A 72089-nucleotide genomic window follows, 5' to 3' on the forward strand; every position below is an offset into this window, starting at 1 on the left:
CTCATAGGGTAAGTTTCTGTTCACAAATGTGAACTTGTCATGTGCCTTCATTACCTGAAATTTTTCTAGGTCACCTTGAGGTTCGGGCCTCGGGTGCTCGTCAATCGTTGTGTCCAGGTCCGCCAAGAACATGCCGGCTGCCTCCTTGGATCCCTTTTAGAGGGACAAGGTAGCGTTATCACAAGCGACAGCCATTTCCAAACCACCCTAGATCGTCCCACCAACCCATCGTCCGCCATGAACTTCATTATTAGGAACTTCGTACAAATGACCGCCAACAGGTCGTTGATGGTTCTCCTCCCAAGGATGACATTGTATGCCGTGGAGTCTCTCAAGACAACTAATTCAGCCATTGCTGATTTTCTGCTTGTTTCAGAACCCACACAGATTGGTAGAATGACGGAGTCATTAGGCTTGATGTAGTTGTCACCCAATCCTACAACTTCGTGACGGTCGTTCTTGAGATCATTTTCCTTCGATCCTAGGGGTTAAACACATTTCGAAACATGATGTTCGAGTCTGCCCCATGTCAACTAAAATCTTCTTGACCAAGCCTGTCTCGATTCTTGCCATGATCACCATCGGGTCATCGGAAAGGTCGTCGCACCACCGATCTCTCAAGCCAAATGATATTTTGGGGAGCTCTTTGGGGGAAGCTTCTCCCCTACTGCCACGGTGAGTATCTTGATATCTTTCTTTGTTGTAGACTTTGACTTTGGTGAGGCGTCCCTGCCAACTACTACATTCACTATCATTGTAGGGGTTAGGTCTGGGTTCTCTTGGAGGTCTTGCTTCGGCTTGACCACCCATGCATGATCTTCTTCGAAATGCTCTCTTTCCTTCCTACTTAGTTCCCGGATGAACTGCGAAAACTCACTCAGTTTCCCTTCCCAGATAGCTTGTTCTAGTTTACCCTTCAGGTCGAAGCAATCCTGCGTCTTATGCCCAAATCCCTTGTGGGAGTCACAATAGAGGTTCTTGTTTCCTCCCGTGCAGTCCTTTAATTACCTTGGTTTATGCGAAATTCCCTATTTGCGATTTGCTGGAATACCTTTACTATCAGTGCAATAATGAGGGAGTAATTCGTGAACTTCCCTATCTTGGGAAACGACTTGAATAATCTCCCGGACGTTATTTCTCTTGGGGCGTCCTTCGGCTTCTCCGACTTGACAGCATGACGAATGGGTTGGGTGGCTAGCTGCCATTTGTTGGCGGCTATCACCTGACTGACCTCCTCATCGTTTATATACTCTCTTGCCGTGCCCTGTATCTCCTACATTGTCCAAACAAGCTTGGTGGTCATGTATTTTCAGAAGTCCTCATTCACTAGGCCGTTAGTGAGGCACAAGCTGGCCACAGAGTCTGTGAGACCGTCAATCTCTAAGCACTCATCATTGAAATGGTCCAGGTACTTTTTTGTGGACTTGCCAAACCATTGTGTTATCCCGAAGAGGTTGATCGGGTGCTTTGCCTTGAAAATACGAGTAGTGAACTGTGCTAGAAACTTTAGAGAAATGTTTGAGAAGGTAGTTATGGAACCTTATGGAAGGAAATTGAACCAACGGATCGCCAGCCCAGTCAGGGTCACGAGGAACGCCCGGCATCTGACTGTGTCTCCCACACCTTCCAGGTTCATTCTGGCCTCGAAAGTTGTGATATTCCCTTGTGGGTCTTTGCTACCATTGTACCTCATGTTTGAGGATGGAAGAGTTGAAGGGAGTGGCACCGATCACCACGGGATCCCGGCGTTTTCTTTTCCGCTCCTTCTTACATTCCGTGCTTCTCGACTTGTCTCGGGAGTCGAATGGTTGGGTACGACCGTCGGTTTGGTCGCGTCCATCGTCCTCCTCCCCTTGATGTTGTCTTTCTCCCGATCTCCTCAACGGGGATCAGGTGTGCGAATGGCTAGGCCAAGCCAACGTGCATGGGCCAGTGTTTCGGCAAACCTTAGAGTTGTAGTAATCTCTCGCTACCAACTCACTCTCTCTCTCTCTCTCTCTCTCTCTCTCTCATGGTTTTGAACCCTGTGCCTGAGTTCTTGCATGATCCGGGAGTTATCGTTGCTTGTATCCCCAAATAGACACCTTTTGGGGGATTGCTTGTGGGAGTGGCCAATGTCAGAAGGGGTTGGTCGGCGCCTCTGAGAGGTTCCCATGCTCACCCTACTCATGATGCGACCCCTTGGCGGTTGTCCCCACCTTCTCTTGGCTCGTCCTCTAGGTGGAGGAAAGCTTCTATCGTCAACTCACGTCAGGTTCCCACAGACGGTGTCATTGTTCGGTTACTCGTTAAGACCGAATGAGGGAGGATCATTGGAAAGGAGGATTAGGACCTGAATGAGAATGCAGAGGGATGGATTGAGCCTGCGAATCGTCAGTTGGTCGACAGATGACGCCACCTGCAAGGACACGCTGATGCGAAGGTAAGGGTCCATATGATGAGACGGCTAATTAGGGTCGTAGTGACGTACCTAGGGAGACGGGTAGGTCCCTCCTGTTTATTCCTTCTCATCGGGTGGACCCTTCCAGTTGGGTCTAGTTGTCTGGAAGCTTTTGCCAGCTGTCCAGACCTCTGTTGAGGGGGTCGTGTGATGCGAGGGACGCTTGCCGTTCGAGTGGGTCAGGGACCCGACCCGTTGCGGGTCCGTCGGGTAGACCCCCGGTTCTTGATGGATTTGGCCAGAATATTATCATCCCCACCACCATCATCGTCATCGTCATCATCATAATCTTCTTTTTCTTAGTTCAATATCACACAATTAGTTTAACGATAACAAAAGTGATACATGAATTTTGGATTAATGACACAAAAAATATGTTGAAAATGACATCGAAATTTTTTATAAATGACACAAGAAATCTTTAAAGAACTACAAATCCAAAATCTTAACTCACTCAACCAACAAAATATATTTAAATTTATTTTAAAATAAAAAATACAATAATTTGTTACAAATGCCACAAGAATAACTAGACCTCTTATATATGAGTTCAATGCTACTCAATTAGTTTAATGATTAGAAAAGTTAGTTACAAAATTTTCTATATCACAATTAAAAAATTTCAGTGTCAAAATTAAGAAACTTACTGTGTCAAAATTCTTCTTCCTCTTCCTCTTTTTCACCGTCGTTTTTTTCTTCTTATTTCACATTTTCATAATTCTTTTTGTTTTATCCTCATAACAAGAACCTGTGTCGCAGTTAAAAAATATCGGTGTCAAAATTAAGAAATTCCATGTATCACGATTAAAAATTTCAGTGCTATTTTTTATTTCTGCAAATTTAAAACTCTATTCTTCTTCGTCGTCATCATCATCATTATCATCTTGTTTCACATTCTCATAATTTTGCTTATTTCACCCTCTTAACAAGAATCTATATTATAGTTAAAAATTTTCAGTATAAAAATTAAGAAACTTCCTGTGTCACGGTTAAAAAAGTTCGAAGCTACTTTTCTGAATAAATTATGCATAATTCAAATTGCTCCATCCTCCTCCTCTTCTTTTTCTTCATCATCATCATCTTCTTCTTCTTCTTTTTCTTATTCATCTTCTCTTTGTTTCAACTACTCATAATTCATCTTATTTTGGTCTCTTAACAAGAACAAAAATAAAAAATATCAAACAAAAAAAAAAAGAAAAAGAGGTTAAAAAATTTCGAAGCTACTTTTCTAAATAAATTATGCGTAATTCAAATCGTCTCATCTTCTCTTCTTTTTCTTCTTCTTTTTCTTCTTTTTTTCTTCGTTTCAACGGTTCATAATTCATCTTATTTTAGTCTATTAACAAAAATAAAAAAAATCAAACAAAAACGAAAAAAAAAAAAAAGAAAAAAAATAAAATGTGCTACAATAACCAAGAAGAAGAAAAAAAAATACACATCAACAACAACAAAAAGAACAGATGATGAAAAAAAATATGTGAAAAACAAAGAACACAAAAAAAGAAAAAAAATGTATGATTTATACGCACATTATATACTTGCGTGAGTGCTTTTTGTTAGATTTAGAATAAGTTGGTTAAAATTAATTGATAAAATGCTTGTAATGTAGAGCAAGACCATAATATTAGACGGGTAATAATTTAAAATTATTTTATTTAACTAAATGTCTATAATTTTATATATTTAGCATTTAAAATTATATACTTATTATATTAAATATTATATATTTATTTTAAAAATAATTAACAAATATAAAATAAAATAATTTAGGATTAAAATTATATTACCAATAATATTTAACAATAATATTTTGTCAAGAAACAACCGTCCATTATCTAAATTATATTACCAACTGATTTTGCTAGGTAAACAATAAAAAATTTAAACAATGTGAATAATAGACCAATTTTTTAGTCTACTAAAAATAAAAAATAAAACAATCCAACTCAAGTTAAAAAAAAAAATTTTAACCCTAGCATTAGAAATTTTAACTATTTTTTTTAATTCTAATTACACTTCCTTTTAATCTAAATCCCTTTCCAGTGCCGTCATTTTCCACCGTCATTAATCTCGAATGATGTATTAAAAATAAATATCTCATTTATATAAAGAATAAACATCCCATTTACATTAAGAACAAACATCTCATTTATATAAACAACAAATATCTCATTTACATAAAAAATAAATATTTACATATATGTATATAAAATTTCTACTGCACATCCAAAATGACAAATAAAAAAAAAGGTTAGCGTGATAATTAAATGTAACTGCTAATAATTTTTTAAAATTTAAAATTAAAAATAATTAATTAATAATCTAATTTATAATTTTAATTTTATTTTTTTTATTCTATTATTCATATTATTTACTATTTGCATGGTCTGATCTACTTTTCCATTACCAAAATGTTTACGTTATGTATCTCTACACCGCTGTCTTTCTTTCTTTCTTTCTTTTTGGTATGCACCGCTTTCTTTCTTTGTTTTCTATTATTTTTTAAACGCCAATTTAAACAAAGTTCTTATTTATTATCAGAATAAAAGTATCTACCATTTCTACCGAACCATGTTCTCTATTTGAAGATAGAATAGTATTTATAGTAATCTCAATAAACACTTAATAATAGTAATCTCTATTTGTTGCATGCGAGCCACGTTACACTTATTTGTCATTACTCGATTATTTTCTCTGGTGCGCGTGCACCACTGTTACATCACAACACTTTGGATTTTGAACTTAGAACATGCAAATTAAGGGTTTTTCTTTCATTTTTTTTCACTTTATTGAATAATAACAAATAGACAGATGGTTCTTCCTTGATGCTTGCAAAGTGGCAGTATCCTTTGCTTTATGACACGACCAGAGTCAAACCTTTCTCTCTTTTTTTTTTTAAACTTTTCTTTTTTAATTAATATTGGAATATGGATTAGATAGTGATAGCCTCCTTGTCCACTTATAAACTGTTATTTTTGGATTTTAATTTTATTTCCACAATAATTAAGAAATACTATTGATTAGCAGAGGAATTTTAATAGTAATTTTTAAAATGCTCAATTATATATAAATGTACAAAGCAAGTAAAATTTATATTTGTATTATTTTGAGTTGTATTTTTGGTGGAACATACAATGGCATCGGAAATGTGATGTAAATAGTCTTTATGTATATATATTCCTGAATACCATTTATTATTTATATTTTTACTCTTCGTTACTTTTAAATTAAATCATAAAGGTAAATAAAAAACTATACTGTTAGAATGATATTTATAGAGACTAAGAGACTAAATTAAAAAAAAAAAATTGTATATTATTGAGTGTAATTAAGTTATCAATTCAAATTGTATATAATGATATAACATAGAAAGATATTTATAGGAACTAAGAGAATCATAATAATAAAGACGTAATATTCTATAATAAATATTCAGATATACTAAATATTTCTAATTTTTTTGGTGACTACTAAATATTTCTAATTGATCCTAATGTGTGTAACTATATATATTATCTATTGAAGACCAAAATTTAAATTCAAATTTAAAATATTTTTAATGAAATTGTGGGTTTAAAACAAAGTAATATTTTTTAAAAATTATCACTACAACATTTTTCGATTCATTCTTACTTAGGGCAATTCTTGAAATGGATTGCCTTAAATTGTTGATAGAGGCAACACTTTTAAGGAGTTACATTTGAAAAATAATTAGGCGTCATCGTAAGTTATTAGGTTCATATTTTGTAGAAACACAAACTATTTCTTTTTAAAAAGTGTTCTGATTTCATTCATAAGTCATAACATTTAATTTGGTGGATTTTAATTTGCTAGGAAATTAATAACTCAAATGTCGTAGTTTATTACTTAAATATAAGACAAAGTATTTTTCTCGAAAACTATGTTCCTAATAATTTATTAGTTATTATTGCTATTGTATTCTATCTTTAAATAAGATAAACCTTGATGATTTTAAAAAGAATAGAGAAACCTTACTATAAATTCCAAAAAGTGTTTGGTAAAGAGAATTTAAAAAGATTTTAGTATGTTAGAAAAAATAATAATACAAAAACTTCTCTTAAAAAAAATTAAAAAATAAAATCAAACAACAAAACAAAAAAAGATAAACCGCCTTAAAAATTGAATTGAATAATACAAAAGAAATGTAAAAAATAGATAGAAAATTCTTGTGAAATTTGTGTCTAAATAAAATTTTTTTAGTATGAATATTTATGAATATTTTTTTTTTCAATCTTAACAACTATTTACAAATAATGTAAAAGATCCAAAATTAAATTGTTGATATTTTTTACTCATCTTCCAAATAATATTTAGGTATATATGTGTATTGGATTGAAAGCTTTGTATTGAACTTTGGTATGAATAAAAAAAGATCATGGATTAAACTATGTAGAGCCAAAACAGAAAGAGACGAAACTCTAATCTTGTAGAAAAAATTGGATTAATAATGTATCATACGTTTATCATGAGTAATTCTCAAATATATAGCATACGAAAAAGAGTACTAAAAGAGTACCAAATTAACTACTTAACACTCTCCTTAAACTTAGGTAGAATTTAGAAATCATTCTAAGTTTGTTTTTGAACTTACTGATTAAGTGTAAAGACAGAGATTTAATAAAAATATCAGCTATTTAACTTGTTTTTCTAGCTTCTTTCTCTTGTTAGCCACGTAACCTAGCCGATTCTCCTGGCTTCTTTCTCTTCTTAGAGAATGGAAAAATGTCCCCATTGCACCATGAATGGCAGAAAATGCACAGAAGCAGTTTGTCCTTATAAGAAGTATTTTTGTCTGGAATCTCCTAACGCTAAAGAAAGATATGACTTATTCACTGGAATATTGTATATACTCCTACTTGCATTCTAAAATTTGTTTAGAGAGACCTGAACTCTGAATACTATTCGAAGCATGTCGAAGTTTTCGTCTAAGATGCCAAAAAGTGGAACAAATTTACCATCACAGGTCCTCTTTATTCGTACAATAACATTCGAAATAAAAGGCGAGCTGTCAAACAAAAACTAACTACTCTTAACATGGATTATTAACATATGTGAGTTTGTTGTTCGTGTTGTTTATTTATGCAATTTTTCTATTGAATAGAATATTCTACTATTACATTTCTTATTAAACAATAAAAAGATTGGCACAAATACAATGAAAGACTCTCAACACATAAGAGTTAATAGTTAAAATCGTCCTTTAAAGATTACCCGATCTCCATTTTAGTTCCTAAAAGATAAAATTAATCAAATTAGTCCCTAAATGATAATTGTGTTGATGGAATTCGTCCTTCCGTCGACTGTGACTGCTGACGTTGAACGTTAATTGACAGCGTAAAGCACTCTAAAATGACGTAGTTTTGTTCTTTTTCCCTCCAAGGATTGAAACGACGCCGTTTATATCCAGGATGGGATATTTAACCGCGTTTCTTCCCATCACCACCTCCCATAACAGCTATTCTTCTGTTTCGCTCCAAAAATCTCTTTTTTTTTTTTTTTCCTTTCTTTTTCGGCGTGAAATGCTTGTGTCTGATGCAGTGTATTGTGGTGGTGCTGCGAGATCTTGTGGTGTTCAAAATCCTTAATTTGGAGGACTTCCGGCGACCCCTTTGTGATATGGGTACGAGTTAGGTAAACAGAGATGGTGGCGGTGGCATAAGTTCTAATAATGGTGGCAATGGCGGTTACTGTGACATGAGCTACTATAGCCGTATTTTCTCTTCGGATTTCATTTTCTTCATGCTTTGTTTTCTTCGGGTCGATTGCGACTCTTTATGGGTGACTCTCTTTCTCACCAGCTGTTCATGCGGGTCTTTCTACCGTAGGTTGTCAAAAGGACAATGAGGGTTCTTGATCAATTGAGTTTTTTTATGGTGAATCACCCTTTCCTTTTAATCTTTCTGTTTTTATTTGTGGAATTTATTGTGATTTTTTTCAAATATAAACCTATGTTAGTTTCTAATTTGAAGTTGGTAGTTTTGATTTTATTCTGTTGTAATTTTTAGTTTCATTATTTTCATGAGAGAAATTCATTTGAATTTTGAATGGAGAAATTTGTTTTAGTGTGGATTATTTTTTTTGTCTCATGGAAGTAGATGAATGATGGTGTTTGAGCACAGCAAAAACAGGGAAAGAAGAAGGCGACTGGGTCACGAAACCCAGCTCCTGGCTTAGCCTTCCTCACCGATGCGTAAGTGAAAAAAAGGAGAAAGTGACGGAGAGGGATGGAGTAATGAGAATCATGTGCAGGGATGGCTTCGGAGAAGAATGCAAAACGACATTGTTTATTATACTGTGCTGTCACTTCACATTCTATATTAACTGCAGTGTTAAGAAATTAACGGAGGGACAAACGTGATTAAAAAATAATCATTTGGAGATGAATTTGATTAATTTTATTTTTTTGGGGACTAAAATAAATATCGAGGTATCTTTCCACGACGATTTTAACTATTAATTCCAACACATAAAGTACTCAGACAAACAAAATTCAAAATAAAACAAGTTAAACAAACACTATCTCAAGCCAACTTAGACATCATGTATTTTGAAAAATAATTATCAAGATATAAAACTATTTAGCCATTAACCTAGAATAAACAATTACAATACATATTCCTAGTATTGAGAGGGAACTATTCTTTAGTCTTTAACTATTTTGATCTTTCATTTTGAACAATGTTAAATAGGAGTACCTTTCTTTTCTTGACGGCGGCCTGTAATTTTCTTCTCCTTTCTTCCTATACAATTTATTAGCGGTTATTTTTTTATTAATAATTATCTAAATAAGTTCTTTAAAATTTTAAAATAAAAAATTTTAATTCTTCAAATTTTAAAATATAAAAAATAATTTTTGACATTTATTTTTATTAGACGATACAGTATTTTTTTTATTAGTCACTAATAATGACTGCTTGTATAGAATATTAATTTGTGCACGTAATTATTAAGTTCTATATGTGTAATTTAGACAAATAAATTTTTATGATAAAGTACAAAATAGTTCCTAAAAATTAAAAAATCTCAAAATAGTTTTTAAAAAATTTTAAAAATTATAAAGTAGTCTATTTGAATTTTTTATATATAGTTATTTTTAAATTAATAAATTTAATTTCTAACGTGTTCCGTCTATCTCAAGTTTGATTATTTATATATACAAAAAAAATTTATGTATTTTTGAAATAAATTATAAATAATTTTAAAAAGATATTATTTTTTAAAAAAATAATTTAAAATAAATAAATTTATATTTATTTTTGACCATATAAGATATTGATTTAATTTAATTTAATTTAATGTGTAAGTTATATTCTATAATTATTTTTTAATAATAAAAAAGAAAAGGAGGCAGTATTGTTTCAAAAGATAAGAAAATTCTCATTTAACATAAGATTTTTTACATAAATAATTAAGAATATTCGTGCAAATGTTTACAAAGACAACACTTTAGAATTTGCATATAATGTGAACCTAGTCAATAGTCATTTATGAAGATAAATTTGTAAGTTTTGGTCAACCACAAGATCAATGTGGATGATTTATAAAATCTCAATGTGAAATTCCTAATACTTTACAATACTTTAAGAAGAAAGTCTTGGCAAATTCAAGTATTATGTTCATATTTCTTAAAAAGTTTTAGGATTCACTGATTTGTAATATTGTACAAAATAGGAATGCAATTAAAGTTATTTTTGCTACCACAGTTAGCAATTATGTAAAAAAAGACTTTTTTCACATAGAAATATTTTTTTTAAGTTTATTTAGTGTCAATATCTTATGAATTTAGATATATAAATGATGGACTTCATAATGCAATGACCTCTTAGATTTACTTGCTATCATTATGATTTCTACATCACCTCGACATAGGTATTATATATTAAAGATGAAATAATGTTAATTTTTTTTTTACCTTTTACTACAAGAAAAATGCTGAGTACTGTCAGATTTTTTTTGCCGTACCATGTTTACCAGTGGATTTTTCGTCTGATTAAATCCGACAGTATAAACCTCGCCGGTAAATATTTACTGGCGAATTTTGATATCCGCTGGTAACTTGCGGCGAATTTATCGTCAGAATATAATGGTTTATAGGAAAAAAATCTTATGAACGTTACTGGCGAAAAACATTGGCGTCATAAGTTGAGCCCTTGCGCCACTTTACCGTCGACAAAATCCGACGATAAATCCAATGAAAAATATGTTTTATTTTTTTAAAAAATTGAATGGTCGCTACTGTTGGTAAATCCGCTGGTAGCATGAATTTTTTTTTTTTTTTACTTTTTTTCCAATCTATGATGGACCCTCATAGTTAACAGTTGACCGTTAACTCTCAATTAACATCGGATAAATTAGTATTTTATCTGAAAATAATAATTTATGTATGATGTAAAATATCAAATACATATACATAACGTAAACATGAAATGAAAGTTTGATAACGAAATACATAAAATAGAACTATATTGACATTAATCTTATTCAGATTCATCATCTTCTTTCTCTCTTACGAGGTAATTTTCTGATCATCAGATTCGTCTTCTTCTTGAAGATCGTCGTCGTCCAGTATTGGTAATGTGTCATCATCTACCCTAAGGTCAATAATGTCATCATCCATAATAGTCGACCTAAGGGTGATCGGATTACCAGTATCAACCACCATTTTTGAAGGAGTTGGGTCATGAATTTGGAAAGGTTTCTAACCCTCTATTCTATCAAACTCAATGCGACCTCTTGATTTAGTCTTAACCACAACTACCCAACTAGACTTGCATGACTCCAGATAAGGCAAATAGTATACATGTTGTGCATTTTGAGGTAGAATAAAAGGATCGTGGTGCCTATATTTTCTGGTCACATTTCCTTCTGTGATATTGTAGTCTTTGTACTTTTGTGTTCCTTGTCACGAACTTGAATCATACCATTGACATTTAAAAACAAACACCTTGTACGTAGTGCGACCAAAATACTCTAATTGAATTATACTGTGCAACGAACCATACCAATCAGAATGACCACCGCCTGAATTCCCACGAACCCAGACCTTAGTGTTATCTATTTTCTTTTCAACTGATCATTGTAAAGAATGGAACCGATATCCGTTAACATTGTATATCAGGTAGCATATGCCCTAATTTATTGAACCTCAACTAAATGCAACTAGTTCTGAATCTGTTATGTCAGCTAGATGCACTCTGATGTATTCCCTAAACTAATTGAAAAAATTGTTCAGTGATATATCAGAATTTGTTTCTTGAAATAACCTATGATACAATAGGATAAATAAGAAAATTTTAGTGTATTGAAGCTTTGATTAGATGACGAAGATAGTATCTTACTAAATGCAATTGTTACGAAGGCTTAAAAACTCACATTAGGTAGGATGAAACCTAATCACAATTAAGCAATACATGCAGATGTGCGACACCCAATTTCCTTTTTCTCTAACCAATTTTCACTACCCGCGCCCATTGTAACTTCTTCCAGAATAAATATTGGATACGTTGGTCCTCCTAACGAGGATTCTCCCCTCTAATCATTCCTTCCAACTCTTGTTCTACGTGACTCAATATGAGGCTTAAAATAAAAGAAGCAAAATACAGATGTTTCTTTAGCAAGGAATGCTTCGCAGATACTACTAGGGGTGTACATGGTCCGACCTAACCCAAAGACCTAGGTCAGACCCGAATATCTTAGGGGCTAATTTGGTGTGATTTCACCGGGTCTAGAGCTAGATAAGGGTCTCAAAAATAGACTCGGTCATTATTTAGAATCGGGTCCAGATTAAGGAGAATCCGGCTTCACCCAGCCCATGTGCCCTAAGGAAACTAAAAAAGGTATATATGTTTTAAATTAATTTTAATATTATGTTATATTAATTATAAGCTTATTATTTTATTTTTAATCACATTTGTTGAATTATAAAATAGATCAAAGAAGCATCAAATTAGAATTTATGGACAAATTCAAGTTCAAATATGGATATCAACTTTTTGGTAACAAGTTTCTTCTTTATAAATAAGTATATCATAATAAGTTTCTTTATAAATAAGTTTCTTTATAAATTATTGTTAAAGCTTTAAAGGTCCAGTTTTCACTCAATTTGGACTCAATATAATTGTGGCCCGAAAATGTTTAGAATTCATCAGGTGTAGGATCGGGTTAGAGTCTAAAAAATAGACTCGATGTATATTTAAGGCCGAATCTAAATTAGGACAAACCCGGTTTCACTCGGCCTATGTACCCCCTAGATAATACCCTCGATTCAAACTCTATTCTTGACTGTATGCTTGAATGATCCAATCATCATCTCAAATGGGCACATCCACCTAAATTGGACTGGCCCACATACTCTTACTTCGTACAACATGTGGATTGCTAAGTATTCCATGACGTCAAAATATCTAGGAGGGAATATCTTTTCTAACTTACAAAGTATGATCGAAATGTTCTTCTCCATGACAGTGAGATCATTTACGTTAAGTTTCGTAGCACATAAATCCTTAAAAAACTCACTTATTTCTGTAAGAAATTTCCAGATATTGGTAGAAAGTTCTCAGAATGCAACAGAAAGCAATGACTCCATAAAGACATGACAATCATGACTCTTCAACCCAGCAAGCTTACCTTGTGAGACGTTTGCATACCTACCCAAGTTAGAGGCGTAACATCGGAAAATCTCAGTCCTCTAATCCACCTAAAATGTTTTGCTTCTGATCCTTCGTTAGAGCGAACACCACTTTTAGTTTAGTCCACCGGCCGTTATCAAGTTTTGTTAAGTTTAGATCTGGCTATTTGCAAATGTCTATCAAGTCTAACATTGCCTTATCATTATCCTTTGTCCTCTTATCGTCTATTACCGTGTGCATGATATTATCAAACACGTTCTTTTCAATGTGCATCACATTAAGACAATGTCGAGCCAAATTATCTTTCCAATAAGGCAAGTCCTAAAATATACTCTACTTGCAAACTTGCAAACCACTCAAATATCACTAGTGCCTCTTCTTGTTCAATTCTATTCTTCCTAAACGAGCCTTAGTTGTGCCAAAAAGGATTATCAATATTGAGAAACCTTAGATGATAATCGAACCACGAATTCTTACCCCTTCATCAGCCAAAATGCCTTTGTATCTTCCATACAAACAGGATACGACATTTTGCTCTGAGTGGACCAAACTAATAACATCATGTACCCAGAAAAATTATTAATGGTCCACATCAACATAGCATGCAGTTGAAAGTTTTTCTTGGTTAAAATATCATACGTTTTTATACCATTAACCTACAACTTCATCAACTCATCCACCAAGGATTGCAAAAAGGCATCTATTTTTATTTTTGAATTGCTTGAACCAAATATGATACAAGTTAAGGACATGTATGGGTCCTTCATGCACATTTCGAAAGGTAGATTATAAGGTGTCACCACTATATGCCAACAAGAGTATGCATTACCAAAATTAGAATTTGGTGCAAACCTGTCAGAGTACAAAGCTAATATAACATTTCTGGACTCGCTCACAAATGTAGGATGAACCTCCATCAAAGTGCTTCCGGGCATCTCCATGTGACGGGTGCGTCATAAAACCATCATCTCTCTTGTCGTTACCATGCCAGATCATGTGGAGCCAAACTCATTGATGCATACAACTATTTTAGCATAGGGATTAAGGGCAAGTAGTACATCCATTTGTTTGGAATTCTCTTTAACTGCCATTTACCAATCCATTCTTTCTCGATTTAAAATCTTCGTGCATCACAAAATTTATGAGCAGTTAAATATACGTCCTCCTTGTAATATAACATACAACTATTCAAACAAAAATCAATGTTTACCAAATTTAGATCCAATTTCAAAACTAACTTCTTTGCTTTGTAGTGGCTTCGAACGATGCCGCTAGTCCTGACAGGTACTAAGTCGTTGCAAAGGGTGACCCCAATTATCAAAAGACTCTTGGGTGTGATTTGGCTCAGACTTAATACTCATCATTCTAACACATGCAGACAATTTCGAATAAACAGATCCCTCGTACATGAATTTTGTAGCAGATTCTAACAGATGATAAAAGCTCTTTGTCTCTGGGTTAGGTTCTTGTTCAGCATCTTCCGTATCAGTAACACCTATTGCATCAAACACTATCTCGTTGTAACTCTCTTGGTTATCTACCCAATTCATTTCTTCCATGCTTGGTTCTCTAGCCACCCGAACTCTCGTCAATTAAACCCCAACCATATTGAAATTTGAGGCACACTGGTTAATTTCCTGCTCATTTATTTCTCCATATTCCGTCTACATCCACTACTCATCCTTGAACCCATTACGGTAGGGGTGAAGTATTATATCCGAAGGTCCTAACCATTTAGTCTGCCGACACTTATAGCACAGACACCTAGATACCCCTTGAGACCTAAACAATTCTATGTTGAAGACATACGCAACAAATGCGTCAAACCCCTCAAAAAATTCAGGTCTTAAAATCTCCCATCCACTATTGTCCCTATCATACATCCACAGACGATGATTTGCAATTATCTTGCAACAAACACCCTAGAATTTATCCAACAACACAACTTATTAAAATTTTTAGAAAATTTGGTAGGTGTCTCCTATAATTAAAATTTTCAACCAAATCCAATTATTGTTTTCTCACAAACCAAATATGTTTTAAACAATTTAAACAAAATTTTGGCAGAATTTTCTCTTAATTCAGAGACATTCACCAAATAAATTTAATCATTTTCACAAAGAAAATAGGTACAGGCATAAATTAAAACAAACACAAATTCAATAATATATCAAATCCTAACCATTTTAGTGTGCAACCCCTTATAACTCTATAATTTTCCAGCAAACAAGGATTTCGAGGGGTAAAATATGTTTTTTGTCCCTAATGTTTGAAATTTTCTTTAAAAATACCCTTAACATTTAATTATATTCAATTTCGTCCCTAACGTTTTCGATTTGTATTAAAATTACCCCCTGAATGTTAACTGCATCTAAAATGTTGGGGAAAATTGAAAATATTTAGGGATATTTTTGGAACAAATTGAAAATGTTAAGGACAAAATTGAATGAATCCAAAATGTTAAGGATAAAATTGAATAAGATTAAATATTAGGAGTATTTTTTAAAAAGTACAAACCTTAAGGACAAAAAGTATACTTTAGCCGGTTTCAAGAAAGGCGCTTCTACATGACCTCTCACTTCCGTCCTAAAACGCTATCCTAAAAAAAGTAAGTCTGGTATAAAACCTAAACAATTGATTATATTTAGAGATAGAAAATCTACTTGAAATACGGATGCACAGAATACGGAAGAAGCGAACTCCAATTAATCTCAGAGAAACAGCACCACCTTAATAAAAAAAACTTATTAAATTCACAAGGTGAAACTAATTCAACAAACTAAACAAAGTCTTCCAACAGTTCGAGCAGTCTTAATATCACCCTACTTAACCTACCTTAATTTAATTTCTATTTACATTAAATTAACATAAGAAATCCTAATCACAAACTTTATTACACTAGTTTAATCAAGAATTTGATAATAAAATACCTAAAAAAAATCCTAAACTCACAAAAAAATTTGAAAAAATAAAAAAACTAAACCAAACCCTTATCACAAACTTTATTACACTAATTTAATCAATAATTTGATAAAATACCTAACAAAATTCGAAACTCACAAAAAAATCTGAAAATAATAAAAAAAATTAAACCAAACCCTAATCACAAATTTTATTACACTAATTTTACTTCGAATGGTGGCTGCAAGATGGTGTAGACGTGATGGTGAGAGGAGGCGATAATGATGGCGACAACGGCATCATCACCGACGGCAGTTACCACGAACGCGAATAGCGATGGCGTTTTCGACGGCTCCAGCAGTGACCGCCAACTCCAGTGGAGAGAGAGAGAGAGAGAGAGAGAGAGAGAGAGAGAGAGAGAGAGAGAGAGAGAGATCCCAGAAGTGAGGGGAAGGGGTTGGAGTTTGAATTTTACCCCAATTTCACCATCAGATTTACCTGTGAAAATTTTCGATGGTAAATTGCCTAAAATCAGCATTTCACTAAATTAATATACTAGCGGCCGAATCCAACGGAAGATACGCGGGTAAAACTGGCACTTTTGAAATAAAATTTTGCACCAACGATTATTGTCGGATTTAGTGTCGGAACATAAAATCTGACAGTAATTAATTTGGAGAACTAAATCTTGCTTGTATCCAACGCAAAAAATGCTACTAAATTCGACAGTAATAGTTGCCACTAAATCCGATGGTATTCTAAGTTTTTTCTGTAGTGTTTTAGTGTTAATAAATAAAATTATTTTTCACTATATATTTTGTTATTTTTTGTATTTTTTATTTATTAGTTTTTTTAAAAATAATATCTTATTATTCAGATTAATAAAAATATTATAAGATGTTAATTTCTAAAAAAGATTAAAAACATTAAAAGAGACTATTTTTGAATTTTAAAATTCTTTAAGGATTATTTTAAATTTTTTATTTTTTAAAAACTATTTTATAATTCACCCTAAAAATTGGTTTGTTTAACTTGCATCCACTAGATACTTAATAACTACGTGTGCGAATCATCGTTTCACTTTAATACGGTGACTAAAAAAAAAAGATTATATTGTCTAATAAAAATAAATATTATAAATTATTTTATATTTTAAAATTTTAAAAATTAAAATATCCAATTTACCAACCTCAGGTATTGATTTTGATAATTATTCTTCTTTTAGTTTTCCTTCTTTTCGGGTAGTTTGTTATCTTTTTTGGTTGGTTAATTCTCTTCTAAGATTTCTATCCGTCTGACTAAGATCTGCAAGATAGCCATTGCTTGCTCAAACCAACAATTTTCATGGGATCGACACTCACTCACCTGAGGTATTACTTAGACGACCCGGTGTACTTGCTGTTCTATCTGTGCAAAATATTGCGGAGTCAATTCATGCACCAACTTTTTTGCGCCGTTGCCGAGGATTGTTCGAGTTTGACAAACTACCGGAATATCTTGTTACTTAAATTAGGTACTTTTTACTATTTTGTTTGTGTCTTTTATTTTCTTTTCAAAAACTTTTTAAAAAATCCATCTTTTCTTTGTCTTTTGTTTGAGTCTACTGTGAGTACTTAAGTTTAATTTGGTGTTCTTTGTGTGTTCTTTATTTTCTTTAAATTTTCGAATCTGTTCTTGAGTGTTCTTCCTGGTATTCAAGTTGTTGTTCTTGTTTCTTTTCTTGTTTTGATCTTAAAAGTTTTATGTTTGGTGCCTTTTGGTGTTTTTCTTTTTAATTTTCGAAAAAGCTAGTATCTTTGATCTAAAAATTTTAAGTTTGGTGTCTTTTAGTTGTTTTTCTCTTTCCTCATTAATTTGAAAAATAAAAAAATCTTTTTTATCTTTATTAAAAAATTTCAAAAATCTTGCTTTCTTTTTTTTATCTTGATTTAAAAAATTTTTAAGTTTAGTATTTTCTTGTTAGTAAAGTTTAAATTTTGATTTCAAATCTTATCTTTTCAAATATTTTTCAAATCTTTATCTTATCTTTGGTTTATCTTTTCTTTTAAAATTTCAAATCATTATCTTATCTTATCTTAATTTCAAATTTCAAAATCAAATCTTTTCAAAAATTCAAAAACTTTTCAAATCTTCACCGTATCTTATCTTTTCAAACTTATTTTCAAATCTTTATCTTATCTTGTTTCAATTTTAAAATTCAAAATAAAATCTTTTTCAAATATTTTCAATTCTTATCTTATCTTGTTGACTTTTTCCTTTCAAAATTTTTAAAATCAAATCTTTTTCAAATCTTCAATCTTATCTTATTTTCAAATCTTTCTTAATTAGTTACTTATCTTATCTTATTCTCTTTTCTACTCTTTTTTCTCTTCCCTCTCTTCTATTTTCGAAAACTTCTTACCTTTTTCTCTTTCTTCATTTTCGAAAATCACCTTTTAATTTTCAAATATTTTTAGTTAATTAGCTTTTAATTTCCTTCTTTTTTTCGAATTCAATAAATAAAAAAAATAAAAACAAAATATTTTACTTCTAATTTCCTTTTTACTTTTTAATATTTGAATTCTTCTTCTCATTCTTCTACCCTCATTCTTCTTTCTTCTTCACATCTCACAAGGAGTTCTCTATACTCTGACATAGAAACTTCCTTTCTCTTTCTTTCTTGGTTTTCTTTTTCTTCTTGTTTTTGAGCAGGAACAAAGACAAAGAACCTCTCTTTAATCCTAATCCTGAACCTGAGATGACTCTAAGGAGGAGTTTCAACAAGTTAAAGCACAACACTCTGGAGGAAACCTCACTGAACTTTTCGAACAAGAAGCTGAAAATACAAACATGGCAGCCAAGTAGAATAATGGAGGAGTGCAAGGAAGGTTCTTGGTGACTTCGCTTCACCCACTTCTGACTTCTATGGAAGAAGCATCTCTATACCTGCCATTAGAGCAAATAATTTTGAGCTTAAGCCTCAGTTAGTCTCTCTAATGCAACAAAATTGCAAATTTTATGGACATCCACTGGAAGATCCACATCAATTCTTATCTGAATTCTTGCAAATCTGTGACACTATTAAGACCAATGGAGTGGATCCTGAAGTCTACAGGCTTATGCTTTTTTCCTTTGCTGTTAGAGACAGAGCTAGGATATGGTTGGATTCCCAACCAAAGGAAAGCCTAGACTCTTGAAAAAAGTTAGTCAATGCATTATTGGCCAAATTCTTTTCACCTTAAAAGATGAGCAAAATCAGGGTGGAAGTTCAAACCTTCAAACAAAAAGAGGGTGAATCCCTCTATGAAGCTTGGGAAAGATACAAGCAACTGATCAGGAGATGTCCTCTTGACATGCTCTCAGAATGGACTATCTTAGGTATATTCTATGATGGTCTATTTGAGATGTCCAAGATGTCCTTAGATCATTCTGCTAGTGGATCACTCCACTTGAAGAAAATGCCTGAAGAGGCACAGGAACTCATTGAAATGGTTGCAAACAACCAATTCATGTATACTTCTGAGAGAAACCCTGTGAACAATGGGGTAGCTCAGAAGAAAGGAGTTTTGGAGGTTGACACTTTGAATGCCATATTGGCTCAGAACAAGATCTTGATCCAACATGTCAATATGATCTCTCAGCATTTGACTGGAATGCAAGCTGCAGTTGGCAGCACTCAAGACACCTCCTATGAAGGAGATGCTTATGATCCAGATCAACCCACTATGGAAGAGGTGAATTATATGGGAGAACCCTACGAAAACAGCTACAACTCCTCATGGAGGAATCATCCTATTTTCTCATAGAATGATCAACAAAAGCCTCAGCAAGGCTTCAACAACAACCAAGGTGGAGGAAACCAGAATAGGTTTAACAGTAGTAAACCATTCCCATCTTCTCAGCAACATATGAAGACTACTAAGCAGAGCCTTTCTGAGTTAGCAACCAAAGTCTCTAAACTCTCTAAGACCACTCACAGTTTCATAACAAAAACTAGGTCCTCCATCAGAAATCTGGAGGTACAAGTTGGCCAGCTGAGCAAGAGAATCCCTGAGACCCCTCCTAATAGTTTCCTAGGTAACACTGAAGTAAACACAAGAGAAGAGTGCAAGGCCATCGCTGTAGAAGCTATGGCCGAATCTGAAGGGGATGCTCTGGAATTGAACGCCAGTAAGGGAGTCCTTACTAGGCGTTCAACGCCTAAAGAGGAACCATCATTGGCGTTGAACGCCAGTAGGGAAGTTCCTACTGGGCGTTCAACGCCCAAAGAGCAGCCATCGCTGGTGCTGAACGCCAGTAAGGGAGTCTTACTAGGCTTTCAATGCCAAAAAAGGAACCATCATTGGTGTTGAACGCCAGTAGAGAAGTCGCTACTGGGCGTTCAACGTCCAAAAAGCAGCCATCCCTGGCATTGAACGCCAGTAAGGAAGTCCTTACTGGGCGTTCAACGCCCAAAGAGGCACAACAACTGGCGTTGAATGCCAGTAATGAGGCAGCTGGGCGTTCAACGCCCACTAAAGATTTTCCTATTGAAGAACTGAAGGCAACTAAGGCTCATGAGAACATCATAGAAGTTCCATTGAATGCCTTGTTGCAAATTATGGATTATGAAGATCACTCATCCTCTGATGAGGAAGAGGAAACTAGGGAAGATAAAAGTTGTTCATTACTTAGGAGTCTTCATGAAGCTAAATGCCAAGTTATTTGGAACAGAGACATTGGAGGAAGAACCTCCAGTGCTCACCAAGGAACTCAATGCCTTGGTTCAAAAGAATCTACCTCAGAAGCTACCGGATCCCGGACGCTTCCTAATTCCTTGCACCATAAGCACCATTACCTTTGAGAAGGCTCTGTGTGACCTAGGGTCAAGCATAAACCTCATACCAGTCTCTGTAATGGAAAGACTGAAAATCTTTGAGGTGCAAGCTGCAAGAATCTCATTAGAAATGGCAGACAAGTTAATAAAAAAGGCATATGGTCTGGTAAAGGATGTCTTAGTAAAGGTTGAAGACCTTTACATCCCTGAAGATTTTATAATCTTGGATACTAGGGAAGAAGAGGATGAATCCATCATCCTTAAAAGACCTTTCCTAACCACTACCAATGCCATTATTGATGTAGCAAGGAAGAATTAGTCCTGCAATTGTATGAGGACTGTATCTTATTCAAGATACCTACCCCTGACTCTCCCTCTGACAAAAGAGAGATAATAGTGCAACACTTGGTGTTCCAACCCTCTTTCTCAGTGCAAGGCTATACAGAACCCCCAGACACCAATTCTAAGTTTGGTGTTGGGCAGCCATTATCAAGCACTGAAAATACTGGTACTAAGAAGAAGGCACCTAAAGGCTGGAGGGACAAGAAGATCCCCACTGAAGGCCTCTCACCTGGTATGAGAGTTGTCTTTACTGACAACCCAGTCGTTCCACATATTATGAACAAGGTCCTGTCTCTAGAGTATGTGAAGCTCATCCATGAGAGCACAGGCAAGACGTTCACTGTAAGGGATGAAATTCAGAGCCCCTATCCATCTCCGTAAGGAACTAACCGTCAAGCTAGTGACATTAAAGATGCGCTTGTTGGGAGGCAACCCAACCATAATTAGTTATTTTTGTTTTTCTTTAAGTTATTTACATAATTATTTCTTTGAGTTTGTGATCATGTGCAGTAATTAGAACAGAAATAGAATACCCTGCAGTAAGTACCTTGCTGGCATTGAACGCCAGACAAGGAGGCCAGAGTGGGAATTCAATGCCACACAAGGTATCTCTAATAGGCGTTCAACGCCCAAGGGGAAGCAGTCATTTGGAGTTTAACGCTAGGATGGAGATCTCTAGAGGGCATCCAACGCCCTGAATGGGGCATGCAGCTGGCGTTGAACGCCAGCCAGGAGGCGGAGACCTGGCGTTGAACGCCAGGAATGAGGTCCCCTATAGGCGTTCAATGCCCTATGAGGAGCATGAAGCTGGCGTTGAACGCCAGCCAGGGAGCAGAGGCTGGGCTTTCAACACCCACAAGCGGGCAGAAAATTTGAATTTCCTAGCCTCTCAGGATTTAGTGGGTCCTACAGAATCTCCACCTACCCCACTTTATTCTCTCTCTTACTTCCACTCTTCCCCACACACTCTTTCCCATAAACTCTCAACCAATCACATCCATACCTCTTCCCAAAAACCATCATAACTCCCACCAACCCCCACACACTTCAAATTCAAAATTTTCCACCCAATTTCCCACTTGGTTGAACCCCATCTCCCTTCATCTCTCCTATATTCTCTTCTTTTTCTACTCATTTCTTCCCTTTTCTTAATATTTTGCTCGAGAACGAGCAAACCTCTTAAGTTTGGTGTTGAAAAAGCCTTGCTTTTTGCTTTCCATTCACACTTATGGCACTCAAAGTCGGAGAATCCTCTAGAAAGAGAAAGAAAAAGTTGTTGCTTCCAACTCTGAAACTTGGGAGATGGAGAGATTCATCACCAAAGCTCATCAAAATCACTTCTATGAAGTAGTGGCAAAGAATAGGCTGATTCCTGAAGTCTCCTTTAGGCTAAAAAAGAATGAGTACCCGGAGATCCGACAAGAAATCCGGAGGAAAGGTTGAAAAGTTCTAACCAATCCTATCCTGAAAGTTGGAATCTTGATGGTACAAGAGTTCTATACCAATGCATGAGTTACTAAATATCATGATACAAATGTGAACCCAGGCCCCAAAAACTGGAGCACCATGGTCTGAAGAAAACCCTTGGATTTTAGCCCGGAAAGTGTAAGGTTGGCGCTCCATTTGCCAATAATGCAAGGAGACCCACATCCTTACACTAGAAGAGTACATTTTGATCAAAGGCTGAGCCAAGTCCTATCAAACATTTGTACGGAAGGAGCTCAGTGAAAGAGGGATGCTCAAGGCAAGCCTGTCCAACTAAGAAGGCTTGACCTCAAGCCTGTAGCTAGAGGATGGTTTGAATTCATCCAACACTCTATCATCCCTACTAGCAATCGGTCAGAAGTGACCATTGACAGAGCCATTATAATTCATTGCATCATGATTGGGAGTGAGGTGGAGGTACATGAGGTAATACCTTAAGAATTGTACAAGAAAGCTGAAAAGCCTTCCACCTTAGCAAGGTTGGCTTTTCCCCACCTTATATGTCACTTATGCAATTCAGCTGGAATTATCATAGAAGAGGACATCCCCATTGAGGAGGACAAGCCCATCACTAAAAGAAGGATGGAGCAAACTAGAGAGCCTACACATGCACCTCAACAAGAGCATATGGAGCCGCCTCAACAAAAAATCCATGAGATACCTCAAGGGATGCGTTTTCCTTCCAAGGCTATTGGGATCAATTGCACACTTCTCTAGGAGAATTAAGCTCCAACATGGATCAGCTGAGAATGGGACACCAAGAGCATTCCACCATCCTCTATGAAATAAGAGAAGATCAAATAGTTATGAGGGAAGAACAACAGAGACAGGGGCGTGACATAGAAGAAATAAAACGCTCTATTGGATTCTCTAGAGGAAGAAGCAGTCGCCGTCACTAAGGTGGTCACGTTCCATACTCCCCTCTATTTATGTTATTTTTCTGTTTTCCATGTATTTTATCTTATTGTTTGTTTCTAGTGCATGATCATCTTTATTTATGTCTTAAAGCTATGAAATATTCCATATATCTCTCACCTTGCTTAAAAGCAGCAAAAAGAAAGAAAAAAAGAAAGAAAAAAAATGGCAAAAAAAAAGAGAAAGAAAAAGAAAAAGCCAATAGCTCTTTAAACCAAAAGGCAAGAGCAAGGATCCAAGGCTTTGAGAATCAATGGTTAGGAGGGTTTAAAAGAGATAAAATCTTGGCCTAAAAGTTCAAATGAGCTCTTCCTCTAACTAAATGCTTATGGTGTGAAGGTGTCAAGTGAAAAGCTTGAGACTGGGTAGTTAAAGTCATGATCCAAAGCAAAAGAGTGTGCTTAAGAACTCTGGACACCACTGGCTAGGGATTCTAGCAAAGCTTAATCACAATCCTAAGGGGTTCACCCAGTTAAGTATCTGTGGTGTTTATGTATCCGGTGGTAATATGGGAAAACAAAGCGCTTAGGGTCACGGCCAAGACTCAAAAGAAGCTGTAATCAAGAATAAAAAAGAACTAAACTAGAAAAGTCAATAATATCATCTGGATTCTGAGTTCCTAAACATGCCAATTATTCTGAACTTCAAAGGAAAGTGAGATGCCAAAACTATTCAGAAGTAACTAGCCACTAGTCCCGCTCATCTAATTGATACTGAGCTTTATTGAAAACTCTGAGATTTATTGTATCCTTCTCTTCTTTTTAATCCTACTTTGTTTTTGGTACAAGCAAACGTTTAAGTTTGGTGTTCTGATAAGCAGATATTTTATACGCTTTTTGGCATCATTTTCATATAGTTTTTGTTATATTTTGTTTAAGTTTTATTATATTTTCATAGGTTTTAGTGCAAAATTTATATTTTTGGATTCTACTTTGAGTTTGTGTATTTTCTGATGATTTCAAGTAAATTCTGGCTAAAATTGATGAGCTTTGGAAAAAGTATGATTCAGAGACAGAGAAAAGACTACAGGTGCTGTCAAGATCTGACCTCCGTGCACTCGAAGGAGTATTTTTGGAGCTACAGAGGTCCAAATGGTGCACTCTCAATGGATATGAAAAGCTAATATCCAGGGCTTTTTAGAAATATATAATAGTTTATACTTTGCTCTGAAAATGAAGGCCCAAAACTGGGATTCAACGCCAGTCACCAACCCAATTCCTGGCGTTGGACACCCAAAAGGGAGCAGCTGGCGTCCAACGCCCAAAAAGGAGTCCAAAGCTGGCGATCAATGCCCAAGAGGGAGCACCAACTCGTGGCTTCACTCAAGCTCAGCCCAAACACTCACCAAGTGGGCCCGAAAAGTAGATTTTCGCACTACAAGACTAGTTTATCTTATTTCTGTAATTCTTAGTTATCAGACTAGTATATATATGAGGAGATCACCCTTGTTTAGGATCTTGGACCATAGACCTTATACCATATTTTAGAACATTATTGTAAGCTATAACTCACTAACCTCCTAGGTTAAGGTTAGGAGCTCTGCTGATTCTTATGGATTAATAATATCACTATTCTATTTCAATCTATGCTTGATTCCATTCTAAGATGTATCTTCGTTCTTCATCCTAATGAATTGGGAGTATAACTTGACCGTCATCCCTATTCTACATGGGTTCTTGCGAGTCCTTGACGGGATAGTTGATGAGGGAAAATCGATTCTACACAAACTAACCAACAAGTGTACCGGGTCGCATCAAGTAGTAAAACTTACGAGAGTGAGGTCGATCTCACGAGGATTGATGGATCAAGCAACTTTAGTTGGATGACCAGTCTAGTTAAGCGAATATTTGATGAATTGAGTGAAATTGGATCAACAGAGAGTAAATTGCAAGAAATTAAAATGCTGAAAGTAAATTGGCTAAAACTTAAATGGCAAGAAAGGTAAATTGCTGAAACTTAAAAAGCAAGAAACTAAAAGGGCTGAATCTTAAATTTCAAGAAATGTAAATAACTGAATCTTAGAGTGCAAGAAATTAAAATTGCAAAATCTAAAGTAAAATGAAACTTAAATTGCATGAATAATAAAGGGAATTGGGTGTAGGAGATCAAAACAGCAGTAAACATTTGCAGAATAAAGTAAATTCAAAGAGATCTAAATTGAAGAAATTCAAGGAAAATGATTCATCAGGGATTGGAGATATCATAATCCATCATGAACCAATTAAGTCTCAACTCCTTTCTCAATCATATGAGTAGATTTATGGCAGATTGAAATTGATTGGATCCCAATTTCTTGGCAATCCAATCTCTCTAATCACAATCAATCTTGCCAATTCCTTAATCTAATTGTCATGAGAAGAGTTAGAGCACATTCTCTCATCCATATGCCACACAAATTCTTAAAACCTCAATTCCTCCCAAATGGTGTTGGTTAGGAGAATTGTGAAAGATAGAGCTCCAATTCTAATGTAGATGATTCCCTTTCCGAGGCTCACATCCACATTCAGTTGAATTAAACCCCTTTCCGGAGTGAATAATTCACAATCAAAACAGAAGATATCCTATAGCTACACAATTGAATTGAGAAGAAGAAGAATTTCATTGATTCATTATGATTACAATAGAGCTCCTCCCCCTAATGAATTTGGGGTTTAGTTCATCATTGCTCCAATTAAAATAGAAAAAAAAGAAGTTGCAGAAAAATACAGAAGAGAAAATACAAAGAGAATTGAGTGCAGAGTTTCCCAATTGGGATTCTGACTCTCTAGCCTCCCAGATTCAGATCTGCTCACCCCTTATAAATCAAATTCTTCTCTATTTATACACTTTCTAATTCAATCTTCAAATCCTTGGATTGGGCTTTTGGCTTTTACTGAAGTGGGTTGAAGTGGCTCCAATGCTGTTGTGAAGAGAAGGGTGCTCAATTGCAAGGTTCTGATATCCACGTTTGAGGACAAACGTTGAGTCTAACGCTTTCTTAAGGAAAATTGGAATCTGGGTGTGTTCAGCAACGTTTGACTCAACGTTGGGGTACCAACATTTGCCTCGCCACGCGTACGCGTGGATGGCTATTTTTGCCCTTCCACGCGTGCGCGTCTTCTATGCGTTTGCGTGGTTGGGATAGATTGCACGCCCATGCGTACGCGTCATTGACGCGTACGCGTCGATGCAATTTTTCCTTTTCCAGAATTTGAAGGCTTTTTGAAGACGTTTGCCCCAACGTTGGAGTGACAACGTTCCCTGCAATGTTGGCATACCCACGCGTGCGTGTCACCCACGCGTGCGCGTGGGTTATCATATTTCCACGCTCACGCGTGCGCGTGGGTGCCAATTTCCAAAATCCTAATTTTGAAGGTTTATCGCGCGCGTTTGCCTCAACGTTGGAGTGGCAACGTTCCCTCCAACGTTAGCCTATCCACGCGTGCGCGTCACCCACGCGTGCGCGTGGATCATCAAAATTCCACAATGCACGCGTGCGCATTACCCACGCGTACACGTCGCAATAAAATTTTCTAAATTCTAGAAAACAAACTATATTGAAAAACGTTGGAGGTAACATTGACTCACCAACGTTCCCTCCAACGTGGGAACCAGAATTTTGCAGCAAATGTCACTGCTCCTTCTTCCAACGTTTGAGGCAACGTTGGTGGGCCAACTTTGGCCACCAATGTTGCTTCTTCTGCTTTGCTTCTTCCTCTGCTTTTTCCTCTTCTTTCTTGCTTCTTGCTTGCCTCTTTTTCACCTATAATCAATCAAACAATTGCATCATTCATAACATTAGGTAAAATTAGCGAAAAACCTTGTAAAAAATCACATAAATACCCATGTCTGATTGAACTAAGGGATGCATGAAATTCCAATCCAATTACTTACTTATTGTGCAAGAAAGTACATGAAACCTAATAAAAACAAGTGAAAAATGCTTTTGAAACTAGCATAAGATGACTTGTCATCAATAGTACTGAACCACAAACTTAATTAACCACTCTATATAAGTCTTTTAGGAGTGGAACGTAACGGAAGTGTACCAAACTTACTTTTAGTAATTCATTGAAAGATATTTTTTAGTTCAATTCAATTTATAGTACATTGCATCATGTGCATTACTTGTTCTACAAGTTTTTCTTTCTTTACTCTTTTAATTCAACCCTCTCTAAAATAAAGAGTAAGTTATCATCTTATAACACATGCCTAATAGTTATTGAATAAAATTGATTAACTTATCATGATTAACTTTAATTCTTAATTTAACTTAAATTTTGACAACCAAATTAATTATCCATAGTATAACGTTTTTGCAATTTATAAAATCACTAGAGAAATTTCATAATTTTTTATTTTTTTCATACTACATACCTATTAATTAGTTTCAACCACAAAATAAAAAGTTTAAAACTCTTTCTCAAAAATCTTCTTCATAAGAACTTCTTAAGTCTCTTCCTTCTCATATTCCATGCAAATTGATGTTCTCTTTTTTTTTCTACTGTTATTTTTATTAAGTTTCTCTTACATACTTTAATTAATTCATCATATAATGACAATGAGAAATTCACACTATTAGTAGTTTAATTTAGGGTAAAATATATTTTTTGTTTTTTAAATTTTTAAAAAATTTTAAAAATATTCCTAAATTTTATTTTGTTTCAATTTTGTCCTTAAAATTTTCGATTTGTATCAAATATACCTCTGATAGTTAAATTGTTTAGAAAATTTAGAATGAAACTAGCAACAATGTATGACAATTACGTCTAATTTATTTATGTTAAAGGTTGTTCTTTTAAAATTGTTGTTGAATTAATTCTAATTTTTTTTAAAAAAAAAAATAGCTGTTAGAAGTATATTTAATATAAATAAAAAAATTTTAAAATAAAATTAAAATAAAATAAAATTTAGAAATATTATAAAAACTTATATCAAACATCAAAAATAAAAAAAAAATACTTTATTCTTTAATTTATAATCCATTTTAAAGACCACAACTTGAAAGGAATTCTTATTCATGAAAATCAAATGCTTTGTGCAAGTATCATTATTGTATCTCTTAATATATTTATAATCATCTAATAATGACGACAATAATACGGAGCAAAATATAATCTTATAAAAAAAGTTTTAAGTATATCGAAAATACCGATATTCCAGTTATTTTAATCGTTGATATAAATTATAAAAAATATATATAATATATTAATTGAAATCAACTATTAAAACAATTGAAATATCGATATTTTTCAGTACCCTTAAAATTTTTCCAATCTTGTGCACTAAAATTATTATCACTCAATTTCTAGATATAAAAGGTACATTCACAATCTTCTTCTTATCACTATAATGATTTTGATCATCATCGATACTAATACCAATATATAGATAAAAAAATCATAATTAATTACTAAAAGAGATAGTTTATCCTTTATTTAAAAAAAAGTAGAATAAAATTTATCTAAATATCAATTCAAACAGTTGGAATTTCGGGACTGTGAATCGATCTCTTGTTTCTTTCGTGTTTTTTTTTTTGGGCATCCTTTTCTGTTGTGACATAATAATAATAATAATAATAATAATAATAATAATAATAATAAAGGAGAAGAAGAAAAACAGATATTCGTTTTCTTACTAAAGTTCTTATCTACAATAGCACCTATAGCAACAATGCGCAGATTACTGGACACGTTGAAGTATCTATTTTTTTTGGATTTATTTAATGCCATAATGTTTGGACTTTAATTCCAAACCTGCGTCGTATTAGACCTGAAATTCATTCTAACTTATACACACGTTATTCAACGCTGAACTACTACTAGGCTAGCTAATTTCAGTTACCTACAACAATAATTAACAACTTATCTAACTATCATATGTGGACCTATGGATTGGACAACTGAACTATGCCTAATCCACATTATTATTATTATTATTATTATTATTATTATTATTATTATTATTATTATTATTATTATTATTATTATTATTATTATTATTATTATTTGTTTTTGTCAAACTCTAGTTTCTGTGCATGGAATTTGGAATCACAAGTAAGCTTTTATGATAGGATAATCACAAGGGAACAAAGAAGCAAATTAACACATTAGCTTTTAAGTGATGTGATATAAGGCATGGCTTAGATTTATAAGCAAGATTAAGATAAGTTTCTCATTGCCTCACCTAATCAGGCAAATAATAATAATAATAATAATAATAATAATAAAAAAATTTAAATAGGATTTTTTTAATCACCGTACCAGTTTTATTCTCTCCCATATTTACACATTTTTTAGGATAAAATATTGTTTTAGACCCTAGTTAATATTTAGATTAAAATTTATTTTGTTCTTAATATTTAAAATATTTTATTTTTATCTTAATAAATATTTTATTTTGTTTTATTTTATCATTTGGTTAAAATTATTTTTTGAAAATATCTTTTCTTTTATTATAATTTTTTGTAGGTAATGAAAAAATTGCAATTGTAGTCATTATAATAGTAATGATAGTGATCTATAAAAATAAAAAAAATAAATAGAAAATTGTAATTTTAAAAGAAAAATAATTTTGACCAAAAATAAAAATATAATAAAATAAAATATAAATAAGACAAAAATAGAATATTTAAATGTTAGAAATAAAATTAAAATTTAATAAAAATATTAAATACTAAAACAGAACCCTAGCCTACCTTTAACTACTGAACTGTAATTACTTTCGTGTTATTATCTATATTTTTAAAAAATTAATCAGCAAAGGCAAAAACGCAACTTGACGAATACTGGTCTCACAAGGTACTAGCACATAATTATAATTTAATTTTGTCTCCCAAGGCAACAGTTTCAATATGAATAAAATTGTACCTTCTGCCACCTAATCCTCTAACTTGGCTGGCTCCTTAGTCGTTGATGGCAAAATATGATATTTGAATACCTTACTGTAAGGTGTGTATAGGCATTTAACATAATTTAATAAAAAAGTTATGTATTAATTAAAATGAGAATTTATTACTAAAATTTAAGGGTGACCAAATAATCAATATCATGATGAGTAAGTAGTTTGTATTTAGGACTGGAAGTGAGTCGAGTCAGCTTAGGAACCAGTTTGAATTTGACTTGTTAATAGTTTGATAAGCAAAATTTGTGAGCTGGTACTAAGTCAAGTTTGATCCTGGAATTGTGCTCATAAATTAAATGAGTCGAACTTGAATTTGGATAAACTAAGCTCGTTAGTTCATGAGATGGCTCGATTATATATATATATATATATATATATATATATATATATATATATATATATATATATATATATATATATATATATATATGATCTTAATTATTTAAAATTTAAAATTTATTTTTTATATATAATTTTATTGTAGGACATAAATAAAAAATTATAATTTATTGATAGATAAATAATATATAAAATTGATCTTTTTAAATATTTTTTAAAATATATAAATTATAATTTATTAATATAAAATTATAGATTATATTCCTATTATTTGAGCAAGATCGTGAGCTTTCCGCGAGTCGAACTTGAACTTAAGAAATAGACTTGATTGTTAATGAGTCGAGTCGTGAGTCAAGCTCAAATTTGTGAGTCGAACTTGAGCTTGGTCTAACTTGACTCAACTTAACTCACTTCCAGCCCTACTTGTATTATTAAGGCACTAGATTAATGTATAATACACCTGTTTAAATTGTAGTAAAAGTCTAAAACTACTCTTTTTAAATGTATATACCCACAAAAATAGACACATAAATAATTTTACTCTAAAGCATTATTTAATTAAAACTTTTTTTTTTAGTTTGTTTTAATCTTTGCATTGATATTTTTTTTTTAATTTGTCTTATGTTTTTTTTAGGAGATAATAATTATTGAACTTTAAACTTTACTGACATAAAAGTTCTGATACTAAATTATAATTTTTTTAAAAAAAAATTTAAACTAATAAAAAAATATATAAATACTTATATCTTTAATAAAAATATCCAAATATGTCTATAAATAAAACTAGGAGATTCTTAAAATATATAATATTATTTTAAAATCCAAAAAATAGTGAATTAAATCCAGTGCAACAAAATACTAACTTACTTTTGAATGGCATGATTATTATTTTTAGAAATAAAATGTATATTTAAAGAGATGTAAAAGAAATGTGTCAAATCATGAAGTAGCTAGAATACAAACAAGTGACTCAACATCCCCTAATAATCTTACCAAAACATTTCAACCATTTATTAGCTTTTCTTTTGTGTCATAGTACGTATGCTAATATCACTTTGTTTTGTAACGCCAATCAAACATTAAGATAGTGACATAGGAACGCATGCTCTACATTAATAAGCCAAGGCCTAAAAATATTTTATATTCAAGTACCAATACCATCCTTTAAATTATGCAGCCAAATTTCTCTTACTTAAAAGGTTAAAAAGGAAAAATAAAAAATAAAGAAAAGAAAAGAAACAATGATAAATTAAAGAAACCACCTCCGTTCTTCCCTACCTTTAAGTTATCACTGTTAATTATTAATTAGTAATTATTTAATAATAATAATAAGTTTGGCCTAAGGTTGAAGGATGGTCCTGAGCTAATTTTTTTTATATGGGTAATTTTAATATAAAATATAAAAATATTTAATTATTTTAGTATTTTATATTATTACGATAATAATACAAAATGAGGAGTATCAAGGCCAACAATTTTTGTGATTTGTAGTCATCAAATAGTCATCAATGATGATTTTAATGGTGTATGATTTTATTCAATGACTCACTTTTCTTTACTAATTACATGCTGGACAAAATTTAATAAATTTTGCTGGTTACATGCTGGCCCCTAGACTTTTCCATACAGAATATCATTGATATTTTATAAAAAAAAATATATTTTTAATTATAAAAAATAAAATATCACTGATATTTTATAAAAATAATATTTTTTTCAATAATATTTATAAAAAATCATAAAACTTATAACACATAATTTAAGTTATTTTTGAAAAAATTCACTCGTAATAATCTAATATTAAAAAAAAATATGGTGGTCCTGCTGTGACTCCATTTTCTATATTTTGTTTGTGGGACAGTGTTGCCATCACAGGACCACTGGCATGCTTTGCATTTTGCAATCAAGATGAGTTATCCATAGTCTATTTTGTTGCCCTTAGTTTAATTATTTGTAACATGCATTTAAAAGCTAGTAATGCACCTAATACAAATACTATCTTGTGTTAGATTATGCATTAAAATAAAACATAATTTAATCATTATATATATATATATATATATATATATATATATATATATATATATATATATATATATATATATATAGAGTGATAATCTTTTCCTCAGCTAGCATAGTACTACTCTAGTATGATTTCTTCTATTGTCCATGGAGCTGACGTGTTTAGCATTCCTTTTTTCTTTTTACTAAATAAAATATTGTTTTTTATTATTTAGATAAATATTAAATCTCTATTTTATCATGTCTTATATAAACGGCTGAAATTTAAAAAAAGATAATAAATTAATCAAGTTTATGATATATGTTTTTTTATTTAAAAATAGGCTACATATGACTTTTTTCAAAAAAAAGAAAACTATAATATGCTATAATTTTCTAAAGAACGCTAAATTTTTTACATTATATAAAACGCATTAATAATTTTTATTTTAAATATTTAATAGTTATTATATAATTCAAATATTTATGCTGTTACAAATTTATTATACATTTTATTGATTACAATTACTTTTTAAAATTTAAAAGTTTTAAAAAATAAATTTTAAAGCATTGATTAGATAAAAATACTCTTCTACAAAGAAAAATATCATGACAAATCTCCTTAAATATATTAATTTTTTAATATACTACATTTTAAAATAACATATAGTTTAAAATAAAAAATATCATATTGTATTTCATGAAGGTGCAAGTAAATGAAAGACTTCTATATAAAGTAAAAATCTTAAAATATACATGTTTAATGCATTTTTTTATGATTATTTACAATAAAAATCTTTTAATATAGTATGAATAACATAAACCATTATAAATATTTTTTAAAAATATGTCAGCAAAAAAAGGAAGAGAGGGAGTGAAATAGCCCCCCAATTGGGGTCCATTGACACTAGACCCATGTGATTTCACTACGAAGATGCACTAAAATATGTTTTCACAAACAACTTCCGAGTTCAATGCATTACTATAATAAAGGAGTTGGCATGCCCAATAAAAAACGACATTATAGTGTCTAAAATATTCAGCCATATTAGATAATCATCATCATAATTATAATAAAAGATTAATAAGTCTAGAAGCCTACGTAAACCATGATGATTGAGCTTGAATCGTATATAAAATTTTAAGATTGGTTGCAATCTATGGATCCACTTGGGTATATATCGAAGAGAATTGGTTAACATTTACAAGTCTTCAGAAATAGATAATTTAATGTGAAAATAAATGTTAATTTGTTAGAGACTACTTTAATAAAAACACTAAAAATATCTTTTTTTAAACACGTTTATATATGTCATGTTATTATTGGACATCTTTATTAAATAGGTTAATAATTTATTTTTAATTATAAACCAGAACAAAATCAGTTTATTATAACAACAATAATAAACCTAATTGTTTGCATTATAATTATTAGATCTGATTTGATCCGATCGAATTATACCATCTAAACCGAATATCTTTAAATTTTTTGATAAAAAGACAATTATATCCTTAATTTTTTGTTTTTTAGATATTTAAATCCCTAAAATTCAAAAATACAATTAAATTCCTAAAAAAAAATTGAATTTATTATTATTGTTAAAAAAGAAATCGATTTTATTCTAATTTGTTAAGAAATTAAAAAATAATCAATTTATTAATACATCCAATAATAAAATAACATGTAAATATTTTTACAAAAAAACGTTTTACGCATGAACATCCTAATCTTTATGGGAGCATCCTAACTTATTTTGGGTACGTAAAAAGGGATTATTCATTTTTCTCAGAATAAACAAAACCAACAAGCATTCGGAATATGAATAGAGACCAATAATAACAAGTTACATGGATGTGGATGTCAATTTCAGTATTATTAGAGCAGTTAGTTGTATGCAATCGAAAAAAATAAATAAATAAAAATTGAGCAGTTGTAGATGATTAGGGCCAGATTCATTTTCAGTTAATTAGATTCGGTATTGTCCCTACTAAGCCTATAACCCTGCCTTCCCTAGAAATCTAGAATTAGAGTCTAGAGCTACATATTTGCAATATGCTAAGATTTATTACTAAGTGGCATCTACAAGGATTTCATTTCATAAATGTTTCAAATTTCAATATACTGTAATAATTATAAAAAAGGACAATTAATCTAAAATAGGAGGAGTATGATGGATGTTAGAAAAGGTTTTGCTTAAAATGGTGGTACATTTTGGGATTTACAGTGGCAACTGCCAAAAACAAATTCATATATTATAATATTTTTTAACTACAAATTTTATATAATATTATAAATTTTCTTTTAGAGAATCAGACTAAATTAGTCAGTTCAATCCAACTAATAAAAAATCGGTTAATAAATAATCAATTTGATTCAAAATAAAAATAAATTGTCAATAAATCAATCAAAATAAAAAATTGTAAAATTAAATTAGTTGAACCATCTTAAATTTTTTAGTAATTAACAAGTATATAATAACAAAATATTTTAAAAAATATATTTTATTTATAAATATATTATTTTATTATATCTGATTCAATTTCGATTTAACCTATAAACTTTTGAACCTTTTAATTCTATTGGTTCAATGATCAATTTAGTTTTTAAAATTATATTTTATTTCTTATTTTAAATTTTTGTGTGGTTAATATTAATAAGGATTTAATTAATATGTATTTTAAGGGTATATATTAAAGTTATTAATTACTAATAATTTTATTATTAAAACATAAAAAAATTTAATTTTAATTAATTTATTTTTTATTTATTAAAAAATTTAAAAATTTTCACTTATAATAATTGTAATAAGTACATTTAGAACATATATTAGTTAAACCTTATCAACAATGTAGAGAGAAAAAAATCACACACACTATTAAAGATTTAACAAATTTCCAATTTAATAATGTTAAGTAACAAATTTCTTGAAATTGTGAACGAGAAAATGAAGAATGCAATTAATAACCTATTCACATTTGCTATATGTATTTAAAAAGTTTGAAAAAATAATAAAGAATGAGAGAGAAAATATGTATTGCATTACTATTTATAATATATTTTATACCGTATAAAGAAATAATTTTGGCAAAACATTAAATAGTAAATTGACTCATGATAAAAATATTTAAAATCACATGCACTATTAAATCTTGATTTTTAATTTAATAATGTCAAGTAAAATTTATTGAAATGATGAAAGAGAAAATGAAGAATGGAATTAATAATCTATTCACATTTAATTTATAGATTTTAAAAAATTAAAAAAAATAAAGAATGAGAGAGAAAATATGAATTGCATTACCTATTTATAATATATTTTATACCATATAAATAAAATATTTTGGCAAAACATTAAATAGTAAATTTACTCATCATAAAAATATTTAAGATCACGTACAAAATTAATTAATTCTTTAAGATTTTTTCTAATTTAATAAAGTCAAGTAAAAGTTTGTTGAAATTATGAAAGAGAAAATGAAGAATGCAATTAATAACCTATTCACATTTGTTTTATAGATTTAAAAAAATTAAAAAAAAATAATGAGAGAGAAAATATGTATTGCATTACCTATTTATAATATATTTTATATCATATAAAGAAAATATTTTGGCAAAACATTAAATAGTAAATTCACTCATCATAAAATTATTTAAAATCACATACACTATATTAAAGATTTAAGATTTTTTTTCTAATTTAGTAATCTTAAGTAAAAATTTATTGAAATTATGAAAGAGAAAATGAAGAATACAATTAATAACCTATTCACATTTGTTTTATGAATTTAAAAAAATTTAAATAAAATAAAGAATAAGAGAGAAAATTGTATTGCATTAACTATTTTTATTATTATTACTACAAAAATATTATGTTAGATGTTAACTATAAATATATGTGATATTTTATTTTTTTAATATATATTTTATATTTTAATAATATATATTTTATATAAATCATGTATTTTTAGTGTACACATAATAATAGTATTATTATTGTTGTTGTTACTAACGTTTCTTAATATTTAAAGCTGATTTTATTATGCTATAAAATAAGTTTTTTTGTGTCTATCTCATCCATTCAATAAATTTTTTTTGATAATTTGTATAGATCTCGACTTAAATAGGAGAATAAATATCTTTAATTTATAGTCAATCTCTTTTGCCATTCTCATCAACCACTAACCACAAATCACAATTTTTGGCACCCACACTAAATACATTTCAAAACCTCACCAAATAAGACATATAAAAATTACCTACATACAAATTAACACAAACTCATGCAGATATCATCTATATTTTTATTAAACACAATTTTATTAATCCCAATCTTCAAAAAAAGTAGAAACTATAAAAAAAAGAGACAAAAGAATAAATAGTAGATAAATATGGTACATGAAAAAAAAAATACATATATATATATATATATATATATATATATTAAAATATAAAATATTTATTAAAAATAAATTAATAACATATATATTCATACATAATATATAATAATTGATTTTTTATGTATATATAATATGTTTCATTTACATAATAAACTATATAAAAAATTTCAAACATAGGCCAAGAGTAATAATAAAAGGAAAAAAAAAAACAAAAACTTCAAGTTATAAACCAGAAATAAGTAAAAATAATCGAATGTTGACAGGAAATAAACCAGCATGAATAGCATGATTAATATTAAAACATTTAGAAAACTAAATTAATGGTGTAAATAATTTAAAAGGAAAAAGTCTAGGGGCCAACAAATTTGTTAAATTCTGGCCAGTATATAACCAGCAAAGAAAAGTGAGTCATTGAATAAAATCTCACACCATTAAAATTATCATTAATAGCTATTTAATGGTTACAAATCACCAAAGTTGCTGGCTGCTAGTATTCCTAATTTAAAAGACTAATTTGACCAACCAGCAAAATTAGGGCCCTCAATTTTTTTTAACCATTTACTCAATAAAAAATGTATTGAGTTGAATTGGATTAGTAAAATGTAACTAAAACCGAACTAGTTAAGGTAATGTCCTAATGAGTAACCCTTGAAAATCGGGCTAGGTTGAAGGAACGAGAGAGAGAGAGAGAGATATGAATAATGGGATTTGAACACACGCGCCACATGTGAGAGTGTGGAAAATGCACTGATAGTGACAGCAAGCAACCCTACCAGGCAGAGGGGAAAACTACGTATGCAGACAAGCTTACACAAATTAGAAAATAAAAACAAAAATTAAATAATATTACTAACATTTTATTATATATATCCCAAGAAAAAAAAAAAAAGAAAAAAAGTAGAAACAGTGTGAAGAGAGAGAGAGAGAGAGAGAGAGGGAGAGAGAGCACTTTACCACTCTTATACGCTGCACGCATCCCATCCCAGAAAAACACAAGCAACAACAAAGAGTGTTTGCCACACAGAAAAAAGAAAAGGAGAATAGAATCACATTCATGGCTTTCACCCATCACTGGAACTGTTTGGAGCTCAATAACAACCCACACAATCAACAACAACAACAACAACAACAACAAAACAACAAGCTTTAGAGGTGCCCATGTTTTTCATTTTTGTTTTTCTTTCTTTTGATTTTTAAATATAATTTTGTTTTGAACACCATGTGTTTGTTTTATTGTTTACATCAACAATTTGGGAACATCCCACAAAAAATTTAGAGCTTTCTTTTTCAAATCCAAAAAAGATAACTCATTTTTTCCCTGTATGTCTCAGCTTCGAAATCAGCTTAATTTCTAAGCCTTGGTTGTGGATTTGTAAAATCAAGCCCCATTGCTGCGTTCTCTTTTGTGGGTGTGGTTGTGGAGGCAAAAGGTTCAAACTTTGAAAAAAGCTGGAGTCTTTCGTGTGGGTGGTTTTGTGGGTTCTTGTTGGTGCTGTTGTTGTTGTTGGTAGCTTTCTTAAATGAAGGCGATGCCCTTTCCTTCTGAGGAATTTCAAGGGAAGGGAGTGTTGGATTTCTCTTCTTCTTATTGTTCTGCGACAGATCTGTTCTCACTGCTTCAGCATCAACAGCAACTTGTTAATAATCATAGTATCCATCAGCCACCACCACCACCACAAGAAGAAGAAGAAAAGTGGAGGAGACGGGAGGAAGAAGAAGAAGAAGAGAACAAAGGCTATGTGGGCTGCACTGAGCCCACATCTGTTCTTGACTCAAGAAGAAGCCAAAGCCCTCCTTCATCCTCCTGCACAATGTCCTCTTCTCTTGGTAGCAGCAACAACAGCACAAGCAAAGGTAGTGCTGCTGGTGGTGGTGGTGGTGGCTGCTCAGCCTCTGCTGCAGCACTAACCTCAGAGAACCCTCTTCCTCCTCCTCCAGAAGGATCCATGGAGAAATGTGGCGGTACAAGAATGATGGATGACTGGGAGGGTCAAGATCAGTCCATTCTGAGGTTAATCATGGGTGATGTTGAGGACCCTTCTGCTGGTTTGACCAAGCTCTTGCAAACTGGCTCTCACAATGTTGATTTCAGTTCGGGAGGGTTTGGTGTTGTGGATCAAGGAGGCTTGATTATGGACCCTTCTGTGCCAGGGAATTATCCTGCTTTCCCATTCCTTGGGGCCGAGAATACGGATGGTCACGTTGCAAAGACCGGTGGGGTTGCTGAACCCATGTTTTCATCCGGTAACAATCCTATGTTAGCCTCCACATCTCCAGCTGCAGGTGTGTTTGGCTCTCAGCAGCCTGTGTTTGGAATTGTGGATGAGAAGCCTCAGGTTATCAACCCTCAGTTTATGATGAATCATAATCAAGTTCAGTTTTCAGAGAATCCTTCATTCTTTGTGCCATTGACATACCCCCAAATGCAAGAGCAACATGTTGTTTACTCTCAGCAACCAGCGAAGCGCCCTCTTTCCGATGCAGCCGTCGGTCACAATTATCAGGTGCCGAGATTACCCCTTTTGGATTCGGGGCAGGAGCAATTTGCTAGGAGGCAGCAGCAGGCCCAGCTTCCTTTGTTTCCTCATCATAGTCAGCAGCAGAAGGTGAGTTCTGCCGGAGACGAGGCGAGCAACCAGCTTCAGCAGGCTATGTTTGACCAGCTTTACAAGACTGCTGAGCTGATAGAAGCTGGTAATCCGGTTCTTGCGCAAGGGATATTGGCGCGGCTCAATCACCAGCTCTCCCCGATCGGCAAGCCTTTTCAAAGGGCTGCTCTCTACATGAAGGAGGCATTGCAACTACTGCCCCATTCAAACATCTCCAATTTAACGGCTTTCTCACCTATCAGTTTCATATTCAAAGTTGGAGCTTATAAATCATTTTCAGAGATATCACCGGTTCTCCAGTTTGCAAACTTCACCTCTAATCAAGCCCTCATCGAAGCTGTAGAAAGGTTCGATCGAATTCACATTATTGACTTCGATATTGGGTTTGGAGTGCAGTGGTCTTCTTTTATGCAAGAGCTTGCCTTGAGAAATAGCGGTGCATCTTCTCTTAGAGTTACTGCCGTGGTATCGCCCTCAACCTGCGATGAGGTTGAGCTCAGTTTTACAAGAGAGAATTTAAGTCAATATGCAAAAGACATCAACTTATCATTTGAGCTCCATATCTTGAACATCGAATCATTGAGCTCTCCGTCCTTTCCCCTGGCCGGTCAATTCTTCGATAACGAGGCAGTTGCTGTAAATATGCCACTTTCTTGTTTCACTCATCATCCATCGCTGGTTCCATCGGTCCTTCACTTTGTCAAGCAGCTTAGGCCAAAAGTGGTGGTTACTTTGGGCAGGAATTGTGACCGAAACGATGTGCCTCTTCCAACCAAGGTAGTCCATGTTCTTCAATATTACTCGGCCTTGCTCGAGTCGCTTGATGCTGTGAATGTGAACCTAGATGTCCTCCAAAAGATTGAGAAGCACTTCATCCAACCATCTATTAGAAAAGTAATCGTGGGTCACCACCATTATCATTCACAAGAAAAGCTACCTCATTGGAGGAACCTCTTTGCTCAATCAGGATTCTCATCGTTCACATTCAGTAACTTCACAGAAGCTCAAGCAGAATGTCTGGTGCAGCGTGCGCCCGTGCGGGGATTTCAAGTGGATCGAAATCATTCCTCTCTTGTTCTATGCTGGCAGCGAAAAGACCTCGTGTCCGTCTCGCTTTGGAGATGCTAAACTAGCATCACTTCTTGAAGGTGCTTCAGAACTTACTACTGCAATTTATGTAATTGTTTGTGTAATTTAATTTAGGATTATCAATGGATCATACCCATATGTTTTCTTGACTAGTTGGGTAGATTCCGCCGTTTTTATTATTAGTATGTCACTTCAATTGTGGGTATTATTATTAATCATGACTTCCCCACCTCCATCTAGTAATTAATTGACTCTATGGTTTAAATTCTATCTCCATTGTTCCTTTGTTAACTTTATCGCAAAGCAAATTGCTTTGTTTGTAAGGAACAATTTGCCAACATTGCTGTTGTCTCTCTATGTTTATCCCCATGCTTTAGTTTAGTTTCAGATTAGTTGCTTGATCATGTGCTATATGTTCTATACATGATTCCAATATGTAGCATAGAAAATGTTGTGCCAATTCAATTATGTCTAGATACAGGCATTGCATTGGTCTTGTCGATTCTAATAGATTTAATTGATTTGTGTACTTGGTTGGAGTTAAAAAAATGCATTAGTATAATCAGTATTGTCTCATTTTGTTATACAATCAAATGATGCAGGTTTTGTTTATAGGCTGGCTTCACCATCATGAATAATTAATGTGTGTTTACATTAGAATTTAAAATGAATATAGCCCAGGATAGTTGGTTGATGAGAATTTTCACTTTCATATCCAAATTTGAATATGAAATCAATAATCCCGGGGATTTTGTGTAGGAGGAATTTAATTATTGATTTGTTGCTCTAACTAGAAAATTACTTTTTTGTCTGATCTAAATAAAAGATCAATATTGCTTTAAAATAAATATATACCTATATCTTCTACCTTAATTAGTTGAAGTATTTTATTTCAATAATTTAATTTGAGTCCTTCAGCAGAAGTGGTAGTTGTTTGGGTTGTTTAAATATCACGTTCCAGATTCTATCCTTAAGAGCAGCATGTATGTAACATGTTTCATGTTTAGTCTCTTATCAATCGAAAGGTGAACTTAGATAGGGTTAGAGATTAGTTGTTGGTTGAGGTTAGGGGTGCACATGGGTCGGGTGAAGTTGGGTTTGATGTGACCCAGACCCGACCTGACCCGACCCAAAACATACATCGGGTCTATTTATTAGACTCGAATTCGTCCCTAGACCCGATGAAACCAATACACTTTCGGGCCACAATTATACCGGGTGAAAATTGGGCCGTTAACATTACATTACATTGATACCTTTTTGTAAGCTAGCATGTAAAAATATCCGAATTTTCAAGACTCAAACCATTATTTAACATGGTAAAATTCACTTAAAAAAATATAACAAGAACTAACCCTTCTTCAAAATTAAGCATAATCACAATCAATACTAAAGCAAAATCACAATCAATATTAATATTGTCTAATAATACCAAATATTTAAATCAATACAAATAAGTGAAATAACACAATATTATGCATTAGTCTAAAGTCTTATGCATTCTAAACATAAAACATTAACTTATAGTCTTATAATGACTAATAATACAAAATATTAAGGTTTACAATACTTAAATTCCACATAAGAATAATCATGATCCATCGCTAATAACAAAAAATATATTAATTATGTATGATGACCGAGCCAACTTCGGGTGACCCGAGTTATGGCCCGGATCCGATCCGAAATAATGACTGGGTCTATTTTTGAGACCTTTATCCGGCTCTAAATCCGATGAAATCACACCAAATTAGCCCTTAAAGTGTTTGGGACCGGACTGGACTTTCGGGTCGGGTCATGTGCACCCCTAGTTGAGGTTTTATACTAATTAATTGTCATTCATTAGTAATTATTAGAGATATAATTATTCATATTGTCTCTACTTACTAATTTAAATTTTTAGAATAAGTAATTTCATAATATGTTATCAAAATTTTATATCCAAAATGTTAAAGACAATTTTTTGAATAAAAGTAAAAATAGTAATTTCGTTGGAAGCGAAAAATTTGTTAACTCCAATATTGTTGACCCGTGCTTTTCGTCTCCATTGAAAAGAGTTTTTTGCCTCGAGCAAATTGGTTGCTTCCATATATGCGTAAAAAACACAATCAGTGCCATTTTTGGACATATATCCATGGTTTTTTTAATTAAGTTTTACTGATTTAGTAATTAGTTCATTAGTTCGCTTAAGTAAGTGTTTGAAGTTCGAATGCTGGCCAAACAAAAAAAAATTCATGGTTTTTCTATATTAAAATTTTTCACCCTACTAAGAAGGTATTTCTATATTCAAAGATGTACCGTAGTCTTTAATATAAGTGGGTTACTTTGGTGCTGTGCCACGCCATTTGTCCATCTTCAAAGGCATAGAAGATGCTTTGCTTCCCTTGCTTTCTAAAGCTGAGTATTGTGATCTCTCACCTTTACATGGAATCAACTCTAATTTAAGCTGAGTACTGGTTGGAAGGTAAAAATTATTATAAATTTATTGTATATTATATATTACTAATTTTATAACTAAAATATGTTATATATAATTTTTTTATTGTAATTAAAATTAAATCTTTTTTTTTAGAGTAAAGTATCGTTTTTATCCTTAACGTTTGGGGTAGGTCTCAAAGTTGTCCCTAACATTTAAATCGTTCTATTTAAGTCCCTAACGTTTTAAAATTGGTTCAATGTTATCCTGCCATTAAGAATTTGTTAACAGAATTGACGGTGGAACAAAATTAAGACGATTTTAAAACGTTAGATATAAAAATGATACATAGAAATAAATTTTAATTTTATTCTTCAATAATATCATTTTTTTACGGTATATAGTTATTCAATTATTTTTTAATCACATCTAAGTAAATTACACTTAATCACATTACTTTTATTCTGAATAAATTTATTTTTTTATAATTTTACTTTTAAAGATTTTTACTCTTAAACATTAAAGAATTTCGATATATTAGAATCAAAAGATAAAATTTATACTTTATTGTTTATGTATCATTTTTTTATTTTTTGCAAGTTTATGTACTAGTCATTTTACAAATATTTCATGATGAGTAAAAATCTTTAAGAGTAAAATTATAAAAAAATTAATTTATTTAGAATAAAAGTAATGTGATTAAGTTTAATTTACTTAGATGTGGTTAAAAAAATAATTGAATAACTATGTATCGTAAAAAATTAATCCAATGGAAGGATAAAATTAAAATTTATTTTTATGTATCATTTTTGTCCCTACGTTTTCGTCTTATTTAAGTCCCTAACATTTCAAAATCATCTCAATTTTGTCCCGCCGTAAATTCTGTTAACAGATCCCTAACGGTAGGACATCATTGAGCCAATTTTGAAACGTTAGGGACAATTTTGGAATTTATCCCAAACGTTGGGACAAAAACGATACTTTACTCTTCTCTTTAAAATTAAAAAGTTCTCTCTTTCTTTCCCCTCTCGGACCTTTTTTTTGTCTCTTATTTTTTCGTTCACTCTATCTCTCTTATATATCATTACCAATGACTAATTATAAATTTGACAATAAAAATGTGCAGTACGACATCCTCTAATTACAAACAAAATTAAAATTAAAATTAAAATATAACTATATTATATTATTATGTTAACAACTAAAATATATCACATAACAATCATTAAAATTGAGATGAAATATTTTTCTCTTAAATTAATAAATTTTATTCCTCTATCTTCTCATCTACCTTATTAAACTACTCTTTCACCTTAACCCATGACAACAATAAAGAAGTTTCATGGGCCACAAATTCAGCCCAACAGAATACATAAATTCAATTACAATTTTAGTCTTTATTATTTTATCTTATCTTATTTTTAGTTGTTCTTATCTTATCTTTATTTGCTTTTATCTTTCTTAGGCCAATGCTCTATATATGTTTAGTTTTACCTTCACAATTCAATTCAATTCAATCAATCAAGAAATACAAAGTATAATATTCTTCCTTTCTTCTTTTCTTATTCTTTCACAATTTTATCATACCTCTCTCTCCTCTATTTCTCTCTATCTTTCCCACTCTATATATAACTTATAATTTATATTTTATATTACTAATTTGACGAACCAAAATAAATCACGAAATATTCTTTCATTATAAATAAAATATTTTTTTTTTCAAAATGAACAAACTCTATCTCTCCTTCTTCTTTATCTTTCTCTCTCTTTTCTCTCAAATTTTCTATCTCTCTTCATCTCTTTATTCTACAAAAAATAAAATTAATAAAATAATATAATTAAAAATATCCAGTAATATTATTCATATAAAAAATATATTAATGATACTATTATTATATGCATATTTTTTTAGTTTTTCAATTTAATTTTAAATTTTTTGTTCATAGCTTATCTTTCTAATATATATTTTTACTTCTCTTTCTTCAAATATTTTACATATAATTTGGAGAGAATACTAATATTGTGATTAATAATTAGAATCAAGATTCAATTGTTTCAAAAAAATTAATTTTGAGTTAATTTTATAATTATAAATATAAATTTTTTTATAGTAATATATATATATAGAGAAAGAGAAATATTATTTTTAAATAAGTATAAAAATTAATTATTTTTATTTGTGTAACAGACTTATAACACATAATCAAAAAATTAAATATGAAAATAATAACTAAAAAACTTATTATTTGATTTTTTTTAATCTACGAAAATCTTGATATTTTTAGTCGACAGGACCTTTGTCTCTATGACTTTTTTGTAAAAGTAATTTAATTCTATTAATCTTTTCTACTATAATCTATAATGTCAAGACAAAATCAATATAATTTTAAAAATTTATATTCTCGTAATATTATTATATATGAACAAAACACTAATAAACTCTAATTTTATACATATTCATTCATCTGAAATTTATTTACCATTTTTCCACTTCTAAACCAAACTCTAAGAAAGAATTCGGTTAATAATTTACCCTATTGAAAGGATCCATTTTATTAGTAGGAACCAAATTGAATAATCACTTGGTAACTCACCTTGAAAGTCGTTTAATAAATTGAATTTTGTTTACAATCATAGGTTTTTGTTTATCCAAGATCGGTGTAATCATGTAAATATATTGATAGTGTTGTAACTTATGTAATGCATTCGTATAAGCCCTAGTTTTATAAATCATGTTTACAAATTACAACTTTCGTTTAATTCTTTAATTTTTTTTAAAAGAATCAATGATCATTATGTTAAAATTAGTTATTTCTTTTTTTTTTTTTTTCCCTTTGTTACTAGTGTTAGAATCATCCACGAACTTCTATTGATCGTTTACTTTTGTCTTTTATAAAAATAAATTGAATATTTAAGTCTAATATTCATGTAAGTCTAGTAATTCACTTTGAATTTTGATATCACACGTATCTAGGCCTTGAGTCTTCATGATTAGTGTACATAATGATAAGATAAAATAATAGTATAAAAAAATTTTAAATTTAAGTCTTTAATCGTTAATATCCGATCTATATATATATATATATATATATATATAGAAAGATTCACATACTCATGAAAAAGGTTGGTAACAAGAAATTTTTAGCCATAATTAGTCAACAAATTTTATAATTTACTTCATTTATATTATTTAATAACAGTTTTATTTTTTATTTCACTCTCTTATCATTCCACTTATTATATTCTTATCAACTCTACTTATTAATGATATTAATTATAATATCATATTTTTTACTATTAGGCATTCTTGTAATCAATACTTAATATTCCTTTTATAATTTAATTTTTATATTTAATAATAATAATAATAATAATAATAATAATAAGAAGAAGAAGAAGAATGGACGGTAATGATAATATACATTAATTGAGTTAATTACACTTGATTCTTTGTTCCCTTAAGGCATTTAATATCAATCAATGGAAATACAAAAAAATCATTAATTCTTTGTTTCCGTTAAAGTATTTACTTGCACTTAATTCTTTGTAATATATACCTTCCATTAATTTAATTATGATCATTCAAAAATTATGACTATAATACCATTGCAAGCAAAATAGTGTATAAGTCAAGAAATTTTACAAGAAGTCGCGTTTATCGTTGCAAATAGTATGGCATTTGAATTCGTCCTTAATACGGTACCTATGGTAAAAGGTGCTGATGAAGAATTTGAACAAAAGAAGGACTCATCCGACGAGGTTGTTGTCAGTCAACCGATTCTCGTGAATATGAAAAACCACACTAATTTTGATGAGGTATGGTAATAAACTGATTTAATTTTTTTTGTGTGCTTTTATGTGCATTTATAAATTATATTGTATACTAACTAAGTTCATACACATAACATTCATATGTACATATACATAACATCCATAATTACATATAACTAACATCTAAAAATTAAATTCATGTTTATTAGATATTACATCCATACACATATCATTTTTTAGTTATTGCATATGTAAATATAAAGTTAACACAGATATTTTTTAAATTTTATCATAATTGAATTTAAAAAAATATCAAATTCTTAAATTAATCTATTCAATTGATAAATTTACACATAACATCTATAAATTCATACACATAACATCCATAATTTCATGTTAATAACATCTATAATTTGTATTCATAATATTTATAATTTCATACCTATAATGTTTATAATTAATAAATTTTTATAATTAATATTATCAAATTTTAAACTATACGTCTTATTGTATTTTTCAAATTATCTCATATGTGCACTAATAGGCCATAATTTTAATTATTTTAATATTTTTATTTAATATTCATATGTATGCTTATTTATTGATTTTAATATGACGAGTTAATAATTTTTTAAAAAAAATTATTTTTTAATTTTTGTTTATTTTATATATTTTATTTTTTATTTTGTAATAATCTATATCATAAGATGTATAATAAAAATTGTTAAAATTTTTTAATTTAATTTTCATTTTTTTGCAGAAAATTATTGCATTTTAATGGATAATAATGTGATAGAGAGATGTTAGGGATTTAATTTGGAAGAAACTGAAATTAATTTTAGAAAGAACATTAATGATTCCAAACATGCAGCAAAATAGTAAGTGATAAAGAGGATAAGTAATAAAGAGGTATATGTCACTTGCTTATCATCAAGAGAATAAAAATTTTTATGTAATATTCCTATATTGTAATTATTTTTTGGCTACCTATCATCACCCTCGTCTAATTCTCTTGAGAATTGACAAATCTATCACGTACTATTTTTTAGAAGATTAGATACGATACATGTTTTTGAGTATTAAAACTCTCGTAAGAATATTATGTTTTAACTAGTTTAGTACGCGTAATCATAAACTCCAAGAATATAGTCTTTTATTTGCTGATTTAAATTTCTAATATTATATTTATAATATCTATCTAAGTTTTGTTAAGTAGTCAACTGAGATACGAATGACGTAAATATCGAATTGTACTCTTAGGTTCAATAACTGTGAAAAAAACATCCCAACCTAATTATTTATCTCTATTTTCACTTTCATTTTTTATTTCCACTAAATCCTAATTTCATCATTTCTAACGCCGTCTCCCTCTGTACCGCCACCCACCGTCGCCGGTCATAAAACTTCTCTACACCGCCGCCACTGCACCTCTACAGTGCGCCGCCACTCCACTTACATGGTTTGCCGTTGCTGTCCAACGCCGCATCACTGCCTTTCCCTCCACGCCGGGCAGCTACGTCTCTTCCTCTTCCTTGGCGCACAGCTGCTCATCCACTTTTGAAGTCCGTGAAGCGTGCACTGTTCCGATGCTGCATCTCTGGCCAAGCCTCCACGTCGCGCCATCGAGTCTTCCCTATCTTCTACCGCACGTTACTGGTCGTCGTTCACTCTATTGGTATATAGTAGGTTAGTATATAGTTAGGGTGTTATGTTATAGAGGATGTTTCTTTAATTTTCTCGTTAAACTAGATTCCCCTTTTTATATATCATAGATGTTTCTTTCCATGCATATAGGTAGGGGTGTTCAAAACCGATCCGAAAAAATCGAAAACCGAAAAATCGAAAAAATATGTTTTGCAGCTTTTTTTGCGGTTCGGTTCGATTTTTGGTTCTGACCATGAAAATTTCAACCGAACCGAACCGGTGAGGTTAAAAACCCTAAAAAAACTGCACCCCACCCCCACCCCCAATTCCCCATTCAGCATGACCTAACCCCACGCCTCCCACTCCCAACGTGACCTAACCCCAATCGAAAGTGAAACCTAGCGCTCTCCTCTCACAGTCGAACTCTCCTCTCACAGTCTGCACCGGTGCACCTAGCCGTGGAGCCACCCACGTTCTTGAGTCTCGAGGCCGGCAGCGAACTCACGTTGTTGCAGCACCTCCCAGCGCCGGCGAGAGACCATTTCTCCCACCACCTTGCAGCGAAGCCTTCCTCCCAACGCCACCGAACCTCTTCGCGGACAGAGGACCACGAAGCCCCAGCCCCAGCACCACCCTCGCACCCAGCAGTAGCAGTCTAGCAGAGCACCACCGTTTCACAGCACCACCCACTGACCCGGCAGGCCAACACAGCACCACGCCACCACCCAGGAGTGTTTCTGGCCACCCAAGTCCCAACACTGAAGCCTTCCTCTTCGCGGACAGAGCAGAGATCCCCAGTGCACCACGAACACGAAGCCCCAGCCACAGCAGCCAGACAGCCACAGCCAGCTCGCATAAAATCCCTCGCAAGCCAGCACCACGCCACCACCCAGCTGTATTTTTGGCCACGATTAACACAGAACCTCCAAGTCTCCCACCTAACCACCGATTCAAGTCAATATGGAGCCCGAGCCACCGAGTCAGGTAATGTTTACCAATTGTTATTTATTGATTCATTGTTGCTACTTGCTGTTTGTCATGTAATGTTGGTAACTTGCTGTTTGAAATCAGATAAACTGGTTCTAGATCTTGATAGGAAGATATTGAAATCAGATTTAAAGATTTAAATTTGGAGCAAATTTGAAATCAATGTATTGTTGCTGGTTGTTGGTATTGTTGCTGATTGCTGGTTGAATTACTTTTGTTGAATTACTTTATTGCTGGTATTGTTACTGAGACATGTAATTAATTAAGTAATTTGACTAATTAAGTAATTATGGCATGCTAAGGAGGGTGACTAGATTAGTAAATTTTAAGGCTTACAATTTTAGTGAGGGGAGCTAGAATGCTGGATTGATAGAAACATGAACGGTTAATTTATAATCTATGTTATTGAAAAGAAGTTTGATTAAAGTTGTACATAAATATCCCCATGATTTTATTCAATTCTAATACCGTTACCCTGCTATTAATCCATTCATCTCAATGGCTGTTGTACTTACTCCATTCCTCTTTACTCATGATATCTATATATTCAATTTTGATATATTGTTACCCTGCTATTAATCCATTCATCTCAAGTCTCTCTATTATTAGAATGTATTACTAGATTAGAATGCTTTTCTATTAGTGCTATATTATTATTATTACTATTGTTCTTATTATGTAATTGCTTTTTTATTTCAGGTAGGTTGGTTTGCGTAAAGAAATTTAGCTGTTCTGTCAGAAAAGACACCATAATTTGGCTATCTTTCGATGGAAATTTATATTTATTTTTAGTTGTGTTGAATATTACACTTTTAAACTTCTTTAATTGTCCTATTTGAATTCCTTTTGTTGTTAAATTTCATTGGATCAAGCATTTGTTAGCTATTGTGTATTTATGTTTGTCGATTTCAATGTTATGACTTTGTGAAATAGTATGGTAGTATTTTTTTTGAATTGATTGATAAAACCGAACAAACCGAACCAAGCTAAACCGAATTTAATTAGTTTGGTTTGGTTCGAATGGCTTTGATAAAAAATCGAACCAAACCGAACCGCACTTTAATTAAACGATTGGATCGGATGACTTTTCTCTCAAAAACCGAATCAAATCGTACCGCGAACACCCCTACATATAAGATACTGGATGTTTCTTTTTATATACGCCGGATGTTTTTTTTTCTATCCATATTGAATATAGCATTTTTTTTGTATACATTGGAGTGTTTCTTTTTTCACTATACTAGATTTTTTTTAATGCGCACCTCGCGTAAGAGGTGGCGATGGCAAACTGTAAAGGCAAAGACAGAACGCGGTATGACAATACGATAAGAGAGAATGAAACGTAGTGTGAATTGAAGGTGTGTTTAGAAAAAATTAACTTACCTAATTCTAATTATTCAAATTCTAAAATCTGATTATTAATTTAACATTTTTTTTAATCCGTTATTTACAATGTTCACCGTAAGCATTATCTCCTTGTACTTTCTCTATCTAACCACGAGTCCTCACATTCAATGCATCTTACCTTATTTTCCTTCACACATTCTCTATTATGATTTCCTCTCAACCTATGCATCTTTCTAAAGAAAATTTCATGCAATGAGATAGGAGTGTGCATGGGTCGGGTGAAACTGGGTTTGATGTGACTCAAATCTCGCCCGAAATATATACCGGGCTTATTTATTAGACCCGAACTCGATCCTAGACCCGATAAAATCTATACACTTTTGGGCCACGATTATACCAGGTAAAAACCGGATGAAAATCGGATCGTTAACATTACATTACCTTGATACCTTCTTATAAGCTAGCATGTGAAAATATCCAAATTTTCAAGACTCAAACCATTATTTGACATGGTAAAATTCACTTAGAAAAATATAACAATAACCAACTCTTCTCTAATATTAAAGCATAACCATAATCAATACTAATATTGTCTAATAACACCAAATATTTAATTCAATACAAATAACACAATATTATGTATTAGTCTAAAATCTTATGCATTTTAAACATTAAACATTAACTTATAGTCTTATAATAACTAATAACACAATATTAAGGTTTACAATACTTAAATTTCACATAAGAATAGCCATCATCCATCACTAATAACACAAAATATTAATTGTGTATGATGACTGGGCCATTGGGCCGACTTCGGGTGACCCGAGCCATGGCCTGAATCCGACCCGGAATAATGACCAGGTCTATTTTTAAGACCCTTACCCAACCCTAGACCTGGTAAAATCACACCAAAATAGCATCTAAAGTATTCGGGACCGGACTGGATCTTCGGACCGGACCGGACCATGCACACCCCTACAATAAGATATAACTGACATACGCATTTACTTATCTTTAATTTCCAAAACATATACACACCATGCATATTCAATTATCATGAAACACTATGATATACAATCAAAATCCAGGGTCATGCTTTATTTGGCATAATATTATTTTAGAATTTAACTAATTATTGTTAATATTGACCCTACCCTTTTCTTCCATAATTGGTGGTTATGATAATGACTCTAATTTGCTCGACAATTAGGTCCATCACAATACCAAAAACCAACCAACAATTAAGCCTTTCCATAAAGTTTGAACCATAATTATTATTATTATTTTGCTGTCTAACCTAAATTCATTGCAATGCGATGTTCATGTCAACCTTCCTCACCATATATATATTTGACCTAGAAATTAAATTAAATAATATATAATCACATCATCATGCACTGAAAATGATTTTGATTCAAGCATGTCAACCGTACCTTTGAGCCACAAGAAAGGTCTATTGGGACAAAGCCATTAATTAAATTTATATATATATATATATATATATATATATATATATATACTTATAATTGGGTGTGTCTTAGTGTCTCGTGGCAGTTGTCAAATTGTGCTCTGTGGTTATTCTAATATAAACACCGACCTCAAAAATAAATAAATAAATAGTATCACATTATAATATAAATAAGAAAGCCATCTCTTAACATATAAGTATAACCGAAAGAACTGAAATCAGTGTACACAGGTTGTCACCAATTATTATTATTATTATTTGCTTTAAACATACACAAAATTTGGCAGCAAGTTAGTTTTTAAATCTGGCTTCTACTTTTTTGTTGGTACATTTGTTAGTATATTATATACCTTCTTGAATATATTAGGGAGAGCGAACGTTTTAAAAATATTAGAGACATAAATATGTCTAACTTAAATAAATATAAATTTATTAAGAGTTAGCTGAAATTGCTGTAATAAAACGTGAAGAATATAAATAAGGTTTTACTTAAAAAATGTAAGTTAAAACAAAAAAAATAATCACTTTTAAAAAAATTGGAAAATTGCACCCAACCCATGTAAAAATAAAAAATATTTGTCGGTTTGTAAATATTTATTATAATTGAATGATAGTAGAAAATATTTTTATATTGTCATCACATCTATCAAACATATAATTTTAATTAAAAATATAAATGTAATATTTTTAAAAGAAAAAACTTTATAATCACTTAAATATATTAAAAAAATAACGTTTATATATGAAAGGGAATTAGCGCGATAATGAAAAGCAATCCCTTGATATATAAAAAAGGAGGAAATCTACCTTGAGAAAATCAACAATTGAAAAAGACAATATTAATTATTACTCTAGAATGGATGGTGGATTGACCTAGATTTGATCCATTATTTACATAAGAAAAAGGATGTGATATATATATGATGGAAGAATAGAAGACGTGAGAAATGGAAGCAAAAAATTCCAAACAAATTTGGAGGCTAGCTAACTCATTTTTCATGCAAGAGACTTGTGCATGAAGAGGGTGATAACCGATAAGAAAGGGATTTTTGTTATTGGAGGGCCTACCATACATATGTGACATTTCATAATAATAATAATAATAATAATAATAATAATAATAATGTTTAATTATTCTGTCCTTCGTCATTTTAATTTTATTAAATTTATAATTAAATTTTTATATTTTTAAGTTAAATTTTTATATAATTTTTAATTTTATAATTAGATTCTTTTCATATTTAAAATGTTAAACTTAATAAAATATTTTTTTTAAAATATATAATAAAAAATTTAATTAAATTATTAATTATGAATATATTTAATTTGTAAAAAAATATTTACATAATTCTAATATTTTTTACTTTTAAAAAAATATAATTAAAAAATTAAAAACAGTGTAAGAATCTAATTAAAAAAATTTAATTGTATATTTGATGAAATTAGACACCAACAAAATATAATAATAATAATTTGAGCAATAATAATTTGAGCGTTTACATTTCTGTTTTGGGATACATAAAAGTATAAAACTGTGGGATGTGAAGAATGCGTTGTTTCCACGCTGACCTACAACAGATAAGTGAAGCAGACAGGAAAAGATTATAAACAAATATTTTCTTCAATTCACAATATTTAACATTAAAAAAAGATCGTTATATTTTTTATTTTTATATTTATTTAATATAGCATTTATAAAAAAAATATCTTCATTTTTCACATTTATAAATAGTCAAATTAATTCTCAAAAAATCACTCATTTTTTAAATTAGTCTGAAAAATTTTTTTAATTAAATTTGTCCTTCAAATTTTTTAAGTTAGTCATTTTAGTTTTTTCGTCACTTCTGTTGTTAACAACGTGAAAATTTATTGATATGACACGTTAAGTAACACTATAACATATATCTAATAGTCCTAATTGGCGGCTAACATGATAAGTTTATGAAATTAGATCAAATCAACTCGAAATTGAGAAATTTCAATACCTCAAGTTATCTCCTCATTTAGATTTTGATTTTTTTTTTGGTGACCAATTAGGTTTTGATTTGATCATGCTAATAGTCGATTAAGATTCCTATGTGTGTGTTGTATTATCATTTAACATGTCACGTTAATAAAGTTTGACACCAATAACAAATAAAATGATGAAAGAATTAATGCAATTAATTTAAATTTTTTAAAGGACGAATTTAATTAAATTTTTTTAAAAAACTAATTAATTTAAAAAACTAATAATTTTTTGGGAACGAATTTGACCATTTATCTTTAGTTATTTGGATAAAATTTTTACATTTGAATATTAATTCTATAGTATCTTTAATCATCATGCAAAATTGCAAATAACTAAACTTGATAAATGAAGTTAATAAGTTACATAAAAATTTGGGAGATTTAGGTTTATCAGTTTTGTTTATAAATATTTCTTTTAAATCGTCATAATTTGAGTCTTAAATATAAAATAATAGATAAATATATAATTATTCATATATTTTGATAGAAATAAGAGACTAAATTGGATAAGGATTAGTGTATTACTGAATATATTCAAATTGTCTATTTAAGTTGTCTAAAATAATACAATATAAAAAGATATTTATAAGTACTAAGAAAATCGTAATAATAAAGACGTAATCTCCTATAATAAATATTCAGATATACTAAATAATGATAATTGATCCTAATTATATTCCAACATATTTATTATATTTATCTATTCAAGTTGTCTATTTAAGTTGTCTAAAATAATACAATATAAAAAGATATTTATAGGTATTAAGAGAATCGTAATAATAAAGACGTAATCTCCTATAATAAATATTCAGATATACTAAATAATGATAATTGATCCTAATTATATTCCAACATATTTATTATATTCATCTATTTAAAATTTTTTAGATCATTTGATATTTGAACTTTTAAGACCAAAAAGGTCGATACTTTGATTTTTGTTATCCCAAAAAAAAATCTAGTATAAGGAAAAAAAAGTCTGTATAAAATTTATGCAAACCAAAAAAGTGAAACTTATGTAAAAGATTTGTTAGATATGTAATTATTTGTGTTTTTTTATATATAAGTTTAAACTTTTGAAATAAATATTTTTATAATATTTTATAAAATTTTAAATATCGGAATAATAGGAATTTTTTTTCTAATAGAATAATACGTAATGATAATTTTGATATAAAATAATAAAACATAATTTTTAGAAAAAAAAAAACATTATAGGACTAAGTATGCATTTTGTCTCCAATTGTTTACATTTAATTTTAATTTTAACTTCAAAAGTTTAATTTTTTATGTAGAATTACTTTTAACAAATAAAGACTAAATTAACAAAATTAAGAAAGAGAGATAAAAATAGACCTTACAAAAGTTGGGAAAGAAAGATGGAGTTGTAAAGATAATATGAAGACAGAAAGAAAGAAACTTTGTAAAGAGTAAAGCCATGCACAACCATGTATTCATTCCACATCCTCATCATCAATTCTTCCCCTAAACTTTTGCTTTCATTTCTTTCTGTCTCTTCTTATATATGCTATTTGCCTTGGATGCTTATTGTGTCTTAATTAGTTTTTTCAACCTTCATGGTTAGTGGTATTTGCATTTCTGTAGCATATATTTTAAATTCAAAAGTATTCATAAGAAAATAATCATCCCTATAAACATACAACAAAGAATATATATAGATATGGTTTTAAAGGGTTTTTTTTAGAAAAAAGAAAAAAAAAAAAAAAGAAAAGGAATAGTATTAAAGTTGGTGGTTTCTATCATACTCTTTTTAATTTTTTGTTAAAATTGATAAAAATATACCATGATATAAATTATATACTTACACAAACACATTTTATAACTATAACAAATCAATGGAATTAGAGATGCCTCTCAAGCTTATGTTTGTTTGTAGGAACAAAAAAAATATAGAAATATAAAAGAAGAAATTAACACGAATTTTGAAAAGTACTTTTTATATCTGTTACTAATTTTAAATATATGGTATTTTTTATTTTTATTTTTATTTTTAAAATTATAAATATTATAAATTTCATACAGCTTAAAGATAAAGTTTTTAGACAGTTTATAAATGTGAAGTATTAGTCAACTTATGAATTAGCTTTTGAAATTAAGTTATGAAAAGTATCAGAAATCATTAGAGAAATGTTAGAGCAGATGAGAAAATTAAAGAAAGAAGAGAGAAGAGAGAAAAAAAGTAAGTGAGAAAAAGAGTGATTGAATTGGTAGTTTAACTAACTCAGTTACAGAAGTTGCTATTTATAGACACAGAATAGGTGACTCAATTTAGCTAACTGGCTGTCTAACTAAATGATTAGATTGTTGTACTAACTAATTGATAAATACACTAACCGCCTAACATGCCTCCTTAAACCTAAGATGGATTAGATCTAAAATTTCTAAGTTTGTCTCTGAACTTTAAAAAAGTTAAAGATGCAAGGAGCTTGGTCAATGTATCTGCCAGCTGATCGTGGGCAGGTATGTGTTGCACAAAAACTTCTTTTCTTGTCACATAGTCTCTGACAAATGATTGATCAAGAAAAAAGTGTTTGGACTTGTTGTGCAGAACTGGATTTGCAGTCAAGAGTACTGCACTCTGATTATCACAAAATATCACAGGTTTGACTCGACAAAGTATTCGTATTTCATCAAGCGAGGTATGTAACCATATGATTTTTGTTAAGGAATCTATAATCCCTCTAAACTCTACTTCAGTGCTGTTTTTGGAGATTACTATTTGCTTCTTGCAAGCCCAAGCAACCAGGTTTGGCCCCAGATAGATATAATAGCCGTTGGTGGATTTTCAATCGTCAACATCACTGCCCCAATCAGAGTCACACAAGCCATAAACTCTTAAGTTGCTAAACTAGCGAAATTGTAAACCATGATACAGGGTTCCTGCTAAGTAACGCAAAATTCTTTTTATAGCTTTCTAATGGCAGTCCAGAGGATTGTGAAGGAATTGAGCAACTTTATTTACGGCAAAGGTGATTTCAAGATTTGAAATGGTGGCATATTGTAAATTGCCTACAATGGACTTATAGAGACTGGGATCATGGAAGGTTCCATCACAAAAGCTGAAAGCCTTTGAGTTGAAGCCATTGAGGAGGCCGCTAGGGCATGGTCTTACCATTGCTTATCCCAACTTTGCTAATGAGGTCCTTGATGTACTTAGTTTGATGAAGAGAGTGTGTGTTGTGTGGTCCTTTTTTGACTTTGCTTTCAAGAACATAACTAACTTCACTAAGATATTTGAGTGAGGAGCTATGAAGTTGAGAGACAACCTGGATGATTGCAGTTTCTGAATCTCCTATTATCAGGATATCATCAGCATAAACGAGAATGTATTTAGAAGAGGTGGTGATGAATTTTGTGAATAAGTGTCTGATTTGGTGCTGAAGAAACCAAAGGAGTTGAGGGTAGTTTTGAGTTTTGTGAACTAAGTATCGGGTGCTTGCTTGAGTCTATAAAGTGACCTTTGGATCTTGCAAATTAGCTGAGAGTTCGGTGCGAAAAATCCTTCCGATTGAACCATATACACATCTTCAGTCAAATCTCCATTGATAAAATGCGTTGTTGAAGTCATATTGACAAATATTTCATCTCTTGGACAGTGCTATACCGAGCATTATTCTCATAGTTGCTGGACACATGGCAGGACTGAACACTTCATCATAATTAATTTCTTGCTTTTGATAAACATTTTTGGCCACCAATCTGGCCTTGTACTTCTGAATGGTGCCATCAGGATACCGCTTGATGCGAAAGACCCATTTGCAGCCAATGGGGTTGTATGTGGCAGTGAGTTGACAAGGGATCAATTCTAATTCTTTATCAAGGCATTGTACTCGTCATCCATGGCTGCTCGCCAATGAAGACTCGAGAGGGCCTCATTGATTGAGGATGAGACATTGTGAGTGAGATCCTGGGAAGAAGCACACACAATAGTGTGAAGGACCTTGACTTTGGAAATGCCACTCTTAGTTTTGGTTTGCATTGGACGGTTGTTGATAGAAGGTCTGATATGTGTTGAGGCATGTTGATTAGTTGAGGCAGCACCATCACCATTATTTTGAGTGAGAACAATCTGCAAGGAAATTGTCTTATAGAAATCTGTATTCATAATTTTATCAGCAGATGCAACAAACATAGAAGATAATGAATCAGAAATGGTATTAACGTTAGTGAAAGATGTGTGATGCATATCTATGTTGGCTTGGGTAGGAGGGGAGGGAGGGATTGTGTTTGAAGAGTGTGAGGGTGTGGTGGAGTTTTGAGAGTTCTAGACAGTTTGATGAGAGTGGTAGAGTGTATAATTAGTAGGTGGGATAATATAATGTGGCTGATTAGAAGGTGCAGCTGGGTTCTTAGAAAATGGTGTTTGGTATGGAAACTCAAGCTCATTAAAAAGAATATTTTCTGGACACATAAATCCTACTTGAGGGAGAAAGACATTTGTAGCCTTTTTTATTTAGAGAGTAGCCATGAAAAATACATTTGTGTGATTTGGGGTTGAATTTATGTGGATTGTAAGGCTTGAGAAGAGGGTAGCAGGTGCAGTCAAATGGTTTGAAAAAGGTGTAATCAGGTGGATTGTTGTAGAGAATTTCATAAGGTGTCTTGTGGCTGAGAGTAGGTGTGGGAAGTCTATTGATTAGGTATGTGGCAGTGAGTAAAGCTTCATCCCAAAAGGTTAGATATAGAGAGACTTGGGCTAAGAGTGTTAGGCCAGTTTCTGTTAAATGTCTGTATTTTCTTTCTACAGCTTCATTTTGTTGGTGTGTGTATGGACAGGTTAGTATGTGTTGGATACCATTAGTGGTGAAAAATTGGGTAAAAGTGTTTGAGATAAATTTACTACCACTGTCTGTTTGGAGAGCAAGGATTTTATTTCCTATTTTGGTTTTCATAAGAGACTTGTATTGACAGAATGCTTCAAAGGCCTGGGATTTATGCTGTAACAGGTAGGTCAAGATATATTTGGTGAAAGCATCAATGAAAGCTATATAGTATCTGTAGCCAGGTTTGCTATAATAGGTCAAGATATATTTGAGGTGAGCTGCGAAATATTCTTCAAGTGCATTCCAGATTTCATATCCATATGTGTATTCTACTACTTTGTTGACAAATCTTGTATCTAGTACCGATAGCATCCACGCTACTAAACATTCATCGTGTTGCTCCCAATCTTCGAATTCTTAATATTACTTTCTGTTCATTCAGTCTTCTTCAGAATTAAACCTTCGAGGAATTGTGCTGAAATAGAGATGATTTTGTAACCGATTTGACTGGACACAGGCTAGTGCTTGTCTCTTTCAGACTTTGTAGTTATCATCATCAAACTTGATTGTTGCAGGAAAGTTTGCGATTCCAGTGGCTGTTGTGCTCGTTTGAGCTTGTGCAGTGGAAGGTGTTGAAGCTGCCATAGATCAGAGGCTTTGATACCATAACTAAGAGAGAGAGAGAGAGAGAGAGAGAGAGAGAGAGAGAGAGAGAGAGAGAGAGAGAGAGAGAGAGAGAGAGAGAGAGAGAGAGAGAGAGTTTTAGTAGTTTAACTGAATCAGTTACAGAAGTTACTATTTATAAACACAAAATGGGTAATTTAGCTTAGCTAACTGACTAACTGAATGGTTAGTTTGCTGTACTAACTAACTGATAAATACACTAACTGTCTAATAAATTAGACCCACTTAATTTCAATTCTAATATGGTATTAGAGTCTATTCAATTCAATATTATTAGGTATTTACTTACAAATGTTCATATTCTATATAATCATTTCTAAACGTAAAAGGGATATACTATTCAAAAATATAATCTTTAAAAAATTTATAAATGTCAACCACTCTTCATCTAATAAACTAATTTTTAAAATTAAATTAAATTCACTCATTCAATCTCAATTCTAATAATACATACTTAATTTTGCATGTATAATTCAGCACACAAGCAACAAATTTCTATTTTTATTTTTTTATTTTGGAAGTAATAGTTACATATGTGTGATTAATTTTATTGCTCTTAACGGGCTGAAAAATGAAAATAACTGACTGAAAGGATCGTACTATTGTAGGCTTCATTTAATTTTATGCCAAATCCAACGTTTTAAATTTAATCTTAATTTTAGGTAGGATTTTATAAACATAAAATTTTATATGCATTCAACACATAGAAAATCCTAATTGTTTCAAAAGCACTATTGTTAGCTAGGAAGTAGGAACAAATTAAAATGCTGCCAAATGTGGCCGATGATGAGTCTTTATAGCATATCTGTGCTCCCAACAATTATTGATCCGAGGAGGAGGCTTCTTCAAGAAAAAAGTGCATAATTGAATTTCTTAATAGAAAGGTGTTTTATCATTATATATTACTTTCCAATGGATCGGAGGCCAATTTTGCATAACTTTAATTTGCGAAACACAAATAAAACAAACAATGACACTTATTATATGTGCATGGCCTTCCATATCCAGTAATCCAGAAGATGCCTTGGAGGGTTCTTTCTCTCGACCCCTCTCAGAATCTGCTTTCAAGTTTCAATTATGAGCTGACTAAAGGCATCACTAATATAATCATGGTTTTTCTTTTATTTATTTTTTTGGATACGTGACAAAATAAATAACAATAACAATAATAAATATATAATCAATAATACTAAAAAGATAAAAAAAAAAAAAAAAAACAAAACAAAACAGTTCAAACTTGTGTTATGTAATATTTATTAATTCTAGTAATAATTAATAAATATTAAATAAGACAAATTTTCATTATTTTTAACTAATTTTTTTGTTACAAAATATTTTTGATATAATATAGGACAATTTTCAAATGTTTCTGAAATATTAGTATTTTATAAATTTAAACTATTAATTTTAATTAATATATATTATATATATTTTTTTATAATTGATATCAACAACTAAAATTATTGGAACACTGGTGTTTTAAGAATTTTTAAAATTCTTCCTATAATATATATAATAAAAAAGGAGGGTCTCTTTTGCTTTCATTTGCTTATGTTCTTTCGCTTTCTTCTCCTAAAATGGCCAAAAGGTATACTTTAAAGAATAAAGGCCACATTGTTTGAGGATTTTTGTCAATTATCGGATCCTCTCTCCCATATATATGTTTGTAATTGATTTTATTTTTAAAATAAAATAAAATGAAATAGATAAACAGTTAATGGTAAAAAAAAAAAAAAACATATAATGGGGTCATATATATTTATTTTTAAACATAATATAATTTGTATCCATTGAAAAAATTTAGCATGTGCATGCATTACATACATAGCTCTTAAACTTAGGATTCTAATTTGATAATTGATTGGTAGTGCCCAATATATATGGACCATGCATGGTCCTCCCTTGGGGAATTTCTTATACATATATGCTCTAATAAAATAAAGAAGAAAAAATATTTAAAGCTTGCTCTTTATTCCCTTCACATATTTGGTATCTCGATCATTTAATTTTATGGTGCAAAAAGTAGTTGAAATGAAAAATACAATACAACAGTTAAAAAAATGTCAAATTATAAATAAAGTTAAATAGTATAAGATATATGTTCTTAATTCTTATGAAAGGTTAGCTAGTTTATTTTGGGAAAAAATATAAAAATTTTATGTATATATTTGCACGTTAAATCCATCTATATACAGGGATAGATCTACACTTGTAGGTGTAGGGACATTTGCCCCATTGATCCTTAGGAAAACAAAAGAAGCAGCTAATCAAGCATATATATATATATATATATATATATATATATATATATATATATATATATATATATATGGATGTATATATATTGTCTCCATTATAACAATGTGTTTGTTCCCACGTTTTTTAAAAAAAAAAAGTTACCTTATTAAATTTTATGTTAGAGGTAAAAATAATTATGTTAATCAATATTAATACCACAAAGTGATGAAAGTAGTTATTATATTAATAACTTTAATCAAGATTGAGATTAAAAAATTAAATAAAATCAAACCAACTGAAAAAATAAAATATAACAATAATAAAATTGAGATATATATATATATATATATTATTCATGTACTGTTCATCACACTTATATGATAATAATTCTAGATCTTATATTTAAAAAATCAATATAATAGCTACAATTTTAATTTTAGGTTTTTACATAAATATATAGAATTGAAAATTATATTATGATTTCGCTTTATATTTTTTTTAAAGTTAGGAGTGAATATAAAAAAACTATATCATTTAAGCTCTAACTTGTTGATTTTTTTTTATCTTATTTTTATTTATTCGTAAGAGCAAGTCTACATTTTTATAAAAATTTGATAAATTTCCGTTTGTGTCCCTAGCTATAACAGATAATCTCTACATATAGCTGTTTTATTTTTTATTTTTTTACCATCCCATTTAATTTTCTGTTCCGTCACTATATATAAAATCTTGGAATTTCTCCTTACCAAATGAAAGCTACCGAAGAATGCAAAGACCAAAATCTTGATGTGTGGGGTGGGTCCAAATTTGTGGAGGGCAAGGCAAATGCTCCACCTCTGTCAAAGTGCATAAAAGTAAATTACACAATTCCTTTTTTTTTTTTTTTGGAAGAAAAAAACACAATTCCTTAACTGAAAATGACAATAGCACTTATCAAATAGAAATTCCTTTTGTTCCCAAGGACCATAATCTTTATATTCCTTTCTTCTTCTATTGTATTTCTCCGAGGGTTTCTTACATGAATTAGTGTTTATTTTCTGGTTCACTTTTTTTTTTAGCAATTAAAAAAAAAAAGATAAATAGTTGAAATTTTATATCGAATTATTCAAATTCCTTTACCAATAAGATGTGAACATCGGTAATTCAATTAGTATTGACCGAGTTATGGCTTAATACGATTTTAAAATTGATTGACTATTAGGGTTGGGTTCCGTTAGTGAATATTTTTGGAAAAAAAAAAAAATCAAACCTAAAGCAAGATTGTTACATTGAAGGGACTTGGCAAATTAAAAGTTATATTTTAAAAGTGCACTTCCTTAAATCTATGTCTGACGTGTCTAATATCAATTTAAATTTTTGAGATAAGTCATTTTTTGAGATGCTATATATTATAATTTTGCTATAGCTAAGAAAATTTAGAATTCGATTCTTAATCTCAAAAGAGAAAAAAGAAATTTAACATAAACAAACTAACAAAAAAAATGTCTATAATAATTATGTTTCAAACCTAAAAAATGTGAGTAATAAGATATATTAGAGATATCATTATTAATGTATTTTTTTAGTTATATCAATTTAAGTTTTGGAGTGAATAATTTCATAATGTATTAATGTATGTAACAATTCTAATTTTGTTTATGTGTGTATGTATATATATAATTCTGAAATTACCATGATATAGTTTTGTTCGGAAAAAAAAAACTAGGGCATAATAAAATTTCTCTGAAATTTTTGTTGACAGATTATTAATTTGCAGGTCAAGGAGTATATATATATATATATATATATAGGCATTGCATTGGCCTTGACATAGTAGTAGCTTAGTGTAGTATATTATTACTCTTTAAATATAGTTAAACCTACCAATCCTTATTAAACTAGTAGTTGATCCAATTTAATATCACCTCTGATTGCAAATTAAAACCTTCTTTAATTTGTTTGTCCTTCTTTTCTTATGTCATTATAGCACCAACTCCACTTAGATTTTGGCCTCACATAATACGGGGTCAACACTATTTATTTTAACTACATTAAGCTAATAAGCTAGCTAGCTAGGGATACAATATACAAAAATAAAGGCTGAAAGCCACTTCAAAAAAGTTGAAAATCTATCCAAATTATTAAAATTGTTTATATTATTATTAGAGTATTTTTTTAATTTATACTATTTTGTGAAAATCTAATTAGATTGAATTTAATTTGATTTGAGTATTCATATTTAAAATTAATCAAACCAAGTCTGGATCAAATTGATCAACATTATACTGTATAATTTACCATTATTATATAGAATTTTATTTACTTATAGTCATTTTAATTCATGTACCATTCTCTATTATTATATATGATTGTTTTACACATATAAATAGATTATTTAATTTTTAGAAATCGTCACAATTAAAGTTAGGGACATATATATATATTGTAATTCTTGGGTGATAGATTATGGGTCACAATATATATTTCCGGGGAAGGAAATAAATATAGATAAAAACTTCTGTCTAAAATAAAATTTTGTTTAATTTTCTATGTACTTTAAAAATGAGAATAATAAAATTAGGATAAACACACATTTTTATTTTTTGTTGAAAGACATCGAACAAACCTAATTTTTTAAATCCCCATTATTTGAACATATTATCATTTTATTTTTGTACTGACATACCATTATATGTTGACATTATATTTGCTAAAATTGGCCTTATCGAATAGGCAATAGTTTTTTCTCTCTCTCTCTCTTATGAATTATGAGATTTTGTAATTTGATATATCAAAGATAATTTTTTGCAAATTTAAATTCTATTTAAAATTTTAATATTAATCAATAAATTATAACACATAAAATAATAAAAGGATAGGTAAAATTTAAATTTTTAAAATTTGTTTAAAGGGATAAGTAAATTAATTATTTAACTAATTCAAGGTGAAATATTGTCAGATCGTCACAAATACAATCATAATTATTTAAAAAAATATTTTTTTTTTAATTTATTAGGAAAGAAAGAAGAAAAATAAGGAAACAATATAATTATAAAGGAACCCACCACAGTTCCCTCTAATTAATTATTAAATACTGATAAGTTGGCCCAAAGGTTGAAGGGTGGTCCTCTGACTCCATTTTCTATTTTGTTTTGTGGGGGCAATTCTGCCGCCACTGGACCACCGGCATGGTTTATTGCTTTTAATTATAAAAGCTTTAACAAAATATTAAAAATATAGATAATGCTAGGGGAGACAAAAAAAACAGTCAGAACTTGCTTTATTTAGCATTCATTAATTGTCGCAACAATTAATAAATACTAAATAAGATAAATTATGGCTGTTTTTGGCTGATTTTCTTTGGTTATCAAATATTTTCGTAAAAATATTACTATTCTACCATGAGTTAGAACTATCATTCATTATATTAACTAAACTAATTAATTATGGTATCTTAAACAAAAATTAATTTGCAAAGCTGTTCATGGCTAGCAAGTACTTTGTTGTTTATTGAGTTATGGGATACTACTGACATAGAAATACAGAGATATAAAATTATGTTTAACAAATAAAATATAGATAAAAATATTATATTTAAAAATATTAAATTAGTATATTTTGTGTCTATCTTGATAGAAAAAATATAAAAATACTAATAAAAAAAATAATTTATTTTTTTATTATTATTATTAATTTTTTATTATTATATATTTTTTTTAAAATTTTTGAATAATAAAAATAAATTAAAATTTTATAATTTATTTAAGTTTATCACCAAATAAAATACAAAAATACTAATTTTTTATTTTTATCTTTTATGTCTTGTTTTTAATATTTTATCTTATCTTATTCTCAGAATTAAATACAGTCTTGATGGCATGCATGTTTGGACATCCTTTCTTTTTAAATTTAAGAAAAATTAATTACAAAAATTTTATATATTTTTAAACTCTGAAAAAAATTAAAAATCTTTAATCTGTTGTCACAGGTAAATGAAAAAAAAAATCGAATAAAAACCTGTTAAATGAAAAATAATATTTATCCATGACGTCATTACAATGGGAAGGCAAACATCTCTCGCATGCAACATGGCCTCAATCATTAAATTATTATGATTATGTTTGATGAAAAGTGAAGCTAATTGAAAGTAAAGAGATTTCACTAAACTAGTCTTAAGTGGGCTCCATTTGTACTTAATCCATGTGATTTCGGAAGGGATACATTAATATATAGTCCCAAAACCAAACAATATAATGAATTAATGATGTATATCTTACACGAGTTATTATATGCCAAAATAAACTTACATGCAACATATTATAATAAAATAAGTTACACCAATATTTTATGAAACTAAGCGATATTATTATAGATGGTGTTTTTTATTTTTTATATTTATACTAAAAAATTAGTGTCAGACATAAGATTTTATTGATTTTTAGTTTTTTATTTAAATTTATGAGCTTAGTATTTAGTAAGCTATGTGCCTATGTTTACTATTTTTGTCTGTTTAGAATTTTCAACAAGAAACCTTGCAGCAATCATGACAAAAATGTCAAATTGTGGCGGTTTAATGATACTGCCAGCATACCAAATTCGGCTATGCTGCGACAGTTACACTAAATACGATTGGTGGTGGTTCAAAAGCCGTTGCAAAAAGTCAAATTTTATGTGACGCTTTGGCAAGCATAAAACTGCCATTGAAATCGCGTTAAAATATCCTGCAAGACCCAATAGCAGTCTCATAGTAAAATAGTTTAGCCGCGGTTGATTTAAGAGTATTCAACAACCGCCGCCTAAACCCCCAAAAAAGAACTTAGCTGCAGTTTGTAAGCGTTGCCGCTTATGGCATTAGGGTATGTATGAAATCACGTGTTAAATTTTTCATAGTTTCATTAAGTTTTTCATTTTTAATGGCATTATCCTAAAGATTAAACTATGGTTAATAAGTACCTTGGAACAAAAATTTAAGAGTAAAATGATAAATAAAATTTTTAAAAATTTCACATTTTGGATAGATTAGTCTCTAAAAAAATGTATTAATAAAGTTTTTTATGATAATAAACGCAGACAAATTAATTTAAATTAAGACTTTCTATCCTAATTATAGGGACTAATTTAAAGGTAATGTGTCCATATTTGTTATCCTAAAAAATTTTATTAATATATATTTTTTTTAAAACTAATCTATTCAAAATATAAATTCTAAAAAATTTATTTGTCACTTTACTTAAAATATAAAAATAACAGTAAAAAACAAAATAAAAAAGTTATGTTTATATCCTTATCACATTATCTCTAATATTTTGGTTTTAAAATGTCAAACAAATTTTATTCTACGACAACAATATTTTATTATTCTTATATTTATCTCTTTTTTTCAAACAAATTTATATATTTAAAAGTTTCTATATTTTTATGTTATGACAATAAGAAAGCCGTAAAATACAAGTTAAGCCTCATTTTAGTCCTTGAGATTAGTGAATTATATTAATTTAGTCATTGACTTCTCAATTGTTACAATTTGATCTCCCAAATTTAAAAAAATACACTAATGTAGTCTCTTGTGTATTTTCTGTCGCCGGAGCTCAACGTTGTTAGTGATGTGGCTCAATCTTTGCCACGCTGGACATATTAAAACGGTGTCGTATGTGTTTTGACACTAAAAAAGGTACTAAATGACGTCGTTTTAGGGTTTTAACAAAACTAAAACGTTAAACCCCTCTCTTTTGATCACTTCATCTTATTCTCTACTGAACTTCAAAAAAAAAAAAGATGACTCTTCTATGGTTGAAAAGAATTGAAGGTTGCTCGAGAAGAAAGGGTTTGTGGTCACCTTAAACCCTTTTCAACCTCTACGGCGCCGATACACACTTCGTAAAAATCAACATATAACCACAAACACTTTCTCCTCCGATAACTTTCAATTCTTTTCATCCATGAAAGAGTTAATTTTTTTGTTTGAAATTCAGTGGAGAAGAGAAGACGAAGTGATAAAAAAGGAGGGATTTAATGTTTTAGTTTTGTTGAAATCCTAAAACAACATCATTTAGTGCCTTTTTTAGCATCAAAATACTGTGACATTGTTTTAATATGTTCAGAGCGTAGCAAAAATTGAGCCACATCACTAACGATATTAAATTCTAGTGACAGAAAATATATAAAAAACTATATTAATATATTTTTTTTGAATTTAAAAGACTAAACTATAGTAATTGAAAAGTCATATACTAAATTAATACAATTTGTCAATTTCAAAAATATCTCACTTTGTAAAAATACACTCTACTTCTGTTAATAGGTTAACCGTCAACATAATTTAAACAAAATATTTATTTGAAGTCAAATTTTCTAAAACAATTTAATTTGTTTATTTAAAATAACATATTAATATTTGGATATAGAAAATCTATTATCATATAAGGTTATGATATAATATATTTGCTTGATAATTGAATTCCTGAAAGAAAAAATCAAAATGCATTATAAACAAGTTTTACATATATAAATAATCTATTTGATAACTATTATTATATTAAAAATAAAAATATATATGTGTGTGTTTATTATTTTTATTTTTTAAATTAAAAAATATTACTTTAATTTTAATAACATCTTTTAAAGATTATCAAAATTTTGTAGTCACTATAATTATTATAATAATATTCATCATAATATATATTAAAATCCAAAAAAATAAAAAAATAAAAAATTTCCAAACTTGATAAGCTCTAACTTAAAGAAATGTACCCAAAAAATTATAAAACATATTTTGTCCTATATATGTGTGGTTGATGGGACTTTACCTTTGAATGGAAATGCTCCCACGCGACCACGCTATCCAAACGCGAGTTACGTTTGCCTTTCAGGCTTATTTTCTTTTTTCTTTTCTTTTTTTTTATTTTCTCTTTATTTTTCTTTTAACAGAGGCCAAGGGGACAGAAAAAGGTGACTGGGTTCTGGCTTTTCATAATTGTCGAATTTACTGTTTTACCCTCGATTTATTTCGAGGAGCCACGTGCAAAGCTAGTTGAAGATAGGGACCAAAGGGTAGTTTCGGAACAATAGCTGCTTTGGCCTGGTTTTCGAAACTGAATCTGACGATACTTGATAATGAAAGCTTTTTGAAGGTTTGAAAATATCGATGCAGATTTCGACGGCTAAGATTCTTTTTTATTATTGCAAGAAAGAAATCGTGCGGATGAGATCTTTGGAACCTTTTCATTAAGTAGATTTTTTTGTTTTTTATTTTTATTTTTGGAATGATGTGTTGTACTTTCGTTAACATATGCTACAGTATTATTAACCTAATTCTTCCAGGAGATTTTTTTAATAAAAAAATTCTTATTCACATAATTTTATACAGAAATTATTTTTGATATGGAAATAAAGATGGTGTTTTAATTGAATATTGATATTTGAAATGTATTACAGTATTGTGGAAGTTATTCAACACGTTTCTACGTGTTTCAACACGCCCCTACGTATTGGTCAAAATGCTGCCACATGTCCAACACGTCCCTTACGTGTTGGCCAGAATATTGCCACCTGTTCAACACACCCCACGTATTGCAACACGCTCTTCACATGTTGACTTCCTACCTGCAAAATTCACGTACCTGTAATTACATCAAATAATCTCATTTATAACAAAAACACTAATATTTTTTTCATATTAAAAAAAATTATTTACTTCTTTCATTATATTTTTTCTTTTAATTATTTGTAATAAATTAATTATTTCTAATGTTATCATAAACATCTAAACATCATCATTTTAATATAAAATTTATAAAATAAGATCATAGATTTAATTTTATAAAACATTAATAGCTAGAATTATAATATCTACAAGAGTAAAACTCTAAATTAATCCCTAATAATTTATATTTCGAATTAATCCATTATTAATAAAATATTTTTTAAAAAATAATAATATTAAAATATTAAATTATCTAAAATTTTAAAAGACGAAAAAATTAATTTATCCTTTTGTTTTAATTAGAGACTAATTTCTGTTAAAAGACCAAAGGCCAATTTGTCAAAAGCTAATTTATCCAAAATAACAATTGTTAAAGATCAATTTAAAGTATCACTCTATCTATAATAGCTAACTCTTGAGAAAATTTATAGCAACTTTAAAATGGAATTGATATAATAATATATCATGATTTTAAATATAATAATATAAGAAGAATTTTAAGTATATTAAATATATTGGTATTCTAATAATTTTAACTATTGATATAATTATAAAATATATATAATATATATTAATTAAAATTAACAAAAATTATTGGAATACCAGTATTCTAAATACATTTAAAACTTTCCAATAATATATTTAGCTAGGGAGCTTTAAGGGCAAAAGAATTGTAAAGTGAAATTGAAAGTAGTTAAATTTTCTAAAAGAATTAAGTTTTAAAACTTTCATACACTTATTATATCTATTTTTATTTAATATTCAAAATTTAAAATTATTAAGATTCAATATCACTATTAGGTAAGCCATGATTTAGAACATTTATATCTATTTTTAGTTAAGCCATGATTTAATATTCATACATTGATTATATCTATTTTATTTAAAACTTTTATACCACTTACCATGTGATATGTATGAGTTAAGTCTCATTTTGGTTCTTAAGATTGGCGAGTTGCACTGATTTAGTCCTCCAGATTCCGATTGCACTAAATTATTCCCCTAGATTCGAAAAAATGCACCACTTTAGTCCTTAGCCTATTTTCCGTCACCGGAGGACTGACGCCATTAGTGACGTGGCCAAAATTGCCACGCTAGACATACTAACGGTTAGATGACGTGGCTTAAAATTTGATTTACTCCAATTTAGTCATTATCCCCCTTTTAAAACCTAAATTCATCCCGTGACTTCATCATCTTCTTCTTCTTCCCGTTTCTCTCTCGTTCTTCGTCTCCTACTCCCTTCCGAGTTTACCATCATGATTGCAAGTGGGAGCCAGAGTTCCATGCGGTCCAACACAAGGAGTTTCAGTCGAAGTAGAGCATCGGGTGTTCCACAGTGGTGTGGGTGTGGGTGCCGCCCTGTTCTTCGGTGGTCCATAATAGAGGCTAACCCTAACAAGCTATTCTTTGGGTGACCTAACTATAATATTAATGGTAAGAGGTGGTGTGGTTTGTTTGTCTGGGCTGACATTGGAGAAGAAGACCTCAGAGGAAGGGTAATTTTTACTATGGATGGTGACCAAGTTAGAGTGGATTTGGCTTGGAAAATTGAGAAGATAGAGGTTGAAGTTAGAACCCAAAAAATGTACATTTTAGTTTTGGCTTCGTTTATAGTATTTGTTGTTGGTTTTATGTTGGTAGTTAAAGCTTGAAGATGAGTTTGTGTTACTATGTTTAGGGTTAATGTGTAGTAGAAGAAAGAAAAATTCCCATTCTCAAATTTTTTAGTTGTTTTCTGTTATTCAATGAAATTGTTGAAAAATTGTAAAAAAGAAATCTGAAGCAGCATAATTGAAGCTGGAACAAATTGTCATAATAATAATAACCATATCAATAAGTTTTAATAAAAGTAACAATAATCCTGCCATATTAATGACAACTCTCCCAGACAAGTAAAGAGTAGTTCTAATTCCAAAATACATCCTAGTTAAAGGATACAGAGTGCCATCATTGTCATATTGTATTCAAATATATTAAAAGTCTACTGCCATAAATTCAGCCCACAAAACAAAAAGTATGATTCACAAAAAGATTCACAGTTTCATCCAAAACAAGCTGCACAGATCAGGTACATCTTCATTTCTTCTTTCTTGGTGGCTTGAAGCCAGGTGTTGGGACAAATTTTAGGAAGTTGGCCAGTCTGAAAGATGTGGCTGAGCTTGCTCCTTGTAGTGGATCCATAGTGACCGATCCTGATGGTAGTGTGGA

At 30.6% G+C, this 72089-nt stretch overlaps 2 protein-coding genes and 1 non-coding gene across 3 annotated transcripts in view; 1 reads left to right on the forward strand and 2 right to left on the reverse strand.

Moving 5' to 3' along the window:
• Positions 1-19220: 19220 nt before the first annotated feature.
• Positions 19221-19329, reverse strand: LOC148575301 (small nucleolar RNA R71). Its single transcript, XR_015905526.1, has one exon. It is a non-coding gene; the product is annotated as a small nucleolar RNA R71 (small nucleolar RNA).
• An 18698-nt stretch (positions 19330-38027) lies between these two features.
• LOC107625898 (scarecrow-like protein 6) lies at positions 38028-41185 on the forward strand. Its single transcript, XM_016328631.3, has 2 exons — positions 38028-38299; positions 38479-41185. The coding sequence occupies exon 2, from the start codon at positions 38668-38670 to the stop codon at positions 40882-40884; it is 2217 nt and encodes a 738-aa protein (XP_016184117.1). The 5' UTR covers positions 38028-38299; positions 38479-38667; the 3' UTR covers positions 40885-41185.
• A 28482-nt stretch (positions 41186-69667) lies between these two features.
• Positions 69668-72089, reverse strand: part of LOC148575302 (uncharacterized) — a 3159-nt gene continuing 737 nt past the window's right edge. Inside the window, exon 2 of the mRNA XM_088506164.1 lies at positions 69668-69778. Within this exon, the coding sequence (XP_088362290.1) occupies positions 69668-69778 (111 nt within the window). The remainder of the gene's footprint in view (positions 69779-72089) is intronic.

Source organism: Arachis ipaensis, chromosome B2, assembly GCF_059453495.1.
Source record: "Arachis ipaensis isolate K30076 ecotype BB chromosome B2, ASM5945349v1, whole genome shotgun sequence".
NCBI lineage: Eukaryota > Viridiplantae > Streptophyta > Magnoliopsida > Fabales > Fabaceae > Arachis > Arachis ipaensis.

What these genes read in the sequence shown, in the direction of transcription:
- LOC107625898 (XM_016328631.3), top strand. Translation starts at nt 38,668, where the DNA reads ATGAAGGCGATGCCCTTTCCTTCTGAGGAATTTCAAGGGAAGGGAGTG.